We start from the raw sequence: 72,089 nt of genomic DNA, 5'->3' as shown, positions 1-72,089 counted from the left end.
CAGGGACATGGATAAAGCTGGAAACCATCATTCTAAGCAAACTATCACAAGGACAGAAAACCTAACACTGCATGTTCTCATGTTCTCACTCATAAGTGGGAGTTGAACAATGAGAACACATGGACACAAGGTGGGGAACATCACACAGTGGGGCCGGCTAAAGGGTGGGGGCCTGGGGGAGGAATAGCATTAGGAGAAATGCCTAATGTAAATGATGAGTTGATGGGTGCAGCAAGCCAACATGGCACATGTATATCTGTTTAATAAACCTGCACATTGTGCACATGTACCATAGAACTTAAAGTATAATAATAAACAAATATATATATATAAATAAAAAATAAAGTGTACACATCTAGAAAACAAAACAAAACGAAGAAGAAAGTAAACTGAACCATAATTTTGAAGATTATGAAAATGCCCCAATGAAAAATAATAAAACATAAGTATAATGTGCTGTGAAATATAGTAGTAAAGACTTGTCATTCTTTTTGATCAGAATACAAGTGCAAAGTTTTTCTCAAATCAGAGTACCACAGACTTTTGCTGAGTTCATATTCCTGTATTTGTTGCCTCAATATTTTTTCTTCATTTCACAACATATTTGGACACAAATCGGATAATCTAAGAAAAAAAAATACATCCTGGCTGCATGTATTGGTCCATTTTCTTGCTGCTGATAAAGATATACCAGAGACTGGGCAATTTACAAAAGAAACAGGATTAATGGACTCACAGTTCCATGTGTCTGGGAACTGTGCAAGCTGAAAGGCACATCTCACATAGCAGCAGACAAGAGAAGAGAGCTTGTGCAGGGAATCTCTCCTTTATAAAACCATCAGTTTTCATGAGACTTATTTACAGTCATGAGAACGGCACAGGAAAGACCCGCCATGATTCAATTACCTCCCACAGGGTCCTTCCCACAACACATGAGAATCGTGGGAGCTAAACTCAAGATGAGATTTTGGTGGGGACATAGGCAAACCATATCATTTCACCCCTGGCCCCTCTCAAATCTCATGTCCTCACGTTTCAAAAGCAATCATGCCTTTCCAATAGTCCCCCAAAGTCTTAACTCTTTTCAGCATTAACTCAAAAGTCCACAGTCCAAAGTTACATCTGAGACAAGGCAAGTTCTTTCTACCTATGAGCCTGTAAAATAAAAAGCAAGTCAGTTACTTCCTAGATACAATGGGAACACAGGCATTGGATAAATACACCCATTTCAAATGGGAGAAATTAGTCAAAGTAAAGGGGCTGCAGGCCCCATGCAAGTTCAAATTTCAGCAGGGCAGTCATCTTAAAGCTCCAAAATAATCACCTTTGATTCCATGTCTAACATCCAGGTCACACTGATGTAAAAAGTGGGCTCCCACGTCCTTGGGCAGCTTTGACCCTGTGGCTTTGCAGAGTACAGCCTCCCTCCTGGCTGCTTTCTTGGGCTGGAATTGAGTGTCTGAAGCTTTTCCAAGTGCACGGTGCAAGCTGTCGGTAGATCTACCATTCTGGGGTCTGAAGGATGATTGCCTCTTTTAGCTCCACTAGGTGGTGCCCCAATAGAGACTTTGTGTGGAGGCTCCAACCCACATTTACCTTATGCACTGTCCTAGCACAGGTTCTCCATGAGGGCCCTGCCCCTGCAGCAAACTTCTGCATGGGTGTCCAGGCATTTCCATACATCTTCTGAAATCTAGGCAGAGGCTCCTAAACCTGACTTCTATGCACTCGCAGGCTCAACATCATGTGCAAGCTTCCAAGCTTTGGCAACTTGCACCCTCTGAAACAATGGCCCAAGCTGTACCTTGGTCCCCTTTAACCATGGCTGGAGCAGCTAGAACTCAGGGTGCCAAGTCCCTAGGCTGCACAGAGCAGGAAGGCCCTGGACCCATCCCAGAAAACCATTTTCCCCCAGTAGGCCTCTGGGCCTATGATGGAAGGGGATACTGTGAAGACTTCTGACATGCCCTGGAGACATTTTCCCCATTGTCTACGTGATTAACATTTGGCTCCTCATTACTTATGCAAATTTCTGCAGCTGACTTGAATTTCTCCTAAGAAAATGGGTTTTTGTCTTCTATTACATCATCAGGCTGCAATTTTTTTGAACTTTTATGTTCCATTTCCCTTTTAGAACTGAATGCTTTTCACAGCACTCAAGTCCCTTCTTGAATGCTTTGGTGCTTAGAAATTTCTTCTGCCAGATACCCTAAATCATCTCCCTCAAGTTCAAAGTTTCACAAATCTATAGGGCAGGGGCAAAATGCTGCCACTGACTTTGCTAAAACATAGCAAGAGTTACGTTTACTCCAGTTCCCAACAAGTTTCTCATCTCCATCTGAGGCCACTTCAGCCTGGATTTCATTGTCCATATCACCATCAGCATTTTGTTCAGAGCCATTCAATAAGTCTCTAGGAAGTTTCAAAGTTTTCCACATTTTCCTGTATTCTTCTGAGCCTTTCAAACTGTTCCAACCTCTGCCTGTTACCCAATTCCAAAGTAGCTTCCACATTTTTGGGAATTTTTACAGCAGTGCCCCACTCTACTGGTACCAATTTACTGTACTAGTCCCTTTTGATGCCTTTGATAAAGACATACCTGAGACTGGGCAATTTACAAAAGGAAGAGGATTAATGGACTCACAGTTCCATGTGGGCGGGGAGGTCTCACAATCATGGTGGAAGGTGAAAGGCACATCTCACATGGCAGCAGACAAGAGAAGAGAGCTTGTTGAGGGAAACTCCTGTTTATAAAACCATCAGATGTTGTGAGACTTATTCACTGTCAGAACAGCCCATGAAAGACCCACCCCCCATGATTCATTTACCTCCCACCAGGTCCCTCCCACAACACATGATAATTGTGGGAGCCACAATTCAAGATGAGATTTTGTGGGGGGACCCAGCCAAACCATATTACTGCATTTTTGTGTCAAATGTTTGAGGGACATAAAGGACTGAGGAATCTATTCTGTCAGTTCTTAACTGTAATACTTTTACTACAAATAAAAGGATTATTATGCACACAATATTCTCTAACTTTTACCAGAAATGATTATCCAGTACTCCCTGGTAATGTGTTTAATAGCCCCTTAAGACTAAAATCTTCTTTCAAATCACTTAATATCTGTTGTTATATGGTCTTGTGTGTGTGTCTTCAGCTAGAGAGGGGAAGAATATCACTGGCCCTGTTCTCAGAGAACTCACAATTTCATAGGAAATCAAAGACGCAATCAAGTAACAAACATTGTGATATTTACAACAGTAAAGGTATCACAGAGAAGAGAAAGAATAATTTTGTCTGTAGTAAATATTTATTGAATTGCATATGAGCCTCAATCTAGATAAATATATTTATATGACATAAGACCAACAAAGAATTGTGATCCAAATATTAAAAAACTTTATCATATATTGTTGTGGGGAATACAAATATATGAACATAATGTCACGATAAGCTATGAATGAGTTATCCATAGTAGAGCATATCTGAATTCCCCATGAACATATGATTTTATAAACTTCACTAGTAATCAGAGAACTGCAAATTAAAATAAGGAGAAAAAATAACCCCACACGGAGTTGGACAGCAAAACCACCAATCATTCAAAAAAAATTGAAAATAGTAGTGTTGTACTAGTAATACTAACCTCAGCAGTAACAGGGTGTCAAGGGGCTTATTATACATTCTTGACAGGGTTAAAAATTAGTATACCAAATTTGGGGAGCCAGTTAGCAATACTACATAAATTTGAAAATGTGCATTGCCTACTCATTTATATGCACATATGGATAAAAAGACAAATATAAGCTATATCTGTATTAGTCATTAATTGCTAACAATTTAAGAATCCATTAATAAGAGAAGTAACAAATACACATATTGTAGTTTATACACTTATATATTTATTTACAAAATGGAATAGTATTTCATAGTTAAACCAAAAAAGGGAACAAATAGCAAAAAGATAGTGAGAATATAACTCCATTTATTTAAAGTACTGACATATAAAAATGATAGAATATATATTCTGTGCAGTCAGTATGTACATGCTTTAAGCCATAAAGGCATTTATGGACATAACCATTGTGCTAGTTTCTCAGTATCGCCATAACAAAGTATCACAAACTGGGTGGCCTAAAACAATAGAAATGTATTCTCTCACATTACTGGTAGCTAAAAGCCCAAAATCAAGGAATCATCAGTGCCATGCTCCCTCTGAAAGCTCTAGAGAAAAATCTTTCTTCACCTCTTCTTAGTTTCTGGTTATTGCTGGAAATACTTGGCATTGCTTGGCTTGCAGCAGCATGACTCTAATTTCTGCCTTTATTATTACTTAGTCATCTTTGCTTTGAGTGTCTGTATCTCTCTGTCTTTCTCTATTTTTAAAAGAACACCAGCCATCGCATACGTAATCCAGTATCACCTAGTCTTGACTTGATTACATCTCAAATACCTTATTTCCAGATAAGGTCATATTCATAGGTTAACAGAATTTCAACATACATTTTTGGAGAACATAATTCAACTCAAAACAGCCATGTATGTCTAGAACTTTAGAATTCAATAATGTAGAAAACAGAAGAAGGTGAGATTGGACACTGGCCATTGCTAATGCTGATTATTTTAAATGTAACCAGAATGCCTTTTGGGAATGCCAAATTTTTATAAGATGCCATGGATAGAACCCAGGGAAAAAAACTTTCACATGGGTTCTTTCTGATTTGATGTGCATCCATTAATAAGGTTGTCAGAACCCATTGTATCAAACCATAACATGAAACATTTATTCAATTATATTCAATCCTTGTCTCAGTCTGTTTTCTGTTGCCATAACAAAACACCAGGCTGGATAATTTATTTAAAAAAAGAAACATTCTGCTCATGGTTCTGGAGATTGGGAAGTCCAAGAACCTGGCACTGGAATTTGCTCAACATCTGGTGAGGGACTTCTTGCTGCCTCAAATTGTGATAGAAGGGTGGAAGGGCAAAAAGTACATTTCAGCTCAGGTCTCTCCTCTTTTTATAAAGCCATGGGTCCCATCATGGAGTCTACCCCATCAACATATGAATTTGAGGATTAATTTTTCAATGTATGAAACTTGGGAAACACATTCAAACCATAGTTGTTTCTACCCTTTTATCTTATAACACATTTCTTGTTTAATCATTCTCCAAAGCCAGTTAGCAGTATTCAATACCTGTACATGATTTTACTAGAGATACACCATGCCTTTTATCATTTTCCTGCTTTATATGAGAAATAGTGTATTGGTCATCTTGCTTTTATAACTTAAACATGGAAAAGTTAATTATATTAGATCTTTATCTTAATTGTTTTTAGTGATCAGTTTCACAAGATATACTTTTAGTTCTCATTTATTTTTATAATATTCCTCAAAATAGCTATTTGAATTGAAAAATGAAAAACTTTTTCTGACAAAAAGTATATCTGATTTGGCTAACTGGTTTGACAGTAAAGATTGGCCCTGCCAATGAGGTTTTATGACAGATATTTTTCATAAATGAGCTAAATCTGTAACTCCAAATTAGTGGCAATACATTTAAAACAAGAAATAAGATCAAAGAATGTTATCAAAAAGCACTGTTTTGGCAAACATGTACTAAAACTAAAAATTTGAAAAAAAAAACAAATGCTTCAACACTAGAGGCTTAAATTGGGATTCTGCTAGCAACTCAGGATATATGGACATACTAGTTTTTATATTTTCATGTCCATAAAGTCTCAAAACAGGAAGATCATTTTACTTCAGACTAATTCACAGCAGTGTTCATGGCTTTTTCAAAAATGAGAAGAAAATTCAGGTAATGCTCTTTGACATATAGTCTTACTTTTTTGTAGAACCATAAGCTGTTGAATTTCATAGGAAATCAAGAAAGAAGAAATATCTTAGAAATTGTATTGCCTTATAAAATCCCAGTGCTTGGGTTTATTAAGATACATTAATCTTCAGTGCTAAGCAGGTAATATAATATAGTGAAGATCTTTTAAAACACGTGTCACTAACTCTTTAAGTAAAAGAAAAAAATTAAAGTAAAAGATTTATTTGCTCTCAGAGCAAAAGTCTCTATAATAGTTGACTGTCAGCCTTTAAACCAGTGCCTTGAAATGAAGTAGCTTATCTTTAAACCTGCTTATGTAGGGAAATACGTAAAGATAGGCTACTACCTTTTCTTTCTTACTTACAGACCTAAGCTGATGTTTCATTATGTATTCAAAATTAACCTTCCTCTAACATTAAACATGACCATCCAGGCTAAAAGCAAACTCAGTTTTTCCAAAAGTCTTCCTTGACAATTACAGACCAAAGATTTGCTCCCTCCTTTGTGCTCTCAAAGGGTGTTTGCTTCCTGCTTAATATATTCTGTTCAATAAAATAGTTGTTTGTATAATGATCTAATTCCATATTAATATTTGAGTCTTTTTAGTTTAGAATAATAATTTATTTATTTTTCTATTCCCTGGAAAAACAGACAAAATATTTTGCATAGAGAAGAAGGTCACTAAATATTTTTTAAATACCTATTGTTGAGTGAATACAGTTGAAAGACCACAGTTAGCACAAATGGGAACCTTGGGCGTCCTCTTTCTCATCTTTAGTAAAATACCATCTTCATTCTTTAGACACGGGAAATAAGGACTTGTACATTATTTAAAAATTTAGTAATGTCTAGTTTAAAAAAATGTCATAATGTTGACTCTGTTCCACTAAGTATATCCCTATTTTAATTATTACTCTGTCTTCTCAAATGTTCCTTCCATTGGCTCTTATATTAAATAAAATCCCCCACTGAAGGTAAAAAAATAATCCCCAAAACTTTTCTACCATTTGACAATGGATATATAAAAGGTGTTGAAAATTCAAGCCTTATATTCTTACAGATATTTTAATTTCAGCATAATTTTTATTCAACCCATCATAGTGGCATCATCTACACCTTTTGATGTCATTCATGTCTTAGAAATATCTTGTTGAGTGAGTAGGCAAGACAATTCTAGATATTGTTCTAGATATTTGCAATTAACCAGAGCAGAGATATGATCAGGGCTAGGACATAGGTCCATGAGGGAAAGAGTTGACAGGATATAAATTTACAGTGTGTATTTAATACATTTTTAAAGGTCATACACTGACATGACTTTTAAGGCTCATGAAACCATATTAGGTTAATAAAACTGTAAATAAGACCATCAAAACTATACAGAAGGTAATCAAAAACATGGTGCATTTATTTTCACTTGTTTCCTCCATGACATATGGGGGAAGACCCATACCCTTAACCTCGCCGGGTCATATTCAGAGTTTTCTATAATATTAAACCCTGACTATACGCTGGCAACTAGGTATGAGGAATCTTATCATCTACAGAGGAAAACAGATTTCTTCACACATAATCTGATTCTATTAAGAAAGCTGTTCTCTTTCATCTGAATAACACTGTGAAGGTAATTTACAAACAGTCCTATTTGAAATTGGAGAAATGTTTTCTTAATGATTTCTATCTGAAAGCGTTGTGATTTTCCTAGTACACAGAAGCAAGCAATGACAGTCATCTACTTATTCTACCCATTTACCTTCAAGCACATGCCCAAATGCCTTTTCAGATTTGCAGAGCAGGCACTTGACTATTCCTGTCTGTCAGGAGCAAATAGCAAAGAAAAATGTCTCATTTTCTTCTCCTCTGCTCTAAGACTGCTCATTAGTAGTTTAACACTTTATGTATTCACACTTGTTTCTGTGAAGAGGTAAAAATCCCTGTTTTCAACTAAAAGCAATTACATGGATTTTTGTTTGATTTTGCTAAGTGCATTTTACTGCTAAAACCTTCTCCTATATTTAGAACTTCAAAAGCTAGTCGACCTAAACTTCTAAGGAACACTGTTTATATGTCTAACCAAGCAGTAAATGTAGAGGTGCATTACACTAATTATGTCGACAAGTGCATTTGCAATCAATAAATTAATTCAATTCCGGTAACTAGCACAATAAGTATGGATTTGCATAAAATAAAAACTCAAGGGGAAATATATGAAATATTAAGAATAGTTGGAATAACTAATTAGCTATTACAAATTTTACTTTATTTTCAATAGTAATGCATACTTACCAGCATTATCTCAATTATGTTATTTTTACATAACCATAGCTCCAAATTTATGGCAAATCACAAAATCAAGTTTGAAGAGATTTTTCTATAAAATGTAAAATTAGTGAGACTTAAATATTCCCTATATGTACAGTAAAGCTATTTTTAATCTTCTCTCTTTTTTTTTGGGGGGGGTTTGCAGACAACTTAAAATAGGCCAAATTATACAAAACAGTATTCAGTCAGACTCTTTTTTTAGTACTGGGAAAGTACCAGTGTTTAAAGTCTTTTAAACATTTCTCTGACCACAACAGTATTTTATATTCAATAGAATTTTAAGACTAATCTAATAATGAGGTGTTCATATTTTTCTGAGCAGAACTATTTTCTGCATTATTTATATAATGATCTGTGTATGTCTATAAATCTACATAGACTAAGAGCACTTCAGTGATGAGTATTTTTAAGAAAGATATCCCTCTTTATTCTCATCTTCTTCTGACCACAGAAACACACAAGAAGTTACAGCAAGTTTAATGTAACAGAAGGCAGCTCACATTCTGGAATTCTTTGACTCATAATCTGTAGTTTCTGTAGTTCCTTACACTGACAAGACAATGTTAAAAACATTTGCAACTCTAGCCAACCAGGTGAATACAATAATTCTTATATATCGTTGTGAACAGACCATAAGGTGATCTTTAATTTCCTACCTCCTGTTATCTACCCCTATGTGTAATTTCATCCTGTTGGATGCAGGCAAGACCTGTCCCTTGCTTCTAATGAATCACTCAATTTGGTTATATTATATGGTAAAGAAAATGAGATGCCACTTCTATGATTTTATTATCCTATATAAGATTTTATCCCAGCAGACTCTACTGAAAGATTCTTCTGGTTGACTAAACAGCCGTGTTAAGGAAGCCTCTGGGGCAAGGAAGTGGGGAATGGGTCCTGGGAATTCTGACCAGGGTCTAAAATGTGAAGTTTGCCTCCAGCCAGAAGCCCAGAAAAGCAGAGGTTCTCAGTCATGCAGCCTCCAGTAAATGAATTCTGACAAAACTTGAATAAGCTTGAAAGCAGATTCTTTCCTAGTCAAGCCTCCAAATGACATAATCCAGCTGACACCTTGACTGTAGCCTTGTGAAACCCCGAACAGGGCACCCAACAAAGCTGTGCCCAGATTCCCGAACTCCTGAATGGCCATGAGATAATAAATGTGTGTTATTTCAAGATATTAAGTTTGTGTTGTGATAATTATCTATGCAGCTAGGAAACCAACATGCCTACGGATATAATAATAATAATAACCATTATTATTATTATACTGCTGTGGCCTGAATCTTTGTGTCTCCCTAAAATTCACATGTAGAAATCTAATCATGAATGTGCCAGTGTCTGAGCCTGTTCAGACTCTGCTATAACAGAATATCATAAACTGGGTGGATTATAAAGAGAAATTTTTTCTTACAGTTCTGCAGGCTAGAAAGTCCAAAATCAGGGTGCAAGAATGGCTGGGTTCTGGTGAGAGCCTACTTCCTGGTTCAAAGATGATTGGCTTCTTGCTGTGTCTTCACACGGTGAAAGGGAGCAAGAAACTTCTCTGGGATATCTTTTCTAAGGGCACCAATTCTATTTATGAAGACCCTAGCCTCATGACCTAATCACCTCCCAAAAGCTCAAACTCTTAATACTATTACATTGGGAATTAGGTTTCAACTTATAAATGTGGGGTGGAGACAGACATTCAGACCCTAAGAGTTGGGTTATTGCAATGATATTAGGAAATGGGTCTTTTGGAAGTTAATTAGGTCATGAGGCAGAACCAGCATTAATGGAATTATTATCCTTTTAAAAGGAGTGCCAGAGAGTTTCCTTGTTTCCTCCACCATATGAGGACACAGAGAGAAAACTCTGTGAACCAGAAAGCAGTCCCTCACCAGACACAGAATATGCCAGTGACTTGATCTTGGACTTACCAGCCTCTAGAACCATATGAAATAAATTTCTATTATTTAAAAGTCACCAAGGGATTGCATAAAGAAAATGTGGTACATATACACCATGGAATGTTATGCAGCCATACAAAGAACAAAATCTTGTCCTCTGCAGCAACATGGATGCTGCTGGAGGCCATTATCCTAAGAGAACTAATGCATAACAGAAAACCAAATACTACATGTTCTCTTTTATAAGTGGGAGCTAAACATTGGGTACACGTGGACATAAAAGTAAGAACAACATACACCAGGAAGTACAAGAGTGGGAAGAGCAGCAGGGGGACAAGCATTAAAAATCTACCTGTTGGGAACTATGCTCACCATCTGGGGGACAGATTAGTTTATACTCCAAACCTCAACATCATGCGACATATCTTTCTAATAAACCTCTATATGTATCCTTTGAATCTAAAAATAAACATTAACAAATTAAAATTTAAAAAAAGCCATCAAGTTTATAGTATTTTGTTATAGCATTGCAGAAATAATAAGATATATTTTTATATCTCTCCAAATTAAAGTATAATGCATCAAACATATCAAATAGAAAGATCCAGTTGTTTAGATGTAATAGTTTTCTTATCTTTCTTAATAATCAGTGTCACAAAAATGAGTTTGATAAAAATGCTGATTTGTTTTAGCCATCTTAGATACACACTAGACCAAGTCACAAAAACATCAGGTCATGAAGTCATCTTTCTGCAATATCCTGAGTTCGAATAAATCTTGGAAGTCTGTCTGGTGGGAAAATAAAATGGTGGAGTAGAGAAGGCAACATTTGTGGAGCAAATTTACGAAGAAGTATCAGGAATACAAGTGGAAGATTCAGCAAGCTGCTTCTTCTAACTGCAACTCCCATCTCCACCCAATGCAACACAGACTTGCTAAACTGGAATTTTTTTCTATTTGAAAAATGCTCTGGAACTTCAACCTTCAAGAGAGAGAGTTCATTCTCTAATAATAAGTAGATCCATATTAGTAGGCATTAACTAATTTTTTTACACACCAAAAAAAGTATTTTGGACTCTCAATAATTTTAAAAACCTACATAAAAATATTTACATTTTTGAAACAGAAGACTATATTGATTTTGTTATGACATGTTGAGATACTCAGAGATATATTTTATAGAAACTAGTCTAGCGAAGATCAATAAATTTTGAATGTATTCATCTCAGAAAAAGATTGTGAAATAAACATGGATTGCCTATCAAAACAACATATGTTTTATGTCAAACTAGGTTATTTGATGAGGAGGTGTATACTAAATCTTTCAGCTTCTATACATGCCACAGATATGTTAAAATATTAATTTATGATTAAAAATGCTATAAATAACAATTAGGTGGCCTTTGACAAATATTGCACTTAAAGGTTTATAACACAGTTGACGTCTGTTAATCAGGAAATGGAATGTACTCAGCAGTTTCCTTGTAAAGTTTGCATTGTAATTATTTTATGGAGGACAAAACAAATGAAAAGTGTAAAACTGATGCTACTTATTTTTCCCCATTGAGGGAATTTCTGCCATATGTTCCATGTTCAGTACACACAAATTGGTTATTGCTATGTCTGTCTCACTACTCTGCTCACAGAGCCATAACAAAGCAAATCCATACATGGGCCTCTTATTCAGGCATTAGATTTTAATACATTCGTCTAATATTTTCTAAAAGGCCTCCATTCTTGGCCAACTTCTATTTAATATATGTATTTTTTTAATTTTCCAAGTGAATGAATACATTTTGCTGAGCAAATTAATACTTAATTAAATAAATAAAATGTATGGGAGGCTGGAAGCAGTGGCTCATGCCTGTAATCCCAATACTTTGGGAGGCCAAGGTGGGTGGATCACTTGAGGTCAGCAGTTTGAGACCAGCCTGGCCAACATGGTAAAAACCCATTTCTACTAAAAATACAAAAATTAGCCAGGTGTGGTGGCACACGGCTGTGATCACAGCTACTCAGGAGGCTGAGGCAGGAGAATTGCTTGAACCTGGGAGGCAGAGTTTGCAGTGAGCTGAGATCACACTACTGTACTCCAACATGGGCAATAGAGTGAGACTCTATCTCTAAAAATAAATAAACAAATAAATAAAATAAAAATAAAATGTATGGGAAATATTCACTTGAAATACTCAGAATCCTAAAAAAACTTAATGGTAGGTTGAATAAAGATTTTACTTAAATAAAACATATTAATAAAAGTCCTCCATTTTGTGATCTAACTTTAAAATACAGAAAAATTTGACAAGCCTCAATGCAAGAAAACAATTTAGGCCAGGTGTGGTGGCTCACATCTGTAATCCCATCAATTTGGGAAGCCACGTCAGAGGATTGCTTGAGGTCAGGAGTTCAAGGCCAGCTTGGGCAGCATAGTGAGGACTCTTCTGTACTAAAAATTTGAAATCCTTAACAAAATATTAGCTAACCAAATCCAACAACATTACAAAAAGAAAATTCACCATGATCAAGTGGATTTCATACCAGGGATGCAGGGATCGTTTAACAAATGCAAGCCAATAAATATGATATACCACATAAACAGAATTAAAAACAAAAATCACATGATCGTCTCAATAGATGCAGAAAAGCACTTGACAAAATCCAGCATCCCTTTATAATTAAAACCTTCAGCAAAATTGGCATGCAAAGGACATACCTTAATGTAATAAAAGCCATCTATGACAAACCCACAGGCAACATAATACTAAATGGGGAAAAGTTGAAAGCATTCCCTCTGAGAAGGGGAACAAGACAAGGATGCTGACTCTCACCACTCCTCTTCAACGTCGTACTGGAAGTCCTAGCCAGAGCAATGAGACCAACAGAAAGAAATAAAGGGCATCCAAATCAGTAAAGAGGAAGTCAAACTGTCCCTGTTTGCTGACCATATGATCATTTACCTTGAAAACCCTAGAACTGATAAAAGAATTCATCACAGTTTCTGGGTACAAGATTAATGTACACAAATCAGTAGCTCTTCTATATACCAACAGCAACCAAGTGAAGAATCAAATCAAGAACTCAACCCCTTTTACAATAGCTGAAAAAAAAAATTCTTAGGAATATACTTAACAAAGGAGTCAAACGACTTCTACAAGGAAAAGTACAAAACACTGCTGAAAGAAACCACAGATGACACAAACGGAAACACATTCAATGATCATGGATGGGTAGAATCAATGTTGTGAAAATGACCATACTGCCAAAAGCAATCTACAAATTCAATGCAATCCTCATCAAAATACCACCATCATTTTTCACAGAACTAGAAAAAAAAAAAAAACACTTCTAAAATTCTTATGGAACCAAAAAAAAGAGCCTGCATAGCCAAAGCAAGACTAAGCAAGAAGAACAAATCTGGAGACATCACACTACCTGATTTCAAACTACCCTGTAAGGCCATAGTCACCAAAACAGCATGGTACTGGCATAAAAATAGGCACATAAACCAGTAGAAGAGAATAGAGAACCCAGAAATAAACCCAAATACTTACAGCCAACTGATCTTCGACAAAGCAAACAAAAACATGAAGTCAGAAAGGACACCCTTTTCAACCAATGGTGCTGGGATAATTGACTAGCCACATGTAGGAGAATAAAACTGGTTCCTCATCTCTCACCTTATAAAAAATTCAACCAAGATAAATTAAGGACTTAAACCTAATACCTGAAACCATAAAAATTCTAGAAGATTCCATTGGAAAAATTCTTCTGGACATTGGCTTAGGCAAGGATTTCATGACCAAAAACCCAAAAACAAAAGCAATGAAAATGAAGATAAACAGCTGGGAGCTAATTAAACTGAACAGTTTTTGCACAGCCAAAGGAAGAGTAAGCAGAGTACACAGACAACCCACAGAGTGGGAGAAAAGCTTCACAATCTGTATATCTCATGAAGGACTAATAACCAGAATCTACAACAAACTCAAACAAATCAGTAAGCAAAAAAAACAAACAAACAAACAAACAAACAAAAAAAAACAGTCTCATCAAAAACTGGGCTAAGGACATGAAACTATCTTTTAAGAATAGACAGTTCTCAAAATAAGACATAAATGGCCAATAAACATGTGAAAAAATGTTCAACATCATTAATGATCAGGGAAATGCAAATCAAAACCACAATGTGATGCCACCTTACTCCTGCAAGAATGGCCATAATCAAAAAATTTCATAAAAGTAGATGTTGGCATGGATGTGGTGATCAGGGAACACTTCCACACTGCTGGTGGGAATGTAAACTAGTACAGCCACTATGGAAAACAGTGCGGAGATTCCTTAAAGAACTAAAAGTAGAACTACCATTAGATTCAGCAATCCCACTACTGGATCTACCCAGAGGAAAAGAAGTCATTTTTTGAAAAAGATAGTTGCACACACCTTTATAGCAGCACAATTCACAATTGCAAAATCCTGAAACCAACCTAAATGCCCATCAGTCAGTGAGGTCAATGAGGGGATAAAGAGGTCAATGAGGTCAATGAGAGGATAAATGCCCATCGGTCAATGAGGTCAATGAGGGGATAAAGAAATTGTGGTGTATATATATATGTATACACCACATATGTATATATATGTACATACATATACTCCATATATGTACATACATATACACCATATATGTATATATACATGTATATATATGTATATATATACACATATATATACATACATATATACATATATACGTATGTATATATGTGTATATATATGTGTGTGTATATATATGTATATATACACGTAGTATATAATTTCATTATATATACATATAAGTAGTATTTCATTATGTATATACATACATGTATATATGCATATATGCATATATACACACGTATATATATGCATATATGCATATATACATGTATATATATGCATATATGCATATATATACATGTATGTATATACATAATGAAATACTACTTATATGTATATATAATGAAATTATATACTCCGTGTATATAATGAAATTATATACTCCGTGTATATAATGAAATTATATACTCCGTGTATATAATGAAATTATATACTCCGTGTATATAATGAAATTATATACTCCGTGTATATAATGAAATTATATACTCCGTGTATATAATGAAATTATATACTCCGTGTATATAATGAAATTATATACTCCGTGTATATAATGAAATTATATACTCCGTGTATATAATGAAATTATATACTCCGTGTATATAATGAAATTATATACTCCGTGTATATAATGAAATTATATACTCCGTGTATATATAATGAATTATATATATATAATGAAATACTACTTATATATGTATATAATGAAATACTACTCAGCCATAAAAAGGAATGAGTTAACAGCATTTGCAATGACCTGAATCAGAATGGAGACTATTATTCTAAGTGAAGTAACTCAGGAATGGGAAACCAAAGATTGCATGTTCTCACTGATATGTGGGAGCTAAGCTATGAGAACACAAAGGCGTAAGAATGATACAATGGACTTTGGGGACTTGAGGGGAAGAATGGAAGGGGGCGAGGGATAAAATACAAAGTATATGGTGCAGGGTATGCTGCTCGGGTGATGGGTGCACCAGGATCTCACAAATCACCACTAAATAACTTACTAATGTAACCTAATACCACCTGTACCCCAATAACTTATAGAAAAATTATATATATATACACACACACACACACACATATATATATAAAATAAAATAAAATAATTAGCAAGGCATGGTGGTGTTTAACTGTAGTCCCTGCTACTCAAGACACTGAGGCAAGAGGACAGCTCGAGTCCAGTACGTAGAGACTGAAATGAGCTATGATTGTACCACTGCATCCTAGCCTAGGTGAGACAGTGTGACACTGTCTCGAAAAGAGAGGGAGAAAAAGGAGGGATAAAAGAGAAAGGGGTGGGGGATGAAACCAGCAATTTTAATTGGCTGTAAATTTATTATGGATTATCACTGTAAAGCAAATAAATGTTATTTTCTTCACAGTTATTCTAATCTGCATTAAGGTTTGCTACGCTTTTAATGTGTCCACTTCAAAATTCAGGTGTTAAAACTAAATGGCCAAGTAGGTGGGGCCTTTAAGAGGTGATTAAGTCATGAGAGGTCGTCCCCCATGAACGGGATTTAGAAGCTTCAGGCAGCAGCAGTATTGGGCTTCCTTGCCTTGTGCCTCTGCAATGTGAGAACACATGGCTCCTCCCCTCCAGAAGATGCAGCAACAAGGCGCTATCTTGGAATCATAGAGCAGTCTGAAGAAGACAACTGAAGGTGCTGGCCTCTTGACCTTGCACTTCTCAGTTTCCAAAATTGTGAGAAATAAATGTATTTTCTTTATAAATCACCCAGTCTACAGTATTTTGTTATAGCAGCACAAGTAGAGTAAGACGAAGACAGAGCCTCACATTAATTTGTGGTAAATTAGAGTTAAATTCCACAAGAATTCAAATTGTAATAACATGTCATTAGCACACTAGTCCGGTTCTCAAGAGATCAGGCTAATGTTCTTATCTTGGAGAAATATTGAGAGAAACACAGGATGAGAAAACAATACCAGGACATTTGTTTATGAGAACCTCACTTTGACTGATTATAAAGCAGTAGGTTGCTCCCAGGGTCCTGAGAGGTACATTTTGAAGTGAGAAGACTATTGATTTTGTTGTTTCAATGCTATCTCTCTGGAAACTCACAATTGGCTCCAAATAACTGGAAATTTCCTGACTCATTCCCTGTTGGTGTCCTGGAAGCTTCACCTAGCCACAGTAATCAAAATCATTTGGATCTCCCAGTGGGACTTCTGGAACACTTGGAGTGCCTGAGTTGTCTCTAGTTATGTTTTTATTCTCAGTAAGTCACAAAGAATAATTTTAAGGAATCTTCTTTTTTTTGGATCTCACTTATTTAAATGGGGGGCAATACATTAAGAAGAAAGCTGAAAGGTAAGACTATTTAGAACAGTTACCTAGGTTATCTTTGATTCTAAGAAATACAGCATAAAAATTACATACATACAGAATTTGCTTTAAGATAGCCATTCCAATACTGAGATTATGTTGGAATATACCTGGATGTAATTACTCCTGTACACTGTTATTTAAATTCACCGCTGAGAGACTGACAACTGCAAATATTGTATACAAAAGTCAAATACTTTATAGAAATGGATTACTTCCACAAGGTATCTCATTCCTGATTTTCTATGTTTTTTTATGATCCAAAAATCTTTAAAATGATAAAATAGGTAGAAATTGTAAGATTATTTTCGAAAATTTTTTTTTGTATACATTGAAAGTATACAACTTGATGTTACTTATACTTACAAACAAATTAACACATAATTATCTCTCCTTGTAATATGAACATCTAAAATATACTCTTATTCTCACGTTTTCAATGCACAATGAATATGATTAACCATAGTCTTCCTGCTGCACATTAGATCTCCAGACTATTTGATCCTACGTAACTGTAAGTCTGTGCTCTTTGACCTACATTTCCCTTTTTCTCTCTCTCCCTAAGCCTGATAACCGACATTCTAAATTCTCTTTTCATGTATTTGAGTTTTTTTTAATTCCCCATATGAATGAGATAATAAATTATTTGTATTTCTGTGTCTGGCCTGTTTTATTTAACATATATAAAGTCCTCCAAGTTCATCCATGTTGTAGCAAATGAAACCAAATAGTATTCATATACAATCACAATTTCTTTATCCATTCATTTCTTGATGGGCACTTAAGTTGATTCCATATTTGGTGATTATGGAAAATACTAAAATGAGCACACAAGTGCAGACATCTCTGTGAGGTGCTGATTTTATTTCCCTTGGATATATACCCAGCAGAGAGATTACTATATTATATGGTAGTCTTATTTTTAATTTTTTTTGAAGAGTTTCTATACTCTTTTCCATAATAGCTGTGCCAATTTACACTCCCACCAACAGTGTACAACGTTTGCTTTTTTGCCACACTCTAGCCAACACTTGTTCTTTTTTGTCTTTTTAGTAACCATTCCAACAGGTGTGAAGTAATATATCTCATTGTGTTTTTGATTTCTCTGATGTTTAGTGATGTCATCACTAATCATTAGTGAACACTTTTTGTGTTATCTGTTGGCCACTTTTCTGTTTTCTTTGCTAATGCGTATATACAGGTCCTTTGCTCATTTTTTAACAGAGCTATTAGGTTTTTTCTTTGGGTGTTTTTGTTCTTGTTATTGAGCTGTGTAAGTTTTTTTGTGTACTTTAGACATTAATCTCTTATCAGCTACATGGCTAAAAAATATTTTCTCCTAATCTGTAGGCCCCTTTTTTATTTGAAAAGCAGAATTCTCACTTCTTGGACATAGTAGAAAGAAAGTGCTTGGAGATTTGAATAAAACAAATTTGATTAAAAACCCTGATTTAGTCATGTTCAAGTTAAGGAATGTAGGCAAGCTACTTAAACTCTTGGGAATTCATCTATAAAATAGGGATAAAATAAAATTACAGAGTTATTGCTGCGATTGCAGAGAACATAATTACAGAATGAAAATTGCAAGGCTGTGAACCTCAACAATAGAGAAATGTGGCAAATAAAAAGTACACAATGCTAAAAACTGAACATCATGTGACTGTCTTGTCTAATGTATACAATAAGACCCAACATAACCATTTTGAATACACAAAGATTATAGACTCTGAAAATTCTATTTATAAAGCTGTCTTGTATTTATTCACTCTTTAGAGTTTTACATTACAGTGTGTACATATATTGTAGCCCTTTATATTTCAGATTTATCTCCATGCCTCTAACCGCATGTGAATTCTTGTGTTGGAAATGTTTCCTAGGCACCTTACTACCTGTCTCACAATGGCTTGCTGTACTTCACTTAAGGTTATAGACCATTAAAAAATACTATTTGTGTTGATTTACAGTAGGGATAATTTTTGATTTTATCCTTAATGATATACACATGTCACAGAATAAACAATGTGTCCTTGTATTTTATCGATTAATGTGATATTTTAATATATTTGTGCTCCATCTATTTTATGTTTTGTGTTAATAAAATATTACTTGTTGAAAATCTAGCAGGCACACATTTTTTCTCCATCTGTTTTTAAGAAGAAAAATAGAGCAAATAGGAATCACATTAGCAGGAAAAAATAGTTTCCGTATAAATTAGTATTTTAATCTCAGCAGAAAGTAGATGAAAAAAGAATGTTCAATGTTGATCAGTTACATTTCTATTAACATTATTTTTTGATGCCACTATAACCCAATTTGTGGCCATTATGGACCAAAGATAAGATGCTAAAATGGGCTATTTTAAACAAACACCTTACATAATTTAACATAGCAGTATTTTTCAACTATGTTGTCCAAGGCATGATGTTAGATAATGGTGATAAAAATATAAATAAGCAATAGTCGCAGACCTCAAGGACAGATTTCAAAAGACATTAATTTAAACAGATACTGGTGATCTAATGAGATAAAGATTGTTATGAAGGCACATATAAAATTATAAAATTCTATAAGAACACAGCCATTGGAACAATTAAGCTGCTTTATCAAAGGGATTCAATAATAAGAAAGATAAATAATCCTTTAAGACAAAGAATTAATGTAGAATAGAGAAGTACATTAAGTTACAGTTATAATAAGAATTTAATTATATTATATCCAGAAATGTTTCCAAAAGAAATTTGAGAAAAACTGTACGTTTCCATTTATCAGCTTTGAACTGGAGTTCTGGGCCTAAGTGCATTATCAGGACCTAAGCAAAGCAGTTAATTTTGCCAAATTCCTGAGGGCAATAAATCCTAAGAATCAGATAGTTCAAAACAGATTTTGTGAACTAGCCTCAGCAGATCATAAAAATGACAGTAATGTTGAAAAATGACAACTTATAGATAACTCTTCCTGAGTCAGTAAACTTGTTCTTTTAATATATTTCTACCTTGATCCATGTTCAATTAATAAAATTAAAAACTTTTAAAAGCAAAAATTTTGCATAGTCATTCTTTCTTGAGTGTTTTCTACTATATTAATTTGAATAATTTGTTTATCTTCACCCTTTTCTTTTTTGAGAGTTTTTACACTGAAAGAGTCCAAGAGATCTAGGAATACTTTAAGAAATAAATAACTCAAAAAAAATAAGAACAGACTTATTTAAAAAACAGGGTTTATAATAATAAATAAATACTTGGAGAATATTGCAAAAAATGAAAAATTTAAATTATAATACAAATTATTGGGGAATTTATCTTTTTATACGCAATTTTACTGCTTAATATTTTTTCCTTCAGTGGTTAAAATCTGCAAACAGAAATAAATGCCTAAGACAAAAAATTAGTGTACTACCAACAACTAATACCTCTTGCTATTTTATGATGGTCAGGCACAAGTGAAATTAAAAATATCACAATTTCCTCCTAATTAGACCTCCTGGCATTCACCTGTTTCTCCTCTTCATGCTATTTGTGTTCGCCAAATTTCATATATTCTTAGATCTCCTACACATAGTTAATTGAGGATGTAGATTCATCATTTTGGGTTTATGTCAATAAGTAATACCTCCGTTATTTTCCCAATTATGTGTTGAAATCATTGAGAATTTACTCAAAAGAGCAGTTGGATGATCAAAATATATTTATTGCTGTGTAAATAATTTAAGAGAATGAGCCTTACATCTTTTTCAGGTGGGCTTCCTGAGAATAAGGACTGGAATTAAAAAGAATCACTTATCTCATCCCACACACCATCCTGAGGCCCAGACAGCCTGCTGAGGAAACATCAGGTCCTCTCCTTGATGTGAGCCATTGAAAATGACAAGATGGAACTGGAGAATACCTGCAGTTTGATTCCCCAACAGAAAAATGGGGAGGATGGGGTATTTCACGTTCAATTTCTCCTTCCACATCGATGAATAAGAATAGATCATCCCTCCTCTGATGAGAGGAATGAGTAAACAGGAGGACTGAGGTCAAAGAAGATTGTAATACTAAAATTCTGTCTATATGAAAACAAAAAATTAGGTTAGAAAGAAGTGGTCACCTGCACAATAAGAATTGATAGTGGACTATAGACCTTGAGTTTGAGTAGAAAAACCCCATTTCTCCAATAAAAATTGTCTTTGTGAGTTGACTAGCCTCATCAACTGGTGTGATTTGCTGTCTAGTTAATGAGGAAGGAATAAGGCCATTTCATCATAAGACACTCAAATGGGTGTTTCCTTCCTCCTCCCTTCATTGTGGAAACTCAGAGAATAAATCGCTGTTATGATTGGGGCCAGGTGATCTCATTGCTGAATTCAAATGTTTTAGTCAATTTAGTTAATTTTTTTAAGAGGTGAGGCCTTGTTGCCCAGGCTGAAGTTGAACTCTTGGACTGGAGTAATCCTCTCACCTCAGTCTCCAGAGAAACTGGAACTACAATGCCACCACGCTGGGCTAGATCAGACGTGGTTTTTTGTTTTTGTTTTTTTTTCCCTACTGCCACATAACGGATTACCACAGACTTAGTAACCTGACACGCATCTATTATCTCTCCATTCTGCAGCTCAGAAATCTGAGTAAGTTCAATGGGTTCTCTGCTTAGAGTCTTGCAGGCTAGATCAAGGTGTCAGCTAGAGTGAACTATTATCTGGAGATTGAGGAATCTGCTTGTAGCTTATTCTGGCTGTTGGCCAAATTCAGTTCCTTGAACTTGTGAAACTGAGGTTCCTTGTTATTTGCTGGCTAGCAGCAGACGCTGCTCAGCTCTAAAGCTGACGTGCATCACTTGCACATGACCCCTTCCACCATCAGATACAGATAATGCTTCAAAGCTCTGATTTCCTTTTCTACTGCCAGCAAGTGAAAACCCTCTGCTTTTAAGAATCTAGTGTGATTAGTAATCCTAATTACACCAGCAAGATTCCTTTGCCGTGAAACATGGCACATTAGGGGGCATGACATCTCACTGTTTTCAAAGTCCCCTGAATTAGGGTGGAAAATCTTGGGGACCTGTACATTTTTAGAACCTTGCCTACCAGAAAAAATTTTAATCACTTCTCCTGTGTTCAGTCCTATCCATTTCCCCTGACTACATGTTAATTTCTGCCTTCAGTGGAACTTGTGTACCTCTGGTTTCTGAACTACCAACTTGCTCTTCATTAGCAGCCTCATCTGCAGAGAAGTGTTCTTTCTCAGCTCTGCTGCATCAGTTACCATCCTCTCACTTGCTTTTCACTCTAGAACGTTAAGGACATCTCCCTGTTTGTTGCCTGATTGTCTATTCTCTGTTCTTTTATCTATTCCTGTAATATACTTACTTGTTTTCTAAATGTATCAGAGATAAATGTGTCATTCAATCCACCGTGTTTAAACAGATGTCCAGATTATTTCCTCCAGGTTGTACTTTGTGGTGATTAGGCAGAACTAATAAGCAGTTAACGCAAGTGACGATGTACTGCACATAAAGCCAGATAAATTTGGTCTTTTTGGAGTCAGATTCTGCAAGTGTTGCTTTCAAAGAAATGCAAGTCTGCTGAGAGTCTTGAGAAATTTTATAGAGAGAGTGAGAGAAATGCGGGAGGGAGGAAGGAAGGGTAAAAAAAGAAAAAAAATAAAGAATGGAAAAAAACAAGGAACACTAGATGTCTCATTGTCATCCCACATTTCACATTCCTGTACCCAACTTACTCCTACATTTGCATCTTATATGTGAGATTTTCTGAAATCAGAAAATCCTGGACATTGAATAAACCCCAGCATTATGTTCTATTTAGGATATTGGTTGAGACAGTCTCAGGATGAGCTAAATTTTACAGTTTTCTTTCTTTATTTTATCTAAATTCTAGAACAAGTTAGAGACTATAACACTTAATCTTACCTTTCTGTAAAATTAATTAATTAATTTATATAAACCACATTTACAGAGCTCTTGAAATGCCTGAATACTATTTTATTATAGGTGCTGGAGATTTTAGAATAATCATGGTAATGATAACACTAATAACAGAAAAACAATAATTAAGGGAACCATTGCTAGGTATCAAGCATGGTGCTAAGCATTTCATATGCATTATGAAAGGGCTTGACATTTCATATTTTGTTCCTAATTGATGAAACAGAGGTTTAATAAATTCAGCAATTTGCTAAAGGCCAGAAATCTAGGGTTAGATTTGGGCCTCTGACTTAGGTCTATCACAAAAGTCTATGTTCCTGGTTAAAATAGTAGGCTGAATCATGTTAAGCCAAGATAATACATTATGAGTTTGAGGCAAAGGACTTAGACTTCAACATAAGTATGTAACAGGGGAACACCCAGAAGCTTAGAGGTCAATACACAAATTAATATCACTTCTCAATTATTTTCATAATGATATGATTTATCTGAATTGCGTTTCTTTCTAAGGTAAGTCCTAACATTTTTGAAGAATTAATATGTGTTCATAATGAATAATGAAAATAGGTAAGGTAGATTTGAGAAATATAAAGCATTTTAGCCAAGAAAAGGCCTGGATGGTTACATTAGGAAGCACTGGGTAATAAGGAAGCACGATGAAGGCACTGTGGTGCCAGAGGCATAAAAGTTTGGGACAAGGGCAAATAAATAATGCTGGGTTCCAACAAAGACAAATCTCTCGTAGCATATACTGTCTGTATTCTCTCAATTATCCATTCCCTCATTCTTACTTGCTAACAGAACCATATATTTGAAAAGATAACCATATCATCAGTTTCAGGGAAAATTATGAATTATTTAAACCAAACAACCTCTTTCCCTCACTAGTGACTGATTTTGCCATATTAGCCAAATCTTGATCTGATAAGAAATGAGGTTTAGTGATGGAGGAGCTACTGGGAGAGATCTCTTTCCTCTAAAAAAGACACATTTAAAATGGATCCTTCTGTACCTAGGATTATATTGAACGCTCAAGGATGTCAGCCTAACATAAAAGGGAAGATCCGTAGAATAACGAAACAGAGAGAAGGTAATAATTTCCATCCTTAAGGCTATCAACCGATATAAACATCTCTAATAGTTATCTTTCTTCTCAGCTTATTGTATTGTGAAATACATTTTCTTAGTGAAAGCTAGTTTGTAATAGCATTAGCTGAACTTGTAGCCAAATCATCCTACATGTTACACATCTCATATTGATATTTGTGGTTTTCTAACTAGGCTCTGTGTAACTCACAACCTTAAAATACCAAGATGAACTGTATTTCAAACTATAGTGCAATAACTGAACTGATTTCCCCATATTTACTACACAAAAAAACAAGAAACAAAGCTGGAATGAATGAGGGGATGAGCTAGCTTGAGTAAGCTAACTCGGCCATAACAACTTGGAATTTATGGTTGGAATTTAGATAGATCTGGAATTAGCTGTTTACAGCACATGATAGGCATAAGGGATTTACGATCTACAGTTTACTGATTAATAGAACTTGTCTTTAAGGTTTCAGGACATTTGTTCCTTTTCAAATTGGTTTAAAGCAAATCAAAGAACTGAGGACTAACCCTCATAATTACTTATCAATAGAAAGTAAAGGAGAAAATGAAAGAACATTTAAATTCTTCTCCCTTGGTCCCCATGCCCTTTGATCTCTCTTTTATTGATGTGTTCCATGTTTTGTTTGTTTTTTTTTTTTTGACTGAGAAGGAGCTTATTAGATGTTCTACTTTGGTGTAATCAAAATAAAATATGAGAGGAATCAAAACTCTTTAGTTCAAAACTGATATGTTTTAGTCCTTTGATTCCAGTAGCGAAGTATAATCTAACGCTATGTCAACAGAAAAATAACTATACATTTTCAATCAGATTATGCATTCATTCATACAACAAATATTTATTAAATATATCTTTCTAGTTCAGGCATTCTCATAAGTGGTATTAAAGTAAAAAGAGAGAGAGAGAGAGCAAGAGAACTGTCCCTAACTTCCTCAATTTATATTTTAGAGGTGAACATTTTTTTAAAGTAAATATTTTAAGGAAGTATTTATGCAGAAAAGTAAAGCAGAGAAATGTCACAGCCAAAGCCAGTTATATGAGTGTGTATCTGGTATTGGAGAATGACATTTTATAAATGATAATGGGAGAAGACCTCACTATAAAGACAATATTGAGCAGACATCTACATGAAGGGAGCATGCAAGTCATATAATTACCTGTTTAAAGAACATTGCAAGCAGAGAGGAAAGAAAATGCAAAAATATGGAAACTAATATGCGAACTTGTTTGAAACTTTTCAAAGAGACCACTATCGCTGGAGAAGAGTGACACATCAAGAGAGAGGATGAAATTAGAGATGTATTAGAGGATCAGGTAATGTGGACCATTGTAGGCAATTAACTTCAAAGATGTTTGTTTTTATTCAAAGTGAGATGAGAAGTCTATGGAAGGTCGTGCAAAGGGTGTGACATATTTCCAGATGAAGTTTCTCTATGTAATTTTTTCAAGATCATTCTTTTTTGCAAGGAGCTGCCATACGCATTATAAGATGTTTAACAGCATCTCTGGCCTGTACCCACTAGCTTTTCCCTAATTTTGACAACAAAAGATACTTCCAGACATTACCAGGTATCCCCCATTAAGGGGTAAAATATCCCCTAGTTAATAACCAATGTTTTAACAGGATTACATTTTTAGAAACTCTCTAATGATCTGAGAAACATGAAGGCAATTTGGTAAAGGCTCTTGCTAATAATCAAAAAACACTCTATGGGAGAGTGGAGTCATCATAATAGTGAATATACTGAGGTGTGGCTGGATTCTGGGTAGATTTTAAAGTTACAGCCTAAAGTATTTGTTGATGTAGAATAAAAGAGAAAGAAAGGAAGAACAATTATTACATATTTTTGTCTTAGTACCTATAAAATTGGAGTTGCTGTTCACTAAATTAGGGAAGGCACAACCAAAGCAGTTTGGGGTTTGACGGGATATAAATCAGGACATATGTTCTGGACCTGATAAGCTTGGTATATTTGTTGGACCTCCAAGTTGTGATGTCCAATAGGGATTTGGGAAAATTAATGTAGAGTTGAGGAGGGATATCTTGATTGGGGTTATACACTTGAGAGCCATCACTGTAGACACTAAACCTTGTAACTGGGTGAGATGAATCATGCAATGAGTATGACTAATACTGAACCTAGTCAAATGTTAGGAAGTTAGGGAGGTATTGAGAAAGCAAAGAAGACTGAAAAAAAATTGGGAAGGTAAGAGTGAACCCATTGCAAGTGATGTTAGGAAACATGTAATGAAGCCATCAAAACATAGTTTATAGAAGAACGAAGAGGCAGAAAATTTCTTAAAGAACATGTGAACTTCGTTGCTCTTTTGGTGGGTTAGTGTGATGTTCATCTATTACTGTGTGCTCCAAACAGACTAAAAAGTGAGGAAATAATATATAATTTACGGACAATTCATTTCAAAAGGTCTGCCATAAAAGAGAATAGGTGGGTAACTGTGGAGAGAAGTAGAATAAATAAAATCATTTGTGTGTTGGTGTGTGATTTTTGTTTGTTTGTTTGTGTTTTCAAAACTAGGAGGCATTGGAATAGGCTTGCATGCTGAAGGGAATGATTCATTTGAAGGGAGAAACAAGTGCAGACTGAAAGACAGCAATTGCTGAAGCAATATACACAAGTAAGCTGGAAAGGATGCAATCTAACGCAGTGGAGAAGGGTTGGCTTCCGCTGAAGAGTTCATCTGTGATAAGAGGAGAGAGAACGAAGCATGTGCTTAGCAATAAAGGTAAGTTGGTGTGGAGATTGGAGCATGTGAAAGCTCTCTTGTGATTACCTGTATTTTCTTGAGATTGAGAGTAAGGTCTTCAGCTGAGAGACTTGTTAGAAAAAGAGCTGGTTGAAGTTTAAGGTGAAAAATGATGTGAAATAGTCATTTAAAGACTAAGGGATTGTTCCAAAAATAGAGAGAAAGCTTCTTGGGACCAATCAGGGCTAAGTTTTGTGGGTTTGATATGACTATATGAATGTGTGTAAATATATTCTCTAATATAAAATATGTTTAGCAAGTATCTTTGTATTTAATCTATATGTTACTTGGATTTTTAATTAATTTCCCAGCACATTCATCTATACCTTTTTATAAATGTTTAGATGGTCCTCAAATATAGCTCAGTTAGAACCTTTATTATATTAATCCTAGGCCTAAATATACTTTAATCTGAAAGGATATGAATATCACTTGAGATAATTAATGAGATCACAAAATCTACATGCAAAATAATCACTACCTTGGAAGTAAGATGGCTTATAGAAGAAAGGATTATAAAATATGGTAAAATTTAGTCATAAATTATACAAGCCTCTATCAGTCTTCTATGACGCTGTGTCCTAAAGGCATAAGCAAGTCATTCAATAACATAAAATAGGTTATCTATCTCAGTATAAGAGCTCTAACTAGATTTTTTAAAGGTATGAATAACATACTTAGGATTAGTTAAATTAATTAATGGAGGGTTTTTATAAGAAGAGCTTCATTGGGTAGGTGGCATTTGTTCTGGACCTTAAAGAATGAACAGAATAAGAGTCAAACACAGACATAAGAGACTGGAAAGACATTTTGGGGAGGGTGTGAGGGAAGAACAATTGATTCTGGCTAAAACCCCTTCCAAGGGAGGGCAAATAAACAGACCCATAGCTACTATAGAGTTTATTAAATACCTTGAGACATTTCTGAGGTATTTGGAAGTTGCTTTAGACTACAAGCAGCTGACCTTGTTCAAGGTAACCTAGCCAGGAAGAATTCTATAAGCTTTCTACTTTAGAAAGTTAATTGCATGGAGGATGGACTGAAACGCGGATGACTGGGTACAAGAAGGTCAGTTAGCTGATTCATGCAGTCTGATAGTTCCTGAGGAGGCTGACTCAGTGAGGTTGGTAAAAAAGCAACCAGTTTAAAGGAAACATTTAAAGACTTTGGTGACCCGCTGAATGGGGAGGAGGGAGTGATAAGTGACAGAAAGGATCAGTTATATCTCAATAGTTGTCCTTTGAAACTGCTGTCTTATGACTTTCAGTGAACTAGACTTAGAGGATTTAATTAACATATTCAAATGATTCATATTCACATGTCAATGTGATTAATAAAATAAATGTTTTGAGGAAAACGAAGATACTTTCTCTCTACTTATCTCAAAGCAGATAAAACCTAGATAAAAATTTTTTGACCACCTTAATAAATATGTTTAATCAGATTTTTAAGGATTTTCTGATAGTTGCTTGTGAAATGGAGTTGGTTTTGGTTGATCACTGGGGAAAAAAAAAAAGCTGCATTTCTTTCGTTCCATATGATTCTATGATTTATACTTTTACTTGAATACCCTGATGCTTCTTTATTTCTAGTTCCTACAGTGCCATAGACTTCAGAAAGCAGCAGTTAATAAAATAAAAGCCTAGAGCATACAAAATGTTTTTTTATTAGCTCTGCAGTTGAGATAGCCAAACTTTCAAAGTAGTAAATCCCTTATCTTGAAAGGGTAAGAGGCTGATCAGGCAGTTCATATACTAAATCCAAGGGCAGCAAATTAAATAGCCTCTGAAAATTAAAAATCACTTTACAATGAACATTCTTATCACAAAGCAAACCATAATAAATAACAGGCCATCTCTTTTCTATTGTAAAGAACTATACATAGTAATTGGGCAAAATTAATTTCAGTGAGACTCATGACTTTCTCTCTGATGAAATTAGTATAAACTAACAAGACCTGTGAACTGTTAAATTTTTTAAACCACTGGATTAAAATCATCAGATTATTAATTCTATTTACATCCTCAGTTGTAGCTATTTTTTTAAATCACTAAAAATAGTAATGCTGCCAGAAATAAATATGCTGCTGAGGATTTATCTCCTTATAGATTTGCATTTAAACAGTCAGACATCCACATTCTTCACCTTCCTGAATATAAAACTAAGCTAAACAATTGACTTAATTATAATCAAGATATTCTGGCACATTTACCACAAATAATCCTTTTAAATTAATAATAAAAGAAATACTTTGGATGGAACATTCAAATGTGATTTGCAATTTCTTGATATTTTACAGTCATTGTTTAAAATTTGCTAGTGCATGAAATATAATAGTTTTTAAAACCAATATAAAGTAGAATGGGCTTAGAAGAAAATACGAATTTCCCAAAGAGAAAAATTGTTCTTTGAAAAACAGTTTAATTCATAAGAAACTTGTCTTTCTGAACACCAAAAATGAACAAACAAAAACCAAGAGAATGGTCAAAACTCCATAGAAAAAACGATACTGATTTTGATTAATTTATTTTATGGCCTTTGCAGGTTTACTGTTACAAACTGGAAATTATGCATACATAACTATACTTATACACTGATAATTATATGAGTATACCTGTAAACCTTCTATAATTTTTGTTTTGAACAAATATTTTTTCATCTATTTTTCATGAATGGTCACAATTGGATTTTTGATGCCAAAACACAGCAATCGAGTTTAGAAAAGAGCCCATATTCTCTTAGACCTTGAATTATTTTTTCCTACTTGAGAAGTAATTCTCAACATTAACATGTGTTGCTATGAACTGATTGGAAGTGTTTGGGTCACAGAAATCAGCACAAAAACGCTTTAAACAGCACCAAAAATGCCTCAAAAGGCTTTTGCTACTAAATGAAATGTTGTTAATCATGGAGTAGTGTATTGAGATGGCTTTTTAAAATACACGCATGTATCATCTGATTGTGCTTTGCTTGAGTATACTCCACTTTTTGGCACTTTGCATATATTGTGCTTTTTACCAATTGAAGGTTTGTGGCAACCCTAAGTTAAGCATGTCTATTGGCAACAGTTTTCCAATAGGATGTGCTTATAATATGCGTGAAAAATTTTAGTAATTCTGGCAACATTTTAAACTTTGCCATTATTATTATATCTGTTATGGTGATCTGTAATCAGTGATCTTTGATGTTACTATGGTTATTGTTTTGGCATTCCATGAACCATGACCATGTAAGACAGCAAACTTAATTGATAAATGTTGGTGTTCTGACCGCTCTACCAACTAATAGGTCCCTCATCTCTCTCCTTATCCTCAGGCCCCTCTATTTCCTAAGACACAATAATATTATCATTAGACTAACTGATAACTCCACAATAATCCCTAAGTGTTCAAGTGAAAGGAAGAGTAGCACATTTCTCATAATCTCGTTTGAACTGGTTTGAACTTTCAAGTCTCTTTATTTTAAAAATACATTTTGTAAGGTGATAGCTTCCATAGATAGTGATTCCTCTGATGGATCAGGGCAAAGTTAATTGAAATTCTTCCATTCTGTGATTTATACTTCAATAATAAAGGATTCACCATTCTAATGGCTATTAAAAACATCTGTGATTCATGAGAGGAAATCAAAATATCAACATTAACAACAGTTTGGAAGAAGTTGATTGCAACCCTCATAGATGACTTTGAGAATTTCAGGACTTCAGTAGAGGAAGTATCTGCAGATGTGGTGGAAACAATAGAGAACAAGAGTTTAAAATGGAGTCTAAAGTTGTGACTGAATTGCTACAGTCTCATGATAAAACTTGAACAGACGAGGAGTTGTTTCTTACGAATGAGCAAAGAAAATAGTTTCGTAATATGGGTTCTACTCCTGGTGATGATTCTATGATCATTGTTGAAATGACTACAAAGAATTTAGAATATTACATAAACTTAGTTGATAAGGTATTGACAGAGTTTGAACAGATTGACTCAAATTTTGAAAGAATGTCTAATGCAGGTAAAATGTTATCAAACAGCATTGCATTCTTTTGAGATATCTTTTATGAAAGGAGAAGTCTGTTGACATAGCAAACTTCATTGTCTTATTTTTAGAAATTGCCATAGCTACTCCAGTTCAGCAATCACCACTCCAATTAGACAGCAGCCATTATTACCGAGCCAATACCCTCCACCAGCAAAGATTACAATTCACTGAAGGCTTGGATGATTCTTAGTATTCTTGAGCAATAAAGTACTTTTTAATTAAAGTATGTACATTTTTTAGAAATAATGCTATTTCATATTTAATAGACTACAGGATAGTGTAAACATAACTTTTATATACACTGGGAAATCAAACATTTGTGTGACTCACTTTATTGTGATATTTATTGTATTGGTCTGAAACTGATCTCACAATATCTATGGGGAATGCCTGTAATATAGAATAGCTATGCATTGTGACCTTGAGTGTGTATGTGTGTATAAATGTAATTTTTTAAAGCAGTGAAATGTGAAAGCAATGCACTTGAGTTAGAAACCTCACTCTAACCCATGTTCTACTGCTTTTGTTTTTTAGTGGCTGAATTCTTTGTCCTTATGAAATTTCTAAAGTAAAAATAATATAGTGAAGTAAATTGGGTAGAACTTAGGCACCCTCAGGTTTTCTTAGAGCTTAACAATCCCATGAAACTCCAAACATGAAATCTGGCAACTTGGGACTCTGAAATGAAAGCGTATTTCCAAGTTATATTTGTGGCAGGACCACTTAATAAACTATTAAATTATTATTTGCATTTCCATGTTTTTTTCTTCCTCAGGTTACATATATTTGGGATTTGTAATTCTTTGTCCTCCAAGAGTTTGGAGAAGCTTGAGTTAAATGAACATTTTGTTTTCATAAATGTCCAATGCAGTGAGGGGAAAATACAAGCTGTTCTGGAGCAGTTGAAAGAAAGCAGAGAATGTGGGGGAAGTAAGTATAAAGCAAGAAATTCCCAATAGTAAAGAAAAGACTAACACTTGTGATTCCTACCAGTGATGATGGCACTGATTCCTAGCTGTGCCCTAGAAAGGTAGTAAAACCTCGGAGGGGAATGGTTAAATGGTAAACCCAGAGGTGTTGCACTCAAGCTCAGCAGTTTCCAGCCTTGTTTGAAATTTTCGTCTTTTTTATGATATTGAAACAGCCGAGAAGTATACAGGGTTTTTTTTTTCCCCTAATTACTTGGTGTAAAGATGGAGAAAGCTTCCCATAATACAGTACAATAATAGACAAGATAGAAATTCTCAACAGTTCAGTGTTAGGATTTTGGTACTGCACTTGTCTTGACAAAGGGCAGGCAGACAGATCAAAAGGTACAGAGTGACAGAATCAAAATTTCAGTATGTCTTACGTAATGCAGTCTTAGAACAAGGTGCACACCCACAACTCATTTAACCTTTTAACAGTCAAAAGCGCTTAAACATCTGACCCTAAACTACTGTTTAATTTCGTTCTTTTAAAGAACGGTTGGCCGGGCGCGGTGGCTCACGCCTGTAATCCCAGCACTTTGGGAGGCCGAGGCGGGCGGATCACGAGGTCAGGAGATCGAGACCATCTTGGCTAACACGGTGAAACCCCTTCTCTACTAAAAATAAAAAAAATTAGCCGGGCGAGGTGGCGGGTGCCTGTAGTCCCAGCTATTCGGGAGGCTGAGGCAGGAGAATGGCGTAAACCCCGGGGGGCGGAGCCTGCAGTGAGCCGAGATCGCGCCACTGCACTCCAGCCTGGGCGACAGAGCGAGACTCCGTCTCAAAAAAAAAAAAAAAGGTTTAGCTGTTGAACTTGTTTCCAAAAAGCTTGAAATAAGTATTTTAATATTATGAAATAGATCTTGTGGTATTTTTTGCTTTCTTCAACCATTAGGTTTCAAGTATGAACCATAATTCCAAATGTCCATGAATTATCATATTTGCAAACCTTAAACCAATAGCAGAATAAATTATTTCCCTTCTGCAAATCCTGTCTGGAGTTCTTTTTCTTTTTCTTTCTTGGCGTACTATTTTCCACCTTTCCAAATGTCCTCATGTTATTATGTGCTCACACTTCCAACAGGGCAAGCAATGATCATTTCTGTCTGGAAGGCGTAACTGGTCCATGTATAATGGAGGAGACCGAAGGAGATCTGTGACGTGTGTGCCTATAAGAGCTACTCATTTTAGTTTTATGAGTTAGGAGTCAGAACTATGGTTTTCTCTCTATTTTTTTTTTCTTTGCCTTTTAAAACCTAGCATTTTATAAGTATTAAGTAAGGCCGTTACAATTCAACTTTGTCAATGTTGCACCAAACATGGGCTTTTAAATCAGATGTGTTCTCAATCAGGATATCTTCTAAAATTCAGGTAGTTTACAATTTTTAGTTGCTAATATTGTGAAGAAAAGAAGTGACTTCCAGACTGTGTGTATGTGTGTCTGTATACATAGGTACATCTTCTCACCTATAGTGTGCATATTCACACTCAAAATTCCATGCTTTGCTCTTTTTATGGTTTTGGTCATTGGCAGCAGGAAATATATTTTTATCTTGAAGTAATTGTCCTTTTGACTTCAAATGACACACATCAGGATTAACTAAAAGTTAATTGGCAAGTCTTTCAAACGTTAGCTCTATACTTTTAAAAATAATCTGTATGTGTCAGCTTCAAAATCTCGTAAAGGCAATACAGACAGGTTCTTCTCCTGCCAAATGAACAAGCAAAAATTTCTTCTGTATTTCAAGAGGCTTTTTTTTTCAGCGTGAGAAATCTTTTTTGAAAGAAGTCTCTTTCTCATTTGCAGATCATAGGACTATTTTCACTTCTTGTCCATTCTCATATTTGGATAAAACAACTTTGTTTTTGAATGCATACATAAGCCACCTGGCTTGCTTTTCATCGTCAGCCTAATGGGTGAATGGAATGAGACTGCCAGCAGCTTGAAGCAAATCTAGAAAGGGCTGTTCTGACAATTTCTAAGTCCTGAAAATAGCACACTGCCTTTCTGATAGTGTATTCAATTTATTTAAATGGTTGTGCTGAGGGAAAATCATTTTTCCTTCTGTTGCTCCTTCCATTATTTTCTGCTTCTTTTGCCATTTGACTTGATTCACTGACTCTAAGATCTCCGCCACCTTCCTAAATACAACTTGAAAAAAATTACTTTGTCAAGGATGAGGGCTTTTCTATTTTTTCACTGATCAAATTCAATTGCATATTTAATTATTTATTAAAATATATATATACAACATAACATAGATATTTTTGCAACTGGAGATACATTGATAAAAGCAGCACATTGGCCAGTGTAAATTGTCCAGATAGGGTGGAACTCAAGCAAAATCCACAGTAGTGCTTACAGGCAGGCTAATTTGGGAGAAGAAAGAATAAAAAAAGGATGGGACATCTGTTTCCTCCACCTTTGTAAAGCATTTATCATTTCGAGGTAGAAATAGTAATATGTTTCTTTTCAAGATTTTTAGTTTATACTTTTGAGATTTTTTGTTATTGTTCTTGTTGACTTACAGGTGTCTCAGTTTCAGGAAACACTGAAAGTGACTTAAACAGATACAGTACAAAAGGAGACACTGAAAAATCACTTGGAAAATAAATGGCATGGAAAAAAATGGCAAGCGGAAAGACCATGTAAATCCAGCAGGGAGTACACAGAACATGTTTTGGTCAAAATTATTTACTAAATCTATTACTAATGGATGGCTACAAATTATCTCAAACCAACCCCACAGTTAATGCAAAGAAGATGGCACAGTCAGTTAACTAATTTATGACAGTAATAAAATCAAATTAGTTACTTAGGAGAGAAAAAAATTACACCCCTACTAAAACTAACTTCCAGTTAAATGTCAGTAAAATCACTGTTTAAGGGGTTGGAATAATGTGGACCACATATTCTTTTCTAGTATTGTCAACAATACTTAATTAAATTAGCTAAATAGTTTTATTGCATTACCTAACATAAGCCAGATAAATATTGGAGTACAGTGATAATAACAAAGGAAACACTATGCACCATAGCCTTGACTCAGTAATTTTTTGATATAAAGCCCTTCAGTTGATTTTGATTTACAAAAGTGAGAGAAAATATAGAATTCTCTAGTGAAGACTGCTATTTGATTAGTCAAAAAAATTCCCCACCAACTCTGATTCTTCTATTATTTTTTATAAGCATCAGTATCCAGAGGCCTCTTTTCATCTCAACTCCTTCAGCTTATTGTAACCTGCTTACTTCAAAACCAATATATGAGAAAAAGTATGTCCTAAAGTAAATCTCCACAAGTTTATCATTTCTATATTGTACTGGAGGTTCTAGCTAAAACAATTAGGCAATTAAAAGATAAAGAACCCAGGCCGACAGTGGTGGCTCACAACTGTAATCCCAGCACTTTGGGAGGCCAAGGTGGGCGGATCTCAAGGTCAGGAGATGGAGACCATCCTGGCTAAAATGGTGAAACCCCGTCTCTACTAAAAATACAAACAAACAAAAATTAGCCGGGCATGGTGGCGGGCGCCTGTAGTCACAGCTACTCGGGAGGCTGAGGCAGGAGAATGGTGTGAACCTGGGGGGGTGGAGCTTACAGTGAGCCGAGATAGCGCCACTGCACTCCAGCCTGGGCGATAGAGCGACACAGAGCGAGACAGAGCGAGACTCCATCTCAAAAAAAAAAAAAAAAAAAAAAAGGAACCCAGACAGATTAAAAAGGGAGAAATAAGACTATATTCTTTTGCAGATTACATGATCTTACATGTGGAAAATTATAAGAACTACAAATAATTGCAAAAACCACAATTTCTTTTGCACCAACCTGATAATAAATTAGTTCAGAAATATTTCAGGATACAAGATCAACATACAAAAATCAATTTGTATCCACTAGTAATGAAAATTTGAAAATACAATTAATAAATTATTTTTGTTTTTATAAAAATTATAAATGTTTTACAAAGAAGTACAAGACTTGTATACCGAAAGCTACAAAACAGTATTAAAAGTAATCAATAAATAGACATATCATGTTCATTGCATTATTTTAAAATTGATTTGCAGATTCAACACAATCCCTATCAAAATCTTAGCTTTCTTTACTTCAGAAATTGGCAAGTTGATTGAAAAATTTATCTGAAAATGCAAAAGACCCAAAATAGTCAAAAATTCTTGAAAATAAAGAAAAATTTGGAAGACTTACATTTCCCAATTTCAAAACTCACTATATAGCTTCAGTAATCAAGATATCGTGTTAGTAGCACACTGTAGATGGACATTAGTGAAACAGAATTCTGAGTCCGGAAACAAACTCTAGGTTAATGGTAGGTTGATTTTCAACAATGAAGCCAAGAAAATTCCATGAAGGAAAGAATAGTCTTTGCAACAAATGGTGCTAGGGCAAATGGAAACTCATGTACAAATTAATAAATATGGAATGGTACTTCATAGCATGTAAAACATTAACTGAAAATAGATTACATACATAAATTTAAGAGCTAAAATTACAAAGCTATTAGAAGAAAATATAGGCATAATTATTTTTCTTTTTTATATTTATTTTCTCCACTGTACATACATTTCTTTGACCTTGGATTAGGCAGTGGTTTTTAGATATAATATGAAACTGCAAGCAATAAACAGTAAAATAAAATAGTATTCACTAAAATTAATAACATTTGCATTACATCTGTACCTATAATATATTAAAACTCTTACAACTAAACAGTAGAAATACAAATAACACATTGTTTTTTTTTTTTTTTTTTTGAGATGGAGTCTTGCTGTGTCACCCAGACTGGAGTACAGTGGCGCAATCTCAGCTCACTGCAACCTCTGCCTCCTGGTTTCAAGTGATTCTCCTACCTCAGCCTCCCCAGTTCCTGGGATTACAGGCAAGGACTACCACACTTGGCTAATTTTTGCAGTTTTAGTAGAGAGGAGGTTTCATCACATTGGTCAGGCTGGTCTTGAACCTCTGACTTCAAGTGATCAGCCCACCTCGACCTCCCAAAGTGCTGGGATACATATGTGAGCCACCATGCCTGGCCACAAATAGCTCAATCTTAAAAAGCAGACAAAGGATTTGAATTGACATTTCTCCAAAGAATGTATATAAATGCTCAATAAGCATGTGAAAAAAAGGATCCACATAATTGGTCAAACCATGAGATACCACTTCCTATGCAATAGATTATCTAATCAAACAGATGGAAAGTAAGTGTTGGAGAAGATATGGACAAATAGGAACTCTCATGCATTACTGTGGGATTGCAAAATGGTACAGTCACCTTGGAAAACTGTTTCAAATTACTTCATAAAGTTATACATAGTGTTAACATGTGATCCATCAATCCTGCTGTTAGGTATAAACTCAAGATAGAAAACAATGTACGCACACAAACACACAAGGAGATTCAAAGCATCATTAGCCACTATAATCATAAGGTGAAAACAACCCAAAATTTCCATCAATGAATAAACAAAATGTGACTTATTTATGCAACAAAATTGTATTCACCACAAAAAGGAATGGGTTGTGATACATACTACAAGATTAATGAATCTTAAAAACATTAGGTTGGCTTTTCCTATTGTCTGTTGTTTATTTTTGTGTGCTTTTTTACTTTTTCTATGTTTTTGTTTATTTTTGTAGTTTTGAATGCTCTTCCCAGGTTTACAGTGGCAATGAAACTGAGACTATGCTCATAAGCTCAGTGTTTGAATCCAAAGCATCTTTAAGATATTATTCAGTCAAGTGCTGTTCACTTAAAGGGAAAAGAAAATTAATCCAATTTATTTTATCAGACATAAGCCATTTTTGGCTCCAGGGTTCTAAATATAATTACTTCTTTTAAAAGGTGGCTCAGAAGGGAAATTGGAACTCTTCTTAGGACAGGGCTGAAAGACTGTCCTAAGCAGATCAAAGGTGAGAAACAGCTTGGGAGAGCAGGGCAATTTTATGGGAATGATCCAATTTAGGAGTCATTAAACAAAGAGTTTTGCTGCTATGATTTTTTTAAGTATAGAAATGAGAAGTGATAACTCTGGTTTGTGATGGATTGGCAAATAAGAAATACAATCAAAGAAGGAAGTTTCTCAAGAATATGTGCTAATGAACTCTCTACAGTATATTTTATTTCAGTTACCTGGGAATAAATGTAACTAACCTATCCTTGGCAAAGTTTTACTGTAGGTATCAGGAAATCTTTACTGAGAGACAGGAAAAGATAGAGCAGTAAATCTTTATCGAGTGACAGGAAAAGGTAGATAAATATAGGAGAAAATGAACCACCTAAGATTAGTCTATACCAATAATAACAAGATGAAATTTAGAGTCTGTTGCATACCAGTTCTTGGAAGACATACAAGTTATTAAAAAATCGTATCCCAATTTCTCCAACAATCCCTTAAAAATCCATTTAAAAAACATAATTTGAATCACCATTTTCTGAGAACATTAAACATTTTTCATATCTTTGCCTTTGTTTGACCAACTACCATTACCATCACTTTTATTTTGAAGTCCTATAGACATATGTAGCCAGTTGATATTGCCATCTCCTGCCTTAAAATCCCCTTGTGCTATTGCAAAAAAAAAAAAAAAATGGCTCCTTCATGTGCTCTGTGACTCCATTATAACTTAAATTTAATTGTTTATTCTATAGCACTTACTATATCTTTGTGAAGCATATAGTAAACTCCTGACAATTATCCTGTAGCACCCAGAGATAGTAAATGTCTCATGAACTTTTCTCCTCCTTGAATGTCTAACCATTTATTTGCATATAGTAGATAAAATCAAACGATATTTAACTAAATTTTACTTTTTTATGGTATATGAGATACTGATGGATTTCAAAGGGATAAACTAACTTTCAAGTAAACTTAGGCTGAATAAATGAATGGAATATTTTCTTTTAATTAGCTTAACTAGTAAATTTGCATGAGTGACTGTATCTCATTTCTGCTTCCAATTCTGTTTGCATTTTGGCTTGTATATTTATTGTGGAAAACAGAAAGGTACCTGTTCCAGGAAATTTTGGCCGGTCAACTTGATGTCCAGAGATGTTCTGCTCCACATTTGGCTCCTCCATTAATTTTAATAGCTTCTTGTAGGTCTTGAGCTTAATTGTAAGGTTCTTCTTGGTGTAATAACTGTCTTATGACAACAATTTATTATTTAAATTTTTTAAGTATGGAGAACGTAAACAATAAGTAGAAACAAAATCGGCCCCTTAACTGAGAATACCTTCTGTTAGTGCGGCATTTTGCTTCTCTCTGTTTTAAATCAGAGACACAAAATGATGCAGTTAGGTTTACCTGGGTCTACTTCTTTGAGAAAATAGGTTGTGAATAACTGTGGCAAAATAATAATTTGCCATCACATTTTCAAAATACAATGAAAAAGAAATATCAAGTTTTTGATTGTTTTGATTATTAAGATGTTTAAAATCTTGTATTTGAGATTCTTATCTTTTAACCTGTGTTGACATTTTGTGTGCTTTAAAATGGACCACATACATTCAGGGGTATTTTAATAAAAAGAATTATTATCATAGGAAACTGACATCTTTAATTATTATCTTTACTTCTTTTTCTGCTTATAAACCTATGAATATTTATTAAATACGATTTTCAATTTGATCAAGTATTTTAAATGACTTTTTACATAAGTACTCTAACAAAAGATGAGATTTTTTTCATAGCCTTCTATCTATTGTACAATTATCTTTTTCAAATTCTGTTTTGTTTCTTAATTTGCCCCCTCCAGTGTCTACATCCCACTCTTATGGCAATATGACATTTTGGTGAGAAACCTGTGAAAATTTGCAAGTGCAAGGAAAGGTACAATAAAATCTAACAAATAGTCAAAGCCCAGCTGCACTTCATGTTTAAACTGCTTTGCACTGCTCAACAAGAAGCTTTTGGTGAAACTCTGATAAAACCCTTCTGTCACCCTCATCAATTTTATTCATATTTCCCCAGCTCTCAGCTATAGATTATAGGGGAGTTTGTTGGAAACCAAATGAGTGAAGTATGCTTGGTAATGGTTGGTTCATTCCCTTTTTCTTCATCTCTTCTACAATTCATGAAGTGCCTTTTGAATTTTGTAAAGCAGTTTTTAGATCAGTTGGAAGTCAGCAAAAATTTAGCATTAATGAGTTCATTTCCACAAAAATTGGCTTATTACCATGCAGGCTTCCAGTGTTTTATGGTTGTGGTTTTATAGTCATTTCTTTTATTCATTTATAAAGATATTCTCTTACCTGACACGTGCAAATAATGAGACCAGTAAAACATCCACTTTTTTAAAAGTAATTGCAAGTAAGAAAAATATAACTTCAATAATTTATAGTAACTAAAGTAAAATAAAAGTTGTATACAATAAATTACATATGATTACTGAGAAATTGTATTAACCCTATTATTTTGTAAAATAAATATTATAGTGGTTATTCTATTAATAATAAAATATCAAATAATAGGGTTTTATGTATAAAAGAAATTCTAGATAATTATAAATTTAATTGAAGGAAGATTATAAGTGAATATAATTATAAGTATGTTTAAGAAATGTATATGTTATGTATTCAACAGAGTCTAATATATTTAAAACACAGATATCTGAAAACAAATTGTATATAAAAATCATTTAGAACAGCAAACTATCAATATTATATATTTTGCTAGTTGATTTTCTAGTGTATATATCTATCATGACTTCTAAAAGTGACATTACCTGCATATTCCTGCCCAGTTTTCTCTGTCTTAGTTCGTTATCTTTCCTTGATACATTAACATCTAAAAGTAATATAAAATAAATTTTTTATCTTCAAGACAGAAGAAAATTTGACAACGGTTGTGAGAGGCCTGTATAGGGAAAACTATGAAATAATTCTGATTAAAACTAAAGATGACATAAATAAATGAAGCCCAGGAATGCAGACTGCCTCTTGATGCTTGCAAATGAAGAAAATGGATTCTCCCCTAGAGCCTCCAGAAATAAATGCAGTTTCACACCTTGATTTTAGCAGTGAGACCCATTTTAGACTTTTGATCTCCAGAACTGTAAGATAGCATATTTGTGTTATTTTTAGCTACTAAATTTGTGGCATTTTTTTTATGGCAGCAGAAGAAAACTAATGCAGTCTTCCCTGTAGTTTTGGATGAGGACTACTGCTCAAGCACGACAATTCTTATGCCTCCACTGAAGACCCTGGGTGTTCAACACTGCTTCTGCACTCTCATGGATTGTAAATCAAGCATCTCCCATCCTACATGTCTTCTGATAATTTTTCAGATATTAGCTCCTAAATAGTTGTTCTTACACAGCCAGTTCTTCTTATTGGTCAGATATCCAAAGAATCAAGTTGGCCCTATGCAGATAGCAGGGAACCTGTATGCTGGGCAGTTCTCTCCCTTCTGGTACTCTGCCTCAGTCTCTTGGAATTTCAATCGGTAGGTTGAAGATCTCAGTATTCTGCTTGAGTGACTCCTTCTTTTGCCACAATTCAGAAAGTGTCCCACAAAGAGAGAGCTGAGGAAAATCATACCGTGTGTCTCATTTGTTTTCCTTCTTTCAGAAATAATATTTCTCAGCTTCCAGTTGCCAAAATTGTAAAAACAGACTTCTTTTATATATACATCTTGCCCAATTTTTCTACTTCATTCTAGTTCTGGGCCATTTCTGGTACCAGTTTCTCTGCCACAGCCAGATGTGAAAGAAGAAACTTAATTTATGATGGATTAAAACATACATATAAGTGTCTGTTTTCTTCACAATTCCATTCTGTTGCGTTTGTATGCATTAATTTCAGAAATTTGTTTGCTCACTGTTTAGTCACTGTTTAACATCTCACTTATTCACATTCATATTTACATTCATATTCATGTTCATTCTTACTTTTAAAAGCTTTTTTTTTTCCTATGCGCCTTCATTCACTTTTTCATTCACTTTTTCAGGCACATAAACATACAGTCTAAGTACTTTGCTAAACTTAGCAAAGAGAAACTTCAAAACTTAATGTAATTTTCACATCATGCTTGAAGTGATTAGCCAGCTTTCCAGGTAGGTTGTCATAACCTACACTCAGGCTAGCCAGCAGCAGATTTTTAGCTTCAGGGATAAAACCTAGAGAATCACCTGAAAATCTCCAGAAAAATATATACAAATTGCATTTTTCTCAGTCTTCTTTTTTTTGTCACCACCAGCTTGTGGAAGGGTAAATAACAAACATATTTAGGAGAATAAAAAGAATTATATATTCATGCTTCCTGTTACAACCTCCTTTGCTTACATACCAAAGAGAAATTAGGACAATTACTATTTACTTTTCTACTTCATGCCTTATTCTATAACCAACATAAATCCTGAAAATTTGCCTATAAGCATCTTTTAAAATTAAATATACCATTGTGCCCCAGTTAATGATTCTTTGCCACAAAACTTAAATAATTAAATTGATAGCCCGCAAATGTATCAACTTGTTTGGCTGAGTTCAAAATTTGAAGTAGCAGTCTGCAGCAAATCTTTCAGCTTTATGTAGTGCTCTTTCAGGTTAGGTATAAGAATATAAATGGTTTATTCTGAGAATCTAACACTAACATTATTATTAGCTCATTCAACTTGTGAATACAGGGGTTTGCTTTAATGCCTTCAAAATAATGTAAATATAATTTATATCATATGTAATTCATTAACTATGGTTTTTATGACTGATTTCATCATCATGTAGAAAAGCTGCAATAGAATATTGTGAATTCAGGACCTCCTGAGAAAATTGGTCATAAATTTATTATTTTAAAATATAACAGCAATGATTTTATATGTATATATATATACATCGTTGGCCAGGCATGGTGGCTCATGCCTGTAATCTCAGCACTTTGGGAGGCTAAGATGAGTAGATCACTTAAGGTCTGGACTTTGAGACCAGCCTGGCCAACGTGGTAACACCCCATCTGTATTAATCTGTTTTTACTCTGGTGATAAAGACATACCTGAGACTGGGCAATTTAGAAAGGAAAGAGGTTTAATTGGACTTACAGTTTCACGTGGTGGAAGAAACCGCACAATCATGGCAGAAGGCAAAGAGGAGCAAGTCACGTCTTACATAAATGGCAGCAGGCAAAGAGAGAGCTTGTGCATGGATACTCTGCCTTATAAAGCCATCAGATCTCGTGAGAATTATTCACTATCATGAGAACAGTGCAGGAAAGACCCTCCCCTGTAATTCAATCACCTCCCTCCAGGTTCCTCCCACAACATGTGGGAATTCAAAATGAGATTTTGTTGGGGATACAGCCAGACCGTATCACCGTATATACCAAAAATACACAAATAAGCCAGGTGTGGTGGCATGTGCCTGTAGTCTCGGCTACTCGGGAGGCTAAGGCAGGAGAATTGCTTAAATCCCGGAGGCAGAGGTTGCGGTGAGCCAAGATAGCACCACTGAACTGCAGCCTGGGCGACCAAAAAAAAAAAAAAAGAGATATATATATACGCTTGCTTGATGTATATATTTGAAGCATCCCAACACTGTGTATCACTCAACTTAGGCATAAGTCATTTTCTCATAAATATATTTTCTACATTAAAGTACTTCTGCAAAAAATATTCGGAAATATGGATAATTATGTTTATTAATGTTGAATGTATTCTATGATTAAATTGATGAGCTTTTTATTTTGACTTCCCTACAAGAAAACAGCCTGGTAATTTTCTGAAACATAGTACAATTCACAAATACTAGTCTCCTAGAAAGTTCCCCCATTGTATGTGGTAAAAAATTACTAATTAAGTTTATATTTGCTTCTGCATATGTGTCTGAATTTATCATATTTAATATTTATAATAGCCCTACAATCCATGATAAAATATGCCATAGAAAATACGTACAGCAACATCAAAATCTAAGATGACTGATATACATGGCAGAACTCTTATTTTTTTTTATTTTTTTACCCTTCTGCTAATGATCCTAATTTGAAATCCCCACATGTCAAGAGAGGAACCTGATGGAACGTGATTGGATCATGGTGGCAGTTTCCCCAATGCTGCTCTCGTGACAGTGAGTGAGTTTTCACAAGATCTGGTGGTTTAACAGTGTTTTGCAGTTTCCCCCCGCCCTCCTGCTGCCATGTAAGACTGCCTTGCTTCCCCTTCACCTTCCGCCATAATTTTAAGTTTCCCAACGCCTCCCCAGCCATGCAGAACTATGGGTCAACTAAATGTCTTTTGTTTACAAATGACCCAGTCTCAGGTAGTTCTTTATAGCAGTGTGAAAACAGGCTAATACTGGCCGTTTGTAAATTCTAGGGCTTTGTCCTGTTCCAGGCACAGAATATTATTCTATAGGAGGTCTCTGGAGTGATTTACTTGGTAAAGAATAATTGGACATGATTATTGTTGAGAATCTTTCCCATGCAACATAAAGGGAAGTGTGGGATGGGTTTTGATTTGTTGTTGTTTGTTTCTTTTCCTGTTTTTGGCAATTTCTTTTTATGCTTCTGAGGAAGCCAAAATAGAAATATTCCCTTTTTTAAGTGGAAATGTTTTTATACTGGTAGATGCAGTTATCAGTATATGATGCTTATCACTACTGAAGTCTAAAGGGGGAGGCAGGTGTGTCACAAAGATTAGCTGTGTGGTATTGCGTGACTTCAGAGTTAACTGTGTAACTATTCAGCCTCTGCCTTCATTATTTCAGAGTATTTTAATGACTTGTCATCATTCACTGAATGTTATTAATTATGTAAATTTTAACATATTACATTAATAGAAGTATATGAATCTCCTGTTAATAATATATGTTTCTAGCAATAATAGAATTATTTACTAGCTGTTATTTATTACATAGAAGAGTAGGAAATCTTAAAATGTTGATATCTAAAATTATTAAAGTCATAAAAAATATTTAGTGAAAAGGCACAAATCAAAACCACAAAAAATATACGCCTTATTCCCATAATTATAGAATTAGTTTCTCTTTCTTCTCTCTTTTTGACTCTGTCTCTTTCTCTCCCATATGATATGTTTCCTCAACTGATGTGCATTTGATATTATCTTAAAGCCAGAAGTTTATACAAATCTAAATTTCTCTCTAAAATACAACTACATAAAAATTGAGCATGCTGAATAATAGTCCCATTGTCTTAATTAAATTTCACTAAATTAAAATGTTCACAGAGAGTGAGCTTGAAATAAACACTTAAAATATACTCTATTTAAAAAAATCATTCATGCTTACTGTTAAATACCATAATGTATCATCATTTTTATATCACAGAAGCAGAGACAGAACATTTTTGTTGTTGATGTAAGAAAATGTTCAATTCTGTGAGAAATAATTCTGTCAAAAGTAATTATCTGGGTTTCTGTACATTATTAACAACAGGTTTAATATTTATTAAAAATTACAATTATCTTTTAAATATGTGATTATCTATAATTAAATAGGAAACACAATACAACTTTCTGTTAAAATTACGCTTCCTTATAAGAATATTAATGCAGAAAAACTGGCTTTCAATATTTAATGATTTATCTCTATAATTTAAAATTCACACACAATTTTAACATATGTTTAAAAGTTTATTCAGAATACAACAAGTATTTTCCAACCAAACAAAAGATTTGAAGTTATTGGTTACTATTTCTCGGTAAAATTCAAAATACGACTTTTTTTTGGCATTTTAGACTATATATAAATATACATCCTATTAGAAGATATACAACTTTCTTTATATTTCAGTTAAATAAGTAGGGTTGTGTTTGCATGCAATCAGTTAATTATAACAATAACAAAGACCACTTTGACTCTACTTATGTTAAAATGGGATTTAGTAGACTTCGTAAGTTCTTTTCTGTTATTATTTTCATTAATTTTCACTATGCTCAGCAGTATTGGTACTGATTTGCATTCCAAAAGATAGTTTCAAATGGTATCATGGATTTAACTTGAAACATAAAAGCTAAGAAATTCAAAGTTAAGCTCATATTCGATTTTGTTATAATCCCATTAAAACTGGGCTATTATTTTTAATTTGCATATTTTTCATTTATAATGCCCCCTAATAGATTTGGCCTTAATGCTCAAAGAGACAGAATAAATGCTTTAAGACTCAAGATTTTAGGGACTTTGTAGAATTCTTTCTCCATATGTGACTCTCTTTACCCTAGCTTACTTTAAACTGTATTTACTTTGAAAAAACAATGCTTCTTTCATTCAACAATATTCAGTGTTTATTTACTAGGTGTGGCACTTAGTTTGTTCTCGGAAATTCATATAAAAAAATTCATAATATCTTGCCAGAAAAATTCTTACAGTGTAATTAGGAAGGCAAAAAGTGACCTCAAAAGTTAAATTTCTAGTCATAAGTACTTTGAAAAAGATACTCCTTGTGGGGACACGTGAAGTGAATATATTTTGAAAGTTTCTTGGAGAAGAAAAATTGACTCAAAAAGAAATAGTGAAGGAAAAGAACTTCCAGTTATAGAAACTCACCTTGCCTTCTGATAGATTCCTTTCCCCTCTGGTGTTCTCTCTGCAGAAGTAGCCTGCAAATGAAGGTATGGTTTCTCTTATTTTGAGCAAGATAGCTTTAACATTGTCCTCAGTTTGAGTAACTTTTAGACACTGACTCTAGGCTTCTAGCCTCCCTTCCCTTAGAGCATTTACTTAAGAAAACTTTTAAATGCAAATTCTTTCCCTGCCCCTTTGAGATGTAAATCTTCTCCCAGCCTTTGGCCAGTTTTATTACCAGCTAATACCTTTCTCAAGAACCTGGGAACCATCCTTTTGAAATGTAATCATCCAGAAAGATAGTGCCTTATCTTCCAGTCTCTCTGTAGAAGACTAATTTCAATAACCACCAATTAGCAAACACAGAAGGTCTAAACACACCGACTAACTTCTCTATTAGTATCTTCCAGTACTTTTCCACTAGATCACCCCAGGACTTGAAAATTTTCTTGACTCTTGTTTCATCAGAGTTAGATTCAGTCTCTTTTCTCTATTGAAATAGTCATGAATAGTCTCCTTTGCCTGTTGACCTGTTGGGTGCAATTTTTCTTTAGGAGTTCCAAAGTATAATTTCCTCATGAACTAACTTCGAAGTAAATTGCATGGAGTCACTCATAATGAGAAAAAAAACATGTAATTTATACAATGGATTTTGCAACTTATTGTTATTTTTGCTACGATAAGAAGTAATGAGCATCTCAGTAGCAGAAAAGCAAAAGTGAAATATAAAATATCCATTAAGATTCTCATCTAACTTTTCACAAATTTTAACCTAAATGTGCAGCATTGATAATAATCTTAATGATGTGCAAGACTACTGTCTTATTTCTTTTTGTGTTGCTATAACGGAATTCTTGAGACTGGGTAATTCATTAAAAAAAAGAGAAATGTTACTTCTTGTGGTTCCGGAGCCTGGAAAGTTTGAGATCAAGGTGACACATCTGGTGAGGCCTTATTGCGATATCATCCCATGGTAAGAGGTATCACATTGTGAGGCAGAGCAAGAGTCCTAGCTCAGGTCTCTCTTCCCCTTTGTTTATAAAGCCACAGTCCCAACATGGAGCCCCCACTCTGATGACCTTACATAATTCTAATTACCTCCCAAAGAATCCTCCACTTAATACTAATGACGATTAAATTTCAACATAAAATTTGTAGGAAACATCCAAACCACAGCAACTGGTGTGTAATTTATGGGAATTGCTGAAAGTGCTATCAGTCTATTTTCTGTGCTATGAAAGGTCAGAATTCTCCTCAGAGGGATAAAATTTATTTAATGTGGTAATGACAGTGTAGATTCATGATAACCTCTGATAAAGGAAAACTATCTGTTTAACAAAAATGTATAATCCTAGAAGATACCTTTGGAGAGAGCTACAACAATCATAATTTCAAAGATTAGTTTCTACTCTGCCATTTTCAATTATGTAACTTGTTTTTTAAAATTAATTAGTATACTATTTATACCAACACTACTATACTGCTTTCAAAATGGATGCATAAATTTATAACAAAAGACAGCATACAGTTAAACCATTAAATTCAAGGTAAAATAGCAACACTCAAATGTCTTTTTGTGTTTATGGCTGTGCATCTATATGTGCGTATGTACAATGTAAGAACATCATTTATACACCACTATCAAGGGCAAAGTTCTACAAAAATGACTTTAGCATGCACTTCAGTTCTGGATTCTATTAAATCATTGTCTTATAAGTGTCAAAAATATATAATTATGTAAGTGTAAAAATGTTTACTAATGTCCCAGTGTCATTTTTCTTACATCTGTGAGCTTGTTCTTTTAAGAATTCTGCTAAATAAGCAGAGGTAGAAAAGGCACATTTGTTTAAGCTTAGACACACTTTTAATTGCCCTACCTCATAAATCAACAACATAGCAAACTTGGAAAAGAGCTTTTTCCTTTTAACATCCATAGCCTTTATGTATTTCTGAGCAATTTCAAATGGTTAGAAAGCTGTCTGCATCAATTCATAGCTAATATGTTACCATAGCATAATCTTGACTTGAGAAGATATTCTCCACCTTGAAGTTGCTCCAGGAAAAGCAAGAGAGAAACATGATATGGAGCAAACCTCCATTAGAAAATGTAGACAATATTTGTCCTTTTTAAGTTTTCATTTCTCTCCTTGACTCTTCATATAAAACTGAGGTAAATAAAAGTTACCTGTGCTAGGCCCAGCACGGTGGCTCACGCCTGTAATCCCAGCACTCTGGGAGGCCGAGGTGGGCGGATAACGAGGTCAGGAGATCCAGACCATCCTGGCTAACACAGTGAAAACCCGTCTCTATTAAAAATACAAAAAATTAGCCGGGCGTGGCGGGGGGTAGCTGGGACTGCAGGCGACCAGCATGGGCAACACGGTGAAACCCCCTCTCTACTAATTACAAAAAATTAGCCAGGCGAGGTGCGGGTGCCTGTAGTACCAGCTACTCCAGAGGCTGACGCTGGAGAATGGAGTGAACCCAGCAGGTGGAGAATGCAGTGAGCAGAGATCAGCCACTGCACTCCAGCCTGGGCGACAGAGCGAGACTCCGTCAAAAAAAAAAAAAAAGGTACCTGTGCTAACTTAAAGCTTCTCAGTTGTAGGGAAGTCGTTTATAGCTGTCTAAGCATGAGACATATACATTAAATGTCTTAATACTGAAAAAAATTTAAAATAGTAACGTGTAGTTAGGCAAAAAAAAAATTAAATTTTTTATTTAAGGAGTGGCAAGATGTTAACTTAAATTGCTGTACATTTTGGTTAACATCTCGTCACTCCTTAAATAAAAAATTTAATTATTTTTTACTGTTTAAATAAAAATAAAACCATTCTCATAGATAATGACTTTTAGCTCTATTTTATTCAAAATGGATACAATTGCAATCTCTTATTAAATATTTCAATGCTAGGTGTAAATAAAACCTATCTATTTAAAATCCAACAAAATAATAAAACAATTGAGGATGAATACAGAAAATTAGGGTTATTCTGTCATTGTTTTATTTATTTATTTTTTTATTATACTCTAAGTTATAGGGTACCTGTGCACAACATGCAGGTTAGTTACATATGTATACATGTGCCATGCTGGTGTGCTGCACCCAGTAACTCGTCATTTAGCATTAGGTATATCTCCTAATGCTATCCCTCCCCTGTCCCCCCACCCCACAACAGTCCCCAGAGTGTGATGTTCCTCTTCCTGTGTCTATGTGTTCTCATTGTTCACTTCCCACCTATGAGTGAGAACATGTGGTGTTTGGTTTTTTGTCCCTGAGATAGTTTGCTGAGAATGATGGTTTCCAGCTTCATCCATGTCCCTATAAAGGACATGAACTCATCATTTTTTATGGCTGCATAGTATTCCATGGTGTATATGTGCCACATTTTCTTAATCCAGCCTATCATTGTTGGACATTTGGGTTGGTTCCAAGTCTTTGCTATTGTGAATAGTGCTGCAATAAACATATGTGTGCATGTGTCTTTATAGCAGCACGAATTATAATCCTTTGGGTATATACCCAGTAATGGGATGGCTGGGTCAAATGGTATTTCTAGTTCTAGATCCCTGAGGAATTGCCACACTGACTTCCACAATGGTTGAACTAGTTTACAATCCTACCAACAGTGTAAAAGTGTTCCTATTTCTCCACATCCTCTCCAGCACCTGTTGTTTCCTGACTTTTTAATGATCGCCATTCTAAGTGGTGTGAAATGGTATCTCACTGTGGTTTTGATTTGCATTTCTCTGATGGCCAGTAATGATGAGCATTTTTTCATGTGTCTTTTGGCTGCATAAATGTCTTCTTTTGAGAAGTGTCTATTCATCTCCTTCACCCACTTTTTGATGGGGTTGTTTTTTTCTTGTAAATTTGTTGGAGTTCATTTTAGATTCTGGATATTAGCCCTTTGTCAGATAAGTAGATTGCAAAAATTTTCTCCCATTCTATAGGTTGCCTGTTCACTCTGATGGTAGTTTCTTTTGCTGTGTAGAAGCTCTTTAGTTTAGTTAGATCCCATTTGTCAATTTTGGCTTTTGTTGCCATTGCTTTTGGAGTTTTAGACATGAAGTCCTTGCCCATGCCTATGTCCTGAATGGTATTGCCTAGGTATTCTTCTAGGGTTTTTATGGTTTTAGGTCTAACGTTTAAGTCTTTAATCCATCTTGAATTAATTTTTGTATAAGGTGTAAGGAAGGGATCCAGTTTCAGCTTTCTACATATGGCTAGCCAGTTTTCCCAGTACCATTTATTAAATAGGGAATCATTCCCCCATTTCTTGTTTTTGTCAGGTTTGTCAAAGATCAGATAGTTGTAGATATGTGGCATTATTTCTGAGGGCTCTGTTCTGTTCCATTGGTCTATATCTCTGTTTTGGTACCGGTACCATGCTGTTTTGGATACTGTAGCCTTGTAGTACAGTTTGAAGTCAGGTAACGTGATGCCTCCAGCTTTGTTCTTTTGGCTTAGGACTGACTTGGCAATGCGGGCTCTTTTTCGGTTCCATATGAAGTTTAAAGTAGTTTTTTTGAATTCTGCAAAGAAAATCATTGGTAGCTTGATGGGGGTGGCATTGAATCTATAAATTACCTTGGGCAGTATGGCCATTTTCACGATATTGATTCTTCCTACCCAAGAGCATGGAATGTTCTTCCATTTGTTTGTATCCTCTTTTATTTCATTGAGCAGTGGTTTATATTTCTCCTTGAAGAGGTCCTTCATGTCCCTTGTAAGTTGGATTCCTAGGTATTTTATTCTCTTTGAAGCAATTGTGAATGGGAGTTCACTCATGATTTGGCTGTTTGTCTGTTATTGGTGTATAAGAATGCTTGTGATTTTTGCACGTTGATTTTGTATCCTGAGACTTTGCTGAAGTTGCTTATCAGCTTAAGGAGATTTTGGGCTGAGATGATGGGATTTTCTAGATATACAATCATGTCATCTGCAAACAGGGACAATGTGACTTCCTCTTTTCGTAATTGAATACCCTTTATTTCCTTCTGCTCCTTGATTGCCCTGGCCAGAATTTGCAACACTATGTTGAATAGGAGTGGTGAGAGAGGGCATCCCTGTCTTGTGCCAGTTTTCAAAGGGAATGCTTCCAGTTTTTGCCCATTCAGTATGATATTCGCTGTGGGTTTGTCATAGATAGTTCTTATTATTTTGAGATACATCCCATCAATACCTAATTTACTGAGAGTTTTTAGCATGAAGGTTGTTGAATTTTGTCAAAGGCCTTTTCTGCATCTATTGAGATAATCACATGGTTTTTGTCGTTGGTTCTGTTTATATGCTGTATTACGTTTATTGATTTGTGTATGTTGGACCAGCCTTGCATCCCAGGGATGAAGCCCACTTGATCATGGTGGATAAGCTTTTTGATGTGCTGCTGGATTCTGTTTGCCAGTATTTTACTGAGGATTTTTACATCGATGATCATCAGGGATATTGGTCTAAAATTCTCTTTTTTTGTTGTGTCTCTGCCAGGCTTTGGTATCAGGATGATGCTGGCCTCATAAAATGAGTTAGGGAGGATATCCTGTTATTGTTCACAGGAAATTTTAATACATGTTTTAACAATTCAGAAAATGGTGATGATTTAAGTATAACTTAATTGATTAATTTAAGGCAAATCTCAATTAACTTTTCTTTTCTATATACCATACCGTGTTTTTTTTAAGATATAGAACATATTTGTTTTCTATGTGTTCAAATTAACAGATAGCTTGGTGTTAACAAGTAAACTCAAAACTTTGTGGCTGATATTCAGTTTCATGCAAAAATATGTAATACTTTTTATATTTTATGAGAAATATTATTCAAACAATTTGATACAGACATAATACTTGTTGATTTTTCCAACAAAATTGTAGCATTGCAGATGACTCCAGGTAGATGAAATACATAAGCTAGAAAACTGAATAAGAGATGTGAAAAATAAGTATTTTTTTCTAAAGAAAGCAACAATATATGTAAGAACATTCAACCTTAATTTTAAATTCTTTAGATGAAAAAACAGATAGCATTAGATCATATTTATCAATAACAGATAAGGTTTAATATTACCTAGTATTCTGTGCTATTAAACCACTTTCAGTAAGCAGTTATTCATGACTCAATTGAAATGCATTCACTTTTAAATAGATTCTCATATGAAACGCATATGAAAGTATTATAATTTGAAGTGCTTACTCAGCATACTTAGCCAGTTCTCACTACATGATTAAAATTGTAATAATTTATGCTTGATTTATTTTTTGGCTTATCTTTTTTTTTTCACCCTATAATTCAGGTTTTCTCAAACTTTATTGTGCATAAAACTTTCTAGGGAGCTTGTTAAAAATAAAGTTTTCTAGTCCCTTTCCACAGATTTTCTGATTTAGTAGGTTTGGGTCAGAACCAAAGAATCTTCATTTTTAACAAGCCTATCAGGTAATTATTATAGATATGATTCCTGGACCACAATTTTAGTAATACTCTTTATCGTAACTATTCATACTCATTCTTTTAAACATTTAGCTTAACTTCAAACCTGTTCTTTCCTTACGTCTTTGTCTGTCTGTTTCCTCTTTGTTTCTATCTCTGCCAGTTTCTTTTTTTCTCTTCAATAAATTAAACTTGGAAGAATTGTAGCAAAACATAAAATAATATGTTGAAGTGATTGTATAAGGATTTCTTTGCAAATTTCTACCTCAATGTCTTAAAGCCATAATGAGAACTCAAGAAATGTTATTTTAATCATTGTAATTATGTTTTCAGCTCCCTTGGTTGCATTGTTTTAATTATAACCTAATATTTATTACTCACAACCCTTTCATTTTGTTGTTCTGAATTAGGACTTTAAAAAAGGGACATTTTTATAATTTTATCTCCTATTTGTAAAATATTATCTACTATAACATAAAATTACTGTATTTTATCAAATTGATGGTACCATTAATTTATTGTATTTAGTGTATTACTAGTATGGAAACAAGTACTGCAATTAAATTATAATTCAATATGTTTTACTTATTGCATTTGAATTTTCGATACATGAAAATTAAAAACATGCGTCTTAGAATTATGGAAACATGCTAATTTAGTAAATAATATTGTAATTGTTTCTTAAGAATTCTTTATTATTTAACTTGCAAACATGGGCATTAAGCATTTCAGCATCAATTTTGTGGTGGTTGAGATCATGTGTTATTCTTTTGGAATTATTCTCCTAAAGCTTCAAAGTTAAACTCATATTCATTGCATCTCCTATTGACTTATTCTATAATCAATCTCTAATCTCCAGTCAATTATAGCTTATTCAAGCAACTTTTCTGTAGTAATCAAGATCATTTTATTTCTGATACTTCAGACTACAGATAATAGAGAAGTTGAAAGAGACTGGGTTATGCATCCATTTAGTTCCTTATTTTGGCTGTTAACTAGGTGTTTAACTAAATATCTGTGAAGCTTGGTTGTTTTTAATAGTAATACATACAAAAGCCTTTGCATAATATAGTTTGAATCACTTTTAAATATCTTCTCGATACCAATTATTTTTGACTAATATATATGCACTTAAGATACATAATTTTAAAATGGTAGCCTTCAACATGAATTGAATTGGAATCACCAGCTAGGCATTTTCCACCTATACATACTCATTTCAATTTCCCTCCCAAATATACTGATGGGAGTAGATCAAAACAGAGGGATGGAGATGTTTGCTTTCAGACACTTCTTTAGCTCCCTGATGATGTGCAGCCCTGAGGCCAGGAAAGCATTTCCATTCATGCATTCCTTTTTCCTTACACTGAATGCATCTTTATAAGCTGCATGCTTATATTTGTTTGGGTTCTGCACTATGCCAGCCAGAGGGAACAGAGCAAAGATAAGTAAAGAGATGGACTTTAACGCCATGGGACCTTCACATTAACTGTGCTCTGGGCATGTTGGCAGGAAGTTGGACTCTGAAGTTAGTGCTGTGCTGGAGCTAGCCTATAGCAGCTCATGAGAACAAGTTGTTAAGTGTTCAGGAATTGTTAACCTTTTAGGAATTTTGCAGATCTATTGATGTCATGTTACTTGAAATCAACGATGGTGGAAATATTTACATAATAGAAATCAACAAAGGCAAATATAAAAATTTTGTTTTGTCCCACAAGAGTTGGTCTTAAATATTTGTTATCATGCCCCTCTTTGTAACATAAGATAAGGACACTCCACGTATTCAGAAGTTGGAAGAGGTATCCATGAAAATCTCCTGAATGAAGTGTTGTATAAACTGAATAGACAGGAAGACAAAATAGATCTTCATGGAGAGAGAAGGGTTAAATAGCATAAACACAAAAACACACAGAAAGGATATGAGACATTGAATACAATGAAATAAGTTCAAATATGGCTTAAATTTTAAAAACAGTAGAATGACAGAAATTTAAGATGTGCAAATGAGGTGAACAATTTTGTAAAAACTTCCCAATCATATAAATATCTTGCCTTTTATTTCAAAGGCAATGGAATATAATGCAGGTTAATTTAATGATATCTGCATTAAAAAAATAAATTTAACTTTTTTTGCAGAATAAATTGAAGAAAAATAAACGTTTTAAGTAACTGGACGCATTTTTATTTCCTTAGTTAGGGAGAGAGATGATTTTTGGCTCATATCATAGTGGCAATAGAGATGAAGAGAATTTGATATAACGCAGAGGTCTTTCGTGAAACTGACAGGATTTTTTAATAGGGATATGTGAAGCAACAACAGTAAATGGGGAAATTATTACTTATAGATTTCATACTTAATCAAATCACTCATTTAGTGAGTGTTATTGAGACATGAGGCACACAGAGGCAAAAGTGGGAACTAAGAAAGATTTAGAAATACACATTTCATATGTTTAAAGTCCCTGTACAAGTAACATTCTCACAGAGACATTGAGAAGGTAGGTAGATGAGAATCTGTAGGCCAGAAGGAATTTAAAGTGTGACGATATCCATTTGGGAGTGATGAAAAGAGAATGCAGCCATATAGTAGAATAACATAAAAGATACTTTAGAAAGCTTGTCTCACATATCTGTTTTTATGTAGCAAGCCACCTTAAAACTCAATAGTTTAAAAAATTAACAACAGTTTTGTTTACTTCCCTTCCATTTGAGTCAACAATTTAGACTGGGTTTATGGGGTGGTTCTTTGGTTGCTTTCAACTTAGGTCACTCAACTTATCGTCTTGGGCTAAGGGCTGTAAAATAGCCTTTCTCACATGATTGGCACTTGGTGCTAGCTGTTTTCCAGTCCACACACTTCCATCAGGCTGGTTTGGGATTCTTCACATGGAGTCTTCATTCCAAAAACAGCAAAAAGCAGAGTAATCCTCTATGGCCACACCTTTCAAGCATTTGCTGACATCATATTTGCCAATATCTCAATCACAGAGGACAGCAATAAACCCCACCTTAGTCAACTTGAGAAGAAAGAATACATGGGTGTGGCTACCAGGACACAGGACACAGTGGGGGCTACTTCTGTAACAATCTACAAGAAACTTCAATGGTCAAGTAGAAGACAAACTAGTAAAGAAGATGGAAAGAGGACAGCTAGAATATTGATAAGAGGAAAAATAGCAAAAAGAAGCAATGCAAATGACAAAGAAAGTGAGAATGACAGAGAACTTTTAATATAAGAGAAGGTTACATTTTTGGTTGCATGATGTATCTTTATGATTTCTTTCATTCGTCAGTTTTATGTCAGGTAGGATTACATTCAACTGTACATAATAAAAAAGAAAAAAAAGCTCTTTTTGTGGCTTAAACACAAGCATATGCTATAACAACATTCGATGAGGTTCAGATACAGGTTGTTCGGCCCTGGTATTGTGGCTTAACAGGAACTAGACTCTTCCTTGCCTCCACCCTTTATATTGTCATCTTCCAACTTCATACATGTTGTCTCATTATCGCAAGATGACTTCTACTAACTATTCCAGGCAGGTAGAAGAAAGAAAGGAAAAGAAAAGTAATGGGTTTATTTTAATGAGATTATGGGAAGGGCTGCTTCTAGCTCTTTCTGTTGCCTAGCATCCTGTAATGTGGTCACGTCTGATTTCATGAAATGAGGAATACTAGAGTACATTTAACTGGCCACAGGGCCACACAGAATCAGAGTTCTGCTAACAAGGTTATTCTATATGAAAACAGCAGAATCTGCTGCAAGTTTCTATTTAATTTGACATGCACATTAATGCTGTGTTGTTTCTAAGACCCTAGTACTTATGCCATTCATGTATCTCACCCTTCTTTATTTACACAACACTTAATGATTTTATATACTTTCAGGAATAGATTATCTGACAAAGTAGAGGATTTGTTATTTAGTGATAATAAGAAGCTAACATTTATTGAGCATTTAATTTGTACCCAGCAATGCTGTTTACACATTTTACATCAATTAAATCCTATAACAATCTTCTGAAATAGGCACTAATATTGTTATTAAATTTAAAGATAAGGAATTCATCAGAAAGGCATTAAGTAATTTACTCAAAATCATGTAATTAACAGGCTTTTAAAATTTCTTACATAAAAATACAAGTTCTTACTGGTATAGTGTATAACACTGCCCACCAGTGTAATAGAAAGTATATATGAAAGAGTGCATTCAATTTAGTATTCATATTTTAACCTAATATGAGATGTTTAGATAAATACATTTTCTAGTAAATAAAGTTTTTTAATGTGAAAAATTTCAGTCTCACTGTATCGTTTTTAAAATATTATTTCCTTCTTTGATTTTCTGTTCAATTATACCCATCGCATCAAAATATTCTATATGTTAATATTTTTAGATTTCTACTCATGCTTCGATATTAATAAATTTGTATGTTGCATGCAATTACGAGAGTTTGCTTTCAAAAAAATCTTGATCATTTTAATTATTATGCCAAATAAACAATGCTATTAAATTTTAATAATCTAATGGGTGATAAAAATATTATATAAGAAGCTTTCAGTATTTTAGCATGTTTCGAATGTAATGAATTTAAAAACTTTAGATACATTCAAATCTCAAGTAATTCCTTTTATATAAAATAATGTGAGGCTTTAAATTATTAAGCAATAGAAGCCTCTTCAGTCCATGACTACTATTTGTTAATAGCCAAAGGTATATTTAAATATATTTATCTTATACCTACAAAAGAAAAAAAGTAGTAATATGTTTTTATTGTGCCTTTGCTTCTAAAATATATTATAAGAAGCATTCTGAGAAAGTCTCTCACGGTAGAAAGCCTGCATATAATGAGAGAGTCAACTCAGACAAGTATCCTGCATTTCTTCAAACTATAAAATAGCTAGTATCCCGAGGACTTGTGCTGAATCAACTTTATTTAAATAGAATACTGCTGCATGTTCACAAGAGAAGGCCATACCTTTTCCTCTGCATAATAATATAAGCCTTTATGTTTTTCAGGAAGAAAATTCTCAGAACATTAAAGAGAGTAGAAACTCTCATTATTCAAGAAGTTAGGTAGAAGAAATGTGATGACTCTGAATTCAATAAAAGGCAAGTTTTATTCCAAACAGTGGATTCATTTTTATTAGGCACTCTATGTTTTTATGGTAATTGCCAGTACAGTTTATGCAGGGAAGTCTGAGATATGGACTAATATAAGTTTCACAATTTTCTATACAAAGAAAGTAAGATAAGCCTATCTCATCTGTAAGACTGATAATATGATCTTGCAATCTAATTTTCTCACATATCTATTACATAGACTTAAAAGTTGAATGTTTTATGGAATTTCAAAGTTAAATAGTTTTGCTATATTAACCATATTTGTGTGCATTCTTAACACCTTTAAAAATTCGCATTATCACATTTTATGATCTCTTTAAAAGCTTTATTTAATGCTATTTCTAACTTTCAGGTTAAATATTTTAAGCATTTGTATATCTGCTGCTACCTCCAGTCAACCTCTTTAAAAATTCTGTTTCACTAAAGTCAATTAAATTTGAGTCAATTTTTATTGTACACCTAAAATGTGCCAGGCACTCTTTCTGACAAAAAAGATAAAATGACAGTTGAAATAATCCCCACCATTGATGTGCTCATTGTTTAATTCATCTTTTATAATTAAGTATCATTCATTAAACAGCTACTCTTATTCAACAACTATATTTGTTCCTAGTTATAACACAAGGTTACTCCAAACAGACTTTTCAGGTTTCTAATAATGTCTGTCTTTTTAAAAAGATATGTGGCTGGTGGTGTTGCCATGTATGAGCATAAGAAGAGAGGCAGATGTGATGAGATGAGGGTTTGTGATGTAGCAAATGGCTAGATCATGTCTTACGTTTCATAGTGTAGATTCTATGCTTTCAGTTCAGAGAGAAGTCTCTAATAGTTTAAAGAAACAAAATAACATGATTCAAATTATGTTTATACAATTATTTAAAAAGAAGGAATAAAAAACTTGGAGCATAAAATAGACACTCCATATGGAGAAGCTAGAGGAGAAGCAATATCCAAATACAGTATTTTAAAAATAATAAAAAGCATCATTGCTCAGACTAAAGAAGGGGAGTTTGGGGCAAGACAAGTATATATAAATGTACATCAGCAGATCAATTAGAACATAGGGACTCCTTTTAAAAACAACTAAAAATGCACATTAGTAGATGGAAAACATACTTCTCAAGAACAAAACTATATGCCAGGAAGCAAGAAAATAATATATTTAAAGAGCTGAGAAAATATGCTACCAACCTGTAATCTTATACCACGATTAACTATTATTTGATTTATACACAATAAAGTATTTTCAGTAAAAAATAACACATAAAACTAAGATAAATGAACTACAAGAACTATAAAAATTGGCATTTCAAAAAGAACAACATTGAATCTAGGTAGGAAGAATAAAATGTAAGACAATTTTGAAGAAAACAAATTGCACAATATAGAGATATTTTAAAAATTTTTGTTAATTCTGGAGGTGGAATATGTTGTCATTAATTTAACAAACTCAGACATCATACGAGACAGGAGCGAGAAGTAACAGATTTAAACCATTTCCCATTTGCTCCAAGAATACTGACCAGCGGTGCTTGCAGCTTCAGTGTTTACCCCCAAATAACTTCTCTACAAAAGATCTTGATTTTATTATTATTTTCACTTCACTCTAGTATATCACCTTTCAAAACAAAAGACATCATTCTATTTATAGCATTCTGTTTTTTGTAGAGGTATTTCCATTTATAAAATATAGTAATTTTCAATCACTGAAGATGTCAAGTTTTAGAAAACATAGCATTCCTAAGTGTGATATTAACATAGTTTTCATACAGGTATTAGCTGAAGATTTATTTGATGAATTCAATTTTTCCTAAACAGATGATTCTGATGATTCAGACGATTCTGAAGTTAGTTCTGTTTAGAAATAAACAGAACTAACTTTTATATTTTATATTTTACTTTCATGTTGGAAATCAGTCGGATTTGCTTCAGCCTCAAAGAGAATGTTTATATAAAATTAAATGAGCACAGGCAGTGAGCTGCACTTTTTTTTCCCTATACACAAAAAGGGTTAAAGATTTTTCAGCATTGTTCAGCTAGAGGGTGAGGATACAGTTAAATTTCACCTTTTAAGAAAAATGTCTGTATGCTTTAAAAAAAAAAAACAGATGAACACTGAATGAAAATGGTAGAATACAGAAATTCTATACCTTTGGGTTATGGGGAGAAACCAAAGGAAAAGAAAGCAGAAAATGTGATCAATCCAATGGGAGGCAGAAAAAGAGAAAAGATAGAAAAATGAGAGATAATAGCACAAAATGTAGTAAAAATGATTACAAGTAGATTACTGATAACAATAAATGAAAAAAATTCACCATGACACTTAATGAAAATTAGTAACAGAAAGAATATAAATATAAGTTAACTAATATACAGATTAATAAAGATATATCCAAATAAAAATCATACAAAAAGTTAAAAGATATGTGATGGAAGAATAAATAGATTAATAAATTGATAGATTTCAGATAGACAAACGCATGTAGCTCAGGTAAGTATAAAACAAATGATGCTGGATTGTTCATATTAATATTAGATAAAATTATCTTATATGAAACATCATTGTTAAAGATTAAGGTAGATACTAAAATGGAGTAAAATATAAAATTTCCAGTAAGTCATAACAATTGTAATGTAGCAAGCAGCTAATAATAAAGCTTTCAGGATACATGAAGCAAAAAAAAAAAAAAAGAAAAAGAAAAGTCAAAGTCAACATAATTTCAAAGATAACTGACAAATATCCAATCAGAATGAGCAATTCTAACACATTTTTCATAGTATTAGATTAGGAAGAAAATTTTGATAAAAATCGAAACAATTGGAACAATATAATTAATAACTTTGACTGAAGATACATGCATAAATTACTATATCCAATGCACAGAAAGAGATAATTTTGACCTACATGAGAAATATTTATGATATTTTAACATAGACTAGGATATAAAGAAACTCTCAACAATCTCCATGTATTATTCCATTTTCACACTGATGATAAAGACATACAAGAGGCTGGGCAATTTACAAGAGAAAAAGGTTTAATGGACTTACAGTTCCACATGGCTGGGGAAGCCCCACAATCATGGCAGAAGGTGAAAATCAAGTCTCACATGGCAGCAGAGAAGCAAGAGAGAACTTGTGCAAGGAAATTCCCTTTTTTAAAACCATCAGATCTCGTGAGACTTATTCACTACAATGAGAACAACATGGGAAAGACCTGCCCCCATGATTCAATTACCTCCCACCAAGTCCCTCCCATAACATGTAGGAATTCAAGATGAGATTTGGATGGAGACACAACCAAACCATATCACTCCGCAAAATAGCAAACATTAGAACTTGTTCTTTAATCAAAATCCAATTAAATTGACATCATCGGCAAGCACAGAACAACACAAAACAACAACAACAAAACCTTTAAAATAAAGGTTTTTTACCCCCAAGATGACAGATTAGAGGCTTTTAGCATGCCTTCGCTACTTGGAAACAGCAAAACAGTGCATAAAGATCTACTTCGAGAGCTTTAATTCAAGAAGGAAGACGGTATTTCATCAGAAAAAAATGAAGAACAACCCAGACTCCAGAAATGACAAGGTGGACAGCCTTCCTTGTGATGGTGATTGACTGATAAAAGTGAATGAAGCCCCAGTAAAGAAGAGGGGCAGTCAGTCTCCCTCTGTGACTCACCTTTCCACTAGGGATCTGTGTAATTCAGAACAAAAAATAGCACCCTGTTTCCTCCAAGCCCTGGAGCCGACATGGAGAGAGGCTGAAAGACGGAGAGAGGAAAAGGCCCCAGGAAAAGCAAGCTGCAGACATTTTCTCAGTTCCAGAACCAAAAGAAGAGCACCATTTTTTTTATCCAGGCTCATACAAAGTCAGTCACTGTTTCACAACCGGCAGTGGCACCCACAAAATTTTAGCCTTGGGCCAGAGATTGTAATTACTGCTCTGGAGTGGGGTAAAGGCCCACATAGCCAGAATTGAGTGGGAGTGTGGACAGTGCCCCAGAAATGGGCACTGGAATTGGGCTCTCTGGCATCACAAGACTGGACTAGGAGGACAGTTGCTGAAGCTGAGATTTCTCTTAGCGAGTGAGATGGGCAGCTAGAAACGACTTTACGACCTAGAACCAGTCTGCATATGTCATTGCTGGGTGTCTCAGACTGCTCCCTTGGTCATTTGGGGGACAGTGCCCTACCAGTTTCAAGGAGTAAAATGGAGGTGAACCCCGGTCACTTAGAGATCTAACCCTCGATGCAGACTGCCCCTAAGGGGGTGAGGAGCACAGCCTACCAAAGTCCCCCTGAGTTAAAGGAAATAGAAGTATGGTGCTAGCCTCTGAAGGCAACATAACCAATGTTGGGCATGGACTTGGAGAGGAAATCATCTCTAGCCTCCCACAGGAGCTCTTACCATTAGGATCCAGGTAGTGTGCTGAGACACTTCTCAGGTTTCTCCTGTGGTTCTGAGAGATGACAGCGTGCTGGCAGTCCTCACAGCCCTCGCTCGCTCTCCGTGCCGCCTCTGCCTGGGCTCTCACTTTGGCGGCACTTGGGGAGCCCTTCAGCCCACCGCTGCACTGTGGGGGCCCCTTTCTGGGCTGGCCAAGGCCAGAGTCCACTCCCTCAGCTTGCAGAGAGGTGTGGAGGGAGAGGCGCGGGCGGGAACCGCGGCTGCAGGCGGCGCTTGCCGGCCAGCTGGAGTCCCGGGTGGGCGTGGGCTTGGCGGGCGCTGCACTCGGAGCAGCCGGCCGGGCCTCCGGCCCCGGGAAATGAGGGGCTCAGCACCCGGGCCAGCGGCTGCGGAGGGTGTACTGGGTCCCCCAGCAGTGCCAGCCCACCGGCGCTGCGCTCGATTTCTCGCAGGGCCTTAGCTGCCTTCCCGTGGGGCAGGGCTTGGGACCTGCAGCCGGCCATGCCTGAGCCTCCCACCCCCTCCGTGGGCTCCTGTGCGGCCCGAGCCTCCTCTACGAGCGCCACCCCCTGCTCCAGGCACCCAGTCCCATCGACCACCCGAGGGCTGAGGAGTGCAGGCGCAAGGCGCGGGACTGGCAGGCAGCTTCACCTGCAGCCGTGGTAAGGGATCCACTGGGTGAAGCCAGCTGGGCTCCTGAGTCTGGTGGGGCCTTGGAGAACCTTTATGTCTAGCTCAGGGATTATAAATACACCAATCAGCACCCTGTGTCTAGCTCAGGGTTTGTAAACACACCAATCAGCACCCTGTGTCTAGCTCAGGGTTTGTGAATGCACCCATAGACACTCCTTATCTAGCTACTCTGGTGGGGCCTTGGAGAACCGTTATGTCTAGCTCAGGGATTGTAAATACACCAATCAGCACCCTGTGTCTAGCTCAGGGTTTGTGAATGCACCAATCAGCACCCTGTGTCTAGCTCAGGGTTTGTGAATGCACCAATCAGCACTCTGTATCTAGCTCAAGGTTTGTAAACACACCAATCAGCACCCTGTGTCTAGCTCAGGGTTTGTGAATGCACCCATAGACACTCCCTATCTAGCTACTCTGGTGGGGCCTTGGAGAACCGTTATGTCTAGCTCAGGGATTGTAAATACACCAATCAGCACCCTGTGTCTAGCTCAGGGTTTGTGAATGCACCAATCAGCACCCTGTGTCTAGCTCAGGGTTTGTGAATGCACCAATCAGCACCCTGTGTCTAGCTCAGGGTTTGTGAGTGCACCAATGGACACTCTGTATCTAGCTACTCTGGTGGGACCTTGGATAACTTTTATGCCTACACTCTGTATCTAACTAATCTGGTGGGGCCTTGGAGAACCTTTGTGTCTAGCTCAGGGATTGTAAATACACCAATCGGCACTCTGTATCTAGCTCAAGGTTTGTAAACATACCAATCAGCACCCTGTGTCTAGCTCAGGGTTTATGAGTGCACCAATGGACACTCTGTATCTAGCTACTCTGGTGGGGCCTTGGAGAACCTTTGTGTCAATACTCTGTATCTAACTAATCTGGTGGGGACGTGGAGAATCTTTGTGTCTAGCTCAGGGATTGTAAACGCACCAATCAGCGCTCTGTCAAAACAGACCACTGGGCTCTACCAATCAGCAGGACGTGGGTGGGGCCAGATAAGAAAATAAAAGCAGGCTGCCAGAGCCAGCGGTGGCAACCCGCTCGGGTCCCCTTCCACATTGTGGAAGTTTTGTTCTTTCGCTCTTTGCAATACACCTTGCTGCTGCTCACTCTTTGTGTCCATTCTGCTTTTATGAGCTGTAACACTCACTGGGAAGGTCTAGAGCTTCACTCCTAAGCCAGCGAGACCACAAGCCCACCGGGAGGAAGAAACTCCTAACACATCCGAACATCAGGAGGAAGAAACTCCAGACGCGCCACGTTAAGAGCTGTAACACCCACCGCGAGGGTCCGCGGCTTCATTCTTGAAGTCAGTGAGACCAAGAACCCACCAATTCCAGGCACAGTTCCACCACACTGAGAGTGAACTTATAGTGGGGGAAGATGCTTTTGGTGCTTCTTCATTGCCTCTGACTCCAATGAGGGTAAGCACAGGCAAAGAGTGAGAACCTACCCACTGGCGCTCATGTTTAAGCACCATCTACTGAAGTACTATCTGAATTATACCACAAAACAAAAATATGTCACTAAGACAAGCAATGTCTGAGAAAGCCACCACACGAACCCATCTGCCACCAAAGAACTGTACAAAGCCTTCACTCTCTGAAAGCACCCAGAAGCAAAGCCAATCAATCATACACAATATACACCATAGTTGTACTCTCAAGTGAAAAAAAAAAAATCAAGAAGTCCCATTCAAACAAAAGCAAATAAAAAAAATTAGCTTCCTCAAAAGAGAAGGAACCAGTACAACAACTGCATCACGACGAAAAGCTAGAGAGTTCCATCACCTCCAAAGTCTTATACTACCTCCCTAGCAGTGAATCCTAACCAGAATAAAAATGGGAAATGATAAATATAGAATTTAGATTAAAAATAGAAAAGAAACCCTAAAAGATCTAAGAAAAAGTTGAAATTCAACAGAAAGAATCCAGAAAAAAATCCAGTATTTTAAAGATCACATATATATATTAAGAAAAAAACTGAACAGAACCTCTAGAATTAAAAATTTTTCTACAGGAAACATACAGTTGTAAGCCTTAGCAACAAGCGAGACCAAACAGAAGAAAAAACTTCAGAGTTTCAACACTGGTCCTTTAAATCAATCCAGTCAGGGACAAATAAAAAATATGTTTTTAAAAATAAAGCCTTTGAAAATATGAGATTATGTAAAGTAATCAAATCTATGACTTATTGGTATTTCTGAGAGAGAAGAAGAGAAAGTAAGCAACTTGGAAAACATATTTGAGGATATAATTCAATAGAGACCCCTCAATCTTGTTATAGGGGTCAATATGCACATCCAAAGAATCCAGAGAACTCCTAAAAGGTACCACACAAGATGTCAATCCCCAAGGCACATAATCATCAGACTATACAGGGTTAATGCAAAATAAAAAATTTTAAAGGCAGCTAAATGAAAGGGCCATATTACCTGTAAAGGAATGTCCATTAAACTAACAGTAGAAACTTTACAAACCAAAACAGATTGGAGGCTCATTTTTAGCACTCTTAAACAAAATGCTAGTCAAATATTTCATATTCCACCAAACTAAGGATAAATAAAGTCTTTCCCAGACTAGCAATATCTAAGAGAATTCATCATCATCAGACTAGCCTTACAATAGATGCTTAAGAGAATTCTAACCTGGAAATGAAAAAACAATTCTTGCCATCACAAAAGCACATGTAAACACACAGCCCACAAAGCCTATAAAGCAACTACATAATGGAGACTCCAAAACAACTGGCTAACAACACTACCACAGGAACAAAACATCAAATACCAGTGTTAACTTCGAACATAAATGGCTTAAATGCTCCAGTTCAAAGATAAAAATGGCAAATTGCCTTAAAAAAAAAATCTGCCCTTTTGCAGTCTTCAAGAGTCTCATCTCACATGTAACAACTCCCATAGGCTTGGAGTACAGTAATGAAGAAAAACCTATTATGCAAACGGAAAACAAAAAGGATTAGATGTTTTTATCCTTACATCAGATAAAACAGACTTTTAAACCAACAACAGTTAAAAAATAAAAGGACAAAGAAGAGCATCACACAATGATAAAGAGTTCAACAAGAAGACTTGACTATCATAAATATATACATAACCAATATTGAAGAATCCAGATTCATAAGTAATTCTAGATCAAAGAAAATACTTGGATGCCTACACAATAATAGTAGGAGACCTTAACACCCAACTGAAAGCATTAAACAGATCGTCATAGGAGAAAACTAAAAATAAATCCTAGACTTAAATTAGACACTTGACCAATTGGATCTAACAGGCATCTACAGAGTACTCCACCCAGCAACCACAGGATATACATTCTTTTCATCAGTACATGGAACATACTCTAAGACTGACCCAATGTGCAGTCATTCAAGTCTCAATAAATTAAAAGAATCATGTCAAGCATCTTCTCAAATCACAGTGAAATAAAAATAGAAATTAATACAAAGAGGAACTCTCAAAATCACAAAAACACATGATAACTAAACAACTTTCTCCTGAATGGCTTTTGAGTAAACAGTGAACTTAAGTCAGAAAGTAAAAAAAAAATCCTTTGAGATAAATGAAAATAGAGACACAAAATACTGAAACCTCTGGGATGGAGCAAAAGCAATGTTAAGAGAAAAGTTTATAGCACTAAAAAACTACATCAGGAAGACAGAAAGATCTAAAATTAACAACATAACCTCATACCTAAAGAAACTAGAAAAACAAGAACAAATTAAACTCAAAGCTAGCAGAAGAAAAGAAATAAAATCAGATAAAATCAGACAGAAACAAATAAATGTGAGAACAAAAAAATCAGTGAAAGAAAAGTTGGTTCATTGAACACATAAAGAAAATTGATAGACCACTCAGAGACTAACAAAGAAGAAAAACAGAAGATACAAGTAAGCACAATTAGAAATAACAACGGTGACATTACAAACAATCCCACAGAAACTGGCAAGATTCTCAGAGACTACTACGAACATCTCTATGTGCACAAACTAGAAAATTTAGGGAAAATGGGTGAAATTCTAGTAAAACACATTCTCCTAAGATTGAATAAGAAAGAAATAGAAATCCTAAACAGATGAATATTGAGTAGTAAAATCGAATCAGTAATAAAAAAAAAAATCTAACAATCAAAAAAAAAAATCTCAGCACCGGAGGGACTCATAGCCAAATTCTACAAAACATGCAGAGAAGAGTTGGTACCAGTTCTTTGGAAACTATTCCAAAAACTCAAGGCGGAGAGATTCCTCCCTAACTCCTTCTACAAAACCAGTATCATCCTGATTTCAAAATCTGGCAAATATACAACAGAAAATAAAACTATAGGCCAATATTCCTAATGAAAATAGACACAAAAGTCTTCAACTTGCAAATTGAATCCAGAAGCACATTAAATAAAGTTGATTCACCAGGATCAAGTGGGCTTTATTCCAGAGATGCAAAAATGGTTCAATATATGCAAATAAATAAGTTTTTAAAATTTATAACCACATGGACAGAATTATTTTTATCACAACATAAACAAATTTAGAAACAAGAATTATATGGTTATCTGAATAAATGCAGAAAAAGCATTCAATGAAATCTAACATCTTTTTGAGATAAAAACTCTCAACAAACAAGGCATTGAAGAAACATATCTGAAAATATTAAGAGCCATCTATGACAAACCCACAGCCTACCTCATACTGAAATGGCAAAAGTGTAAATGCTTCGAACGGGAATAAGACAAGAACGTTCACTCTCAAATCTTCTGTTCAAATGGTACTGGAAGGCCTTGCCAGAGGAATCATACAAGAGAAAGAAATAAAAGACTTTCAGACAGAAAGAGGAAGTCAAATTATATGTCTTCAGTGAAGATATGATTCTACACCTAGAAAATCTTAAAGATTCCAACAAAAGACTCCTAGACCTAATAAACAACTTCAGTAAAGTCTCAGTATACAAAATCAATCTACAAAATTAGTAGCATTTCTACACTCCAATAACATCCAAGCTGAGATCCAAGTTATAAATACAATTTTATTTAAAATAGCCACAAAAAATACATATCTAAGGAAACATCTAACCAAGGAGGTGAAAGATATCTACAAGAACTACAAAACACTGCTGAAAAAAATAGACCCCCCCAAAAAATTAGGAAAGCATTCCATGGTCATTGATTGGAAGATTCAATATTCATGATTCTTTCAATGTTAAAATGTCCATATTGTCTAAAGCAATCTACAAATTGAATGTTGTTCTTATCAAATTACCAACGTCATTTTTCACAGAATTAGGAAAAACAATTTCTAAAATTCATATGTGTATTACTCCACTCTTGATACCAATTTATTGTATTAGTCCATTTTCATGCTGCCAATAAAGACATACCCAAGACTGGGTAACATCTAAAGGAAAAGAGATTTAATGGACTCATAGTTCTATGTTCCTGGGGAGGTCTCACAATCATAGCAGAAGGCAAAGAAGAAGCAAAGGCATGTCTTACATGGTGGCAGAAAAGAGAGAATTTGTGCAGAGAAACTCTCCCTTATAAAACCATCAGATCTCATGAGCCTTATTTGCTATCACAAGAACAGCATGGGAAAAACCTGCCCCTATGATTCAATTACCTCCCACTAGGTCCCTCCCATGACATGGGAGAATTGAGGAATTGTGGGAGCTACAATTCAAAATGAGATTTGGGTGGGGACATTGCTAGACCATATTATTATGGAAACAGAAAGGAGCCCAAATAGCCAAACCAATTCTAAGCAAAAACAACAAAGCCAGAGGCATCACATTACTCAACTTCAAACTATTCAACAAGACCAGAGTGACTAACACAGTATGATATTGCTACAGAGAGACACACAGACCAATGCAACAGAATAGAAAACCATGGAATAAACCCATACACCTACCACCATATCATCTTTGGAAAAGTTGACAAAAATAAATAAAATGGGGAAAAGATACCTAATTCCATAAATTGTGCTGGGAAAACTGGCTAACTATATGCAGAAGAATGAAACTGGACCCCACACTCTCACTATATAAATATATTAACTCAAGATGAATTAAAGACTTAAATGTAAGACCTCAAGTTATAAAAATCCTAAAAGATATTTTAGGAAATGCTCTTCTAGACATTGACTTAGTGAAGGAATTTATGACTAAGCCCTCAAAAGCAAATCTAACAAAACAAAAAATGAATAATCGGAACTTAATTAAATGTAAATGCTTCTGCATAGCAAAAGAAACAATCAAGAGAGTATACAGACAACCTACAGAATAGGAGAAAATATTTGCAAACTGAATCAGACAAAGGACTAATATTCATAATCTATAAGGAACTTAAATAAATAAGAAAAATAACAACCCCATTAATAAGTAGGCAAAGCATATGAACAGACATTTCTGAAAAGAAGAAATAAAAATGGCTAACAAACATATGAAAAAATGCTCCACATCACTAATCATGAGAGGTACAAATCTAAACCACAATGAGATATCATTTCAAACCAGTTAAAGAGTGACTATTTTGAAGTCAAGAAATAACAGATATTGGTGAGGTTGCAGAGAATGGGGAAACTTAAACACAGTTGGTGGGAATGTAAATTAGTTTAGCTGCTGTGGAAAGCAGTTTGGATTTTTTTCAAAGAACTAAAAAAGAATTACCATTCAGTCCAGTGATCCCATTGCTGGGTATATAACCAATAGAAAATTAATCGTTCTACCAAAAAGACACCCTCGTTCACATGTTCATTGCATCACTATTCACAATAGCAAAGACATGGAATCAAGCCAGGTACATATAAATGGTGGATTGGATAAAGAAAATGTCATACATATATACCATGGAATACTATGCAGCCATAAAAATGAATGAAATTATGTCCTTCACAGCAGCAAGGATGCTGCTGGATGTGATTATCCTAAATGAATTAACACAGAAACAGAAAACCAAATACCACATGTTCTCACTTGTAAGTAAGATGGATTTGGCCATATTCCAATAAGACTTTGTTGACAAAAATATACGGTGAGCCAGATTTGGCCATTTGCCAATCCCTGTATTATTAGAATTATGATTTTTTTTTTTTCAGACAGAGTCTCGCTCTGTCACCCAGGCTACAGTGCAGTGGTGCAATCTCGGCTCACTGCAACCTCCGCCTCCCGGGTTCAAGTGATTGTCCTCTCTCAGCCTCCTGAGTAGCTGGGATTACAGGCCTGTGCCACTATGCCAGGCTAATTTTTGTATTTTTCCTAGAGACAGGGTTTCACCATATTGGCCAGGCTGTTCTCGAACTCCTGACCCCAGGTAATCTGCCCGCCTCAGCCTTCCAAAGTGTTGGGATTACATGTGTGAGCCTGGCCAGAATTATGATTTTAAAATAGACAAACTTGGGAAGAAAAATAAAAAAGAAAAAATTGCATTCTCAAAGTGATGGCTTGCCGAAGCCTCATCAAAAATTTCTGCTCTTTCTTTTTTAATGTGCAAAGAATCAGAAGTGCTGTGAATTGGCTCTATTTGGGGATGGGGTGGATGAGAGAAAAAAAGGAAGGTAATTTTGGGGGATTCATTACTCTATTTGGATTTGTTAGGGAGGAAGGCAGGTGGGATTTTTCTTCTCATTCTTATCTCTTTCCCTCTTCCCGTCCCAGAAAGAAACTAAGAATAATAACCAAATTATTAAAATGACTCACTGCCCTTCCAATAGATTCCCTTTCTCCCTAGAACCTTGCCCTCTTCCCATACTCACACTCCCAAACTCAGAGTTTTGCAAACAAAGTTGAATTAAAGAATACAATTTGGGGACATAGGTCTGAACGAACACTTCAAATTTCTGGCTTCTGAATTTCTGATTCTTAGTTGCTCAGGCAGGGACCATACCTGACCTAAGTTACTCAGATTCAAACACCAAAGAGCAGGTCAGCACTACATGTACATCTTCTGCAATTTTAATAATAGAGAAGCAGAAAGTATAAGAGAATAGTATTCATCAACTTAAGATATTTACTTCTCTTTACTCCTAATTAAGTGTTTTTGAAGAAGTTCTTGATGTATAAAGTTAATATTTATGTTAGTGATTTCAGTATCTTGTTTAATAACTCTACCCTATGCTCATGTCTTGAAAATATTTTACTATGTAGGCTTTTGTATGTGTATTTGTAATTCATAAGAATTTATTTCTATATACATTATGGGGCTGGAATACTTTGAAACAAAATTCATCATAGACCCAAAAACAGAAATTTAAAAAATTCTCACTTCTCTAAGATACTCATGAGAATATTGTCAGCTGCATATCTATGTCCTCTGATAGGCTGCAACTTAAAGAGTTGTCGATGTTGGCACTTTTAATATCTTTTATATATGTATTTTATATATTATTACATTATATAAGAGATACATAACATACATATAGGTAAATAAAATGTATGTATGTATATTATGTATATATTGAGACATTTATATCTATTTAATAGATCTGTATAATATATACATGTATGTATATGTGTATTTCATACATTTCCAATTATAAATTGAAATAAATAGGCAGGGCACAGTGGCTCATGCCTGTAATCCCAGCACTTTGGGAGGCCAAGGCGGGCAGATCACCTGAGGTCAAGAGTTCAAAACCAGCCTGGACAACATGGTGAAACCCCATCTCTACTAAAAGTACAAAAATTAGCCAGGTATGCTGGTGGTGGGTACATGTAATCCCAGCTACTCAGGAGGCTGAAGCAGGGGAATCAATTTAATCCAGGAAATGGAGGTTACAGTGAGCTGAGATACCGTCACTGCACTCCAGCCTGAGTGACAGAGCAAGATTCTGTCTCAAAACAAACAAAAAAAGTAATAAATAAAATGAATATTTTAAAAAATATCTGATGAAGTTATTTGTCTTAATGACTACAGAAACATCGTGGATAGTACGCATATGTTTTCAAGCATGCTGAAGTAAATCAACACATATGGAAGAGATAACTTATCTCTGTGCTCATGTGAACAGCATCATGAATATCAGTGTGACTTGACTATAGC

General features: G+C 35.0%; 1 long non-coding RNA gene across 1 annotated transcript; it reads right to left on the bottom strand.

The window, feature by feature from the left end:
- Positions 1-38,817: 38,817 nt before the first annotated feature.
- LOC129528030 (uncharacterized) lies at positions 38,818-61,062 on the bottom strand. The gene is made up of 4 exons (XR_008673172.2): positions 60,994-61,062; positions 46,373-46,425; positions 40,606-40,667; positions 38,818-39,020 (listed from the first exon to the last, which is right to left on the bottom strand). It is a non-coding gene; the product is annotated as an uncharacterized lncRNA (long non-coding RNA).
- Positions 61,063-72,089: the final 11,027 nt, after the last annotated feature.

The sequence above is a fragment of the Gorilla gorilla genome, chromosome 19 (genome assembly GCF_029281585.2).
Source record: "Gorilla gorilla gorilla isolate KB3781 chromosome 19, NHGRI_mGorGor1-v2.1_pri, whole genome shotgun sequence".
NCBI classification, from domain to species: domain Eukaryota; kingdom Metazoa; phylum Chordata; class Mammalia; order Primates; family Hominidae; genus Gorilla; species Gorilla gorilla.
This window is presented reverse-complemented; position numbering and strand designations above follow the sequence as displayed.